We start from the raw sequence: 72,089 nt of genomic DNA on the forward strand, positions 1-72,089 counted from the left end.
ATTTTTCTAAGTACGAAAATTTGTTTGGAATACTCTTCTTGTCACCATCTAAATTTGATTGGGGACTTGTTTTTTAATTCTCCAGGAGATGAAATCCTTCAAGAATTTGCCTTGATTGCTTCAATAGGTCTAGGATTGTAGGTGAAATCCCCCAAGAAGTCCGAAATTCTTCCTTATATTTTCTCCAAGTCCGAGGACTTTTCTTTCTTGATACGCTAAAATTCTTTCAAGTGCCTTGAATTTGGAGAAAAATTACTTTGTGCTTTTGCCACGATGGAGGAAATTGGAATTTTCTTTGTGAAGTATTTCTCATACTTAGCCAAGTTTTGGCTATTCAATTTTATTTTGTAACACCTTCATGCAGAGTTTTCAACTTTAGCCAAGATTCTGGCCATCTTTATGCTCAGACGAACTTTGCCTATGGATTTTCCTTCAATTGTGAATTTGGCTTGTGTTAAGTAGGACAGACTCCATCCTTGGACAAGGATTTTATTTATTTCCTCTTTACTTTTTCTCTTTATTCTTCTTGTTTCCTGTCCAACACTTAGTCAAAATTTGAGTCTTTTGTTGTGGAAAACTCCACACTTAGCCATGTTTAATTATTTATTTATTTGGGAAATTCCAACACTTGGGTTGGAATTTGGAAATTCCTTTCCTTTCTTGGGTAGGACTTTGAAAAGTTTTAATTAATTTCTCTAAGTGTTGGATAAATTTGTGAAAAATATTCTAAGTGTTAGGAAAATTTCTTGACTTTTCAAACTTGGTCAACTGTATTCATGGTGGAGTTTAAGTGTTTCCATGCCATTTGTAACCCTTTGGCGAACTTCATGTTCCTTCATGCAGGGCAAACTTTCCCTGGCTTAAGCCATTTTATCCTTGGGTGGACTTGGAGTGTCATGTGCCATTTGTTTTCATCCTGGGCAGACTTCACCTTTGGTTGGAAATTTTACCAAATGTCAAGGCAGACTTCATTGTGTCTTGGAAATTGCTAGGGTGGACTTGGATAACTTCATGCCATCTTATATTTGCTTCCCTCCTTGGCGGACTTGCTGATGTATTGAACGTTGGTGAAGTGCCAAGGCGGACTTGATCATCTTCAGGCCATCTTCCTTGGATAGAGCAGAGTTCGTGTGTTGCCAAGCCATGTTGAGTTTAACCTTGGCGGAATTTGACAATGTGTTGGCCATCTTTCCTTATAGTTGGGTGTGTTGGAACACAATGTACCACTGAGAGGGGGGTGAATCAGTGGTAATCAATAAAAAAATTTACTTTCTAAAGGATATAAGCATTAATAACAATAACCATGAAGCAATGAGTAGAGGTATCAAACATATAAGCACACACACATAATAGGCACATCACATAGCACCGGATGTACGAGGAAAACCTAATCTGGGAAAAACCTTGGTGAGAATAGCTGTTAGAGTCTACTGCTCCAATCAAGCCTCACAAGTAAAAACTTGTTACAAGATTTAGGGTACCAACCCAAGGAGCACCAACCCCTATAGTTTTATGGGCTACAACCCAAAGGAGCACCAACCTCTAACTCTGAGCACCCATTCAGAGATTACAATGAGTATATAATGAATGTAGTTTAAACACCTTGTTGATAATGAGGTTTTGCAACTCACAAGTATTATTTCTTAAGATTGAACTCACTCATTTATGCTCATTGTCCCTAGGCTTCAATCTCATCTTTTTGCTCTCTATCCATTTATATTCTTGCTCTTTGTCAGTTCTACTCTCATCTCTATGTTCTGCAACTCTCTGATCTCTGCTTTCTACGTGTGTCTGCAAACAACTCACTTTTCTATCTTGCTGCCACACTCTTCTCTTTTTTTTGCTTTTCTCTATCTCTACTCTTTGTTTTCTTTACCCTACCTCTCCGTGTTTTCATCTTGCAACCACAACGACTCCACACTCTACTCTCTCCTGCTACTACTCTCTTTGTCTCTAGTTCTACAACTACTCACAATAGACTCTACACTCTCTTCACAACAACTCCTCGCAGTCACTCAACTACCTCTCTCCAATCACATTCACTCACCAACTCTGATCTTCACCGATTGTATTCAACAACCTATGAACAAGGTCGGTTAGATCATAACTCACCACATATCAGACAAACTTGTTTGCCTCATTATCATGTCACAAGATGTGCACGAGTTTCTATACAACATGCAGATCATTCATACAGTCGGTTTGCATTTTGCCAGTTAGCAATTCAAGTTCCTAGATGGGCTAAAATGAGTTCTTCATTAGCTTTGAATCTGAGTTGTCGATCTACTGGTTTCAACCAGAAAGCTTTGATCTCGACCATCATTATGGCAGTTCCATGTGCCACATCATCGTACATCTCGACAAGAATGTTAGAACACTCTCTGTCGATTCTGTCACTTATCCTCATAGCTCTGCCAACTCATCTGCCTCATAGCTATCCTTTCTCTGCACAATCATTTGTGTATCTACAAGATTTCATTCTCTGTCTTGAGTATGATATCAGACAAGCTGCTCACATTAAATGTGTTTCTATCCGACTACAAGTTGTTCTGTACATATATTATTAAACTTCGTAATCTCAATCTACTCAACCAATCTGATTCAATCTTTGTTGATCACCTCAATCCCATCAACCAACTGATACTGATCCAGAATTAATATCTTAAGCATCATTTGTTGACCTACCTGGAGAGAATCGTCAACAATCTCCATCGTTACCAACTTCTGCATTGATTAGATCGACCAACACCGTCTTCAGTACTTCATCTCTCTTGTTTGACCACATGAATCACACATGTCATCATATTCAACATCCAGATCACATGGTCAAGGTTAGTCATTTGCCACATAGGACTTTGTATTTGTTAGCATGTAATGTATCCTCAAAGTATTCTTAATCTCCTCAATCTGCATCTAGGTCAATATCCACGTGGACAATTGGGCAGCTCTGATTAGCTAATCTCCATGCTATGACTAACCTTCGTGTTATGCAGACATATTGTAATTTATTGGGTTTACAATTGAACACTTATGTCGATCAATTATGTCTTTTGGATTTCTCTTTGCTCATGTTCATCGCCATAGTTATCCCGATTTTGGATTCTCAAAGCTTCATCGGTATAGCATTAACTATTGATCCCTTTCATTGACAAAGTTATTTTGATAAAAAAAATCACCTCTGATTTCACTTGTCACCATAGGCTAGATCCTGAAGCTCAATCTCTAAGTAGACAGACCATATCGACATAGGTTACTTCGAACTGAAAAAAAATCACGCCAAACAACCACTTATCAGGATGATGATACTATCAGCATAGGAAAAACATGTTGAATCGACAGTGTAAGCTATTTTGAAACATACTGTCAACCTCTCTTTGTCGGCATAGGTTACTTCGATGAGAACCTCCCCTTTGATTTTCCTTATCGCCATAAGCTATACCGAACTACATTCTCCATGTTGACATACCTTATTGCCATAAGCTATCCCGAACTGAATACTTCAAGCCAATCAATCATTTATCGGAATAGGCATAACTATCGGCATACAAAAAACATGCTAGATCGATCAAATAAGTTATTTCGATGCTACACTGTCTTCCTCCTTTTATTGGCATAGGTGTCCCAAAATACATGCTCTGCAGTGATAAACTACATCGACATTGGTTATCCCGAAATACATACCCATCGAAACAGTTAACACTATCAGATTAACATTTGAACTCTAACCTGTCAATACAACCTTATTCCGATGACTCAATCCTGAGCAATCATCGACATAGCTATTCTGAAATCAAACTCCAAATATCTTCTTCATATTGGCATACATTATTTCAATGATCTTATTCTCCTTTGTCGAGATAGCTGTCCTGATCTTGTATTTGATCCTGATGGTGACTTTATCGGTGTAAGGTATTTTGATAAGAAATAAGTCAGAATAGTTTGGTCTATCGACATAGTGAGAATTAGTCATTTTGCCTTCAATAGCTATTCCAAAACATATCCTCGATCTCTTGGTCGGAATAGCTATTCCATTATACTAATATCAAAATGGTTTACTCTATCGGTATTACTCAAAAATGTTACTCCGCCTTTGTCATGCAATTCTGATAAGTGTCTATGCCTTGGCATTCGACATTGCTATCCCAATCCGACAAAACATGACAGACACTCCAAAAGACCCGACATCAACCTAACTTACGTCGATAGCACTTTCCTCCACTCGACTCAGTATCAATATAGTTATCCTGATAAGATCACCTCACCTGCACAACACTTGATCGGTCTAGTTATCTCGATATTGCCTGTGATGCTTATTTATTAGATCATAATGTGATCGGTATAACATAGTGGGATCTTGCCGATATACATGTTTTCACAATCCCAGCTTCAGGACATCTAACAAGAACTCCATAGACATGTCATATGGCATTGTGACATTGTGGGAGTCTACAACATCAACCTAATTTGTGTGATCTCTTCTACTTCATCTGTAGCCTACCCGATCTTCCTTTGAAACCTCATCATCTTGCAACACTGTCATCTTCATCAATCAGATCTCTGTGATCTCTTCTGCAACTTCATCAAATCTTCACACACACTTGTTGACATCAATGACAACTTCAATGCCAATAGGGTGGACTTTGCTTTTAGTTTGCCATCTTGACCTTGCTAGCTGCATAGACACCATGCATGGAAGACTTGAGGATAACTTAGACATTTCTTTCTCCAACCTTGATTTTCCTTGGTGGACTTGAAGATACCTTTGACTTGCATCTAACCTTGGTGGACTTTGCATGTTTCATGTCGAATGGAGGGCAGACTTCACCTTTCCCATTCCATTTTCCATTTAAGTGTTGGGTGGACTTTGACCTTGGCTTGCCATTTTCCAAGTGCTTAGGCGAACTTCAAGGTTGAATGGCCATCTATTCCATATGTTGGGCAGACTTTGCACTCGTCAAGCCATGCAAGTAGGCGTACTTTACATATCCCTTGCCATCATTATGTTGGGTGGACTTGGAGCTTGACAAGCCATGGTGGACTTTAGGCTCTTTGTGCCATTCCAAACCTTGGTCGAAATTGATAGCTACTTTGCTAGGGTGGACTTCAACATGGTCTTGCCAAAGGTTCATGTGCCATGCCATTCTTGAGGGCGTAGTTCATGTTTTGCTTGCCACTTAACCTTGACGGACCTCATGGTTGGGCGGATCTTGAGGTTGGCTTGACACCATGCAAGGCAGATTTTACCTTTGTTTAGCCATCTCTATCTTTCTTCAATTGCTATCGTCCTTAGTACAAACACTTGATAGACTTCCTTGTTCAACCATGCATGCTTATCTAGAATATCTGGAACAAAACCCTTGCCTAGAGATTTTACACTTGGAGACATAAATTTTTGATTTCGAAGATGGGAACGTTGATGCCATGACTTGAGGGACCCAATCCTAGGTCTACTTTCAAAAAGTAGAAAAAGATAAAAGCAAAAAACAAAAAAAGAAAGCCAAAGCTGCTTCTCGGATTAGTCCCAAAGTGCCAAAAAGCAAAAAAAGCAAAAAAGCAGAATCCCACAAAGATAGGAAGGCATTAGAATTGACCCTAAGCAATTGTGTTTTTTGTTCTTCGAGCCTTTTGAGCACTTTGATGGTGTCTAGACACTATTTGAAGAATGATATCCCTATTGGCTCGGATGACTCTCTAAAAACTCTAACTCCTCATTGCAAAAAGATTTGTGATTAGCAGTTGCGACGCCAAGGAAAAACCCTAAAAATAAAAATAGGGGGTCTCCATTTACAATGGAGTGATGTGTGAAAAGGTCACAACACGACAATGAATAGGTTTAAATTTTGACGAAGCAAAAATTGAAGGACCAAGTTGAATCTCTGCTACCTGGTCCTAGAAAATAAGCTCAAACTTTTAGGAATAGGTTTTAATCTTTCATATTTTGTGTTTTGCCTGTTTTTAGGTTCTTCCTTAGTGTATAGTTGATTTATTATAGAATGAGGGTTTTATGTGGTTGGATCCTATTTAGTTTTACAATATTTTGAATTCCAAATTTCACTGTATATAGTATACATATTTGGAATTTGGTCACTTATTCTGAAATAATGACTTTGAAGACAAAGACAGTCTATGCTTAATGAATTTGGTCTTTGTAATTTGAAAACTATCAAAATTCACCTTGGCTTGTACCCAAACTTTCTTGATTAGGCTCAATCACCATCTTCCCATCTGCATCAATATGTTTGAAAAGTTTCTTGTGGTGACTTAGCAATTATTTGTTTGCAAAAGCAGCTCATTTTGACCCATTAATTTTTCCTTCCTTTTATTTAATTATTGTTTCCTTTTTTTTTTTTAGTTCATTTTACTATAATTGGTTGTATACAAATTTATTGCTGGATGGATTGTAAGATTGAAGTGTCTTTCTATCACTTATCGTAAAGATCGAATTGAATTCTCCTTGTTTAGCATAACATTCAATAAACTAAATGTTAAGATTGAATTGAATTCTCCTTATTTAGCATAACTGATATTTTAAGATTGAATGCTTCCAAAACATGCATGCAAGATAGTTTCTTGACACATAACCAATCTCATCGACAATTTTGATGGATGAGAATAAAATAAAATATCAATTACCACTTGCAAAGAAAGTCCCGAAAACGTGTTACTAAGAAACAAATAAACATACTACAATTTTGATGAATGAGAATTAAATGAAAGTACCATATTTCTATTAATATAATTAAATTGTAGAATACCCAACTATATATATCTTCAAAATTTCAAAATTTGGCTTTCTTTACATTCTATAGCCAGGATTGAGAAACTTTTGTTATGGCACAAGATACCTGAAACTATTATTATAATATTCATAATATGAACTACACATAAATTTATAGTTTAAGAGATTTTCAAATTTTTATAGAAAGCCTATGATCCAAACAACTAATTCCATACCATTAGGGGAATGAGAGGGTTCAACATGAGTTAAAAATACAAATTTACTTTTAGTCTCATAGAGGAAAAGGATTATTGTTGATTGACTTGTATTAGGGTCTATCAAATATCCTTTAGCATTTAGATTTTTTTTTGGTCAATTCCCTCAAAATGCCACACAATTGATTGTTTTCACTTTTTGTTTTCTCTAAAATGCGCAAGTCAACCTTTTTCAACTTCCTTCTATTGGCTGTGAAATTCGATCCTAGTGCCTGGTGGCCAAAACCTTGCATCAATAAACAAAAAAGTAAATAAAATTGGTTTGGTTTCCTCAAGCATTTTATGTTTCGAGACTTGGTATGCTATTTTCATTTGATTTGTTTTCAATACTACTACACTATTTCAAATGATTTATTTTCTTCATTGTTTTGTTTACATGCTATTATAGTATGATGTATCTTAAGAATATTTTATGTTTTCGGCCAAGTAGATTTGGCCATGTAAAATAAAACTAAAACCCAACAACCATGACTGTTGATATCAAACCATAGACAAAAATTGATCCCCAAAATGGTATTGGGAAATTAGTCATCCATAGTCAACATTAGCAATTTGTAGAGCCACAACAAACAACACCAGTTGTAAGCTAAACATGCATCACCTTGAGCTCCTTAAACTCCCACTCATCAACCAACACTAATTATTATCATTACACTATTGACAAGAATTTGACGCATTGTGTCTCTTGTTGCATTAGGGTTCAAATTTAAGGTTAGGGTTTAATAAAGGTTACAAATACAATTTTATGATAAAGATTATGATTAGGGTTAGAGTTAAAAAAGGTTACGTTTAGTACTACAAATAAGAACCAATTAGGGTTAGATTAAAAAAGAGTTCAACTAGGGTTATGATTAAATAAGGCTTAATTATGGTTAGAAATAGGGTTACTTTTGAATATAGGTAAGGATTACTGTTATTATTATAATATACTTTATTCAAAATCCTAATGCTTAATTCTAAATCAAATTAGACACAAACCCTACACCAAACTGTACCCTAACCCTAAACCAAATCGAACCCTAATCGTAACCCTTAACCAAATTGAACTGTAACCCTAAACATTAAACCAAATGTAATCCTACCCCTAAATCAAATTGCATCATAACACAAAAAATAAATTAAATTAAACCCTAACCCTAAACCTAATTGAATACTAAACCAAATACAACTCAAAACCTAAGTCTAATAAAAAACTAAACCAAATTAAACTCTAACCCTATTAATTTATGGTTAATATTTTAATCCCAACCCCTTGAGTCTAATTATAAATCTAATACTCCTAATACATAACATCACGTGTAAACTCAAATCAAAACACTTTAATTGTTTTAATAATGTTTAAAAAAAATTATCAAATAATTATTTTTAATAATATTTTTAAAAAATATCAAATTATTATTATTATTATTTTTTGATCGGTAACTGCTTTTGATTGGAGCTTGAACCAGTGGGGTCACAGAGGGGGACCCCATCCTCGAATACATTATACTGAGGTATCAACACCTCCTAACATTTTTTTCCTTATCACTTCGTTCTCTCATTATCTCTCCTTGCTTCACTCCTTATCACTCCATACTCATTATCATCTCCCCTTATCTCTCCATTCTTCTCCCTTTATCACTTCGTACTCATTATCATCTCCCCTTATCTCTCCATTTTTCTCTCCTTATCACTCCGCTCTCTGCGCACCTGCTGTAACTCCTCTTTCCGCGCACCTGCTACTGCCAGTCTGCATGCATGGACCAACCAGTACCTGCGTCCCTATTTGGAGGAGTATTAACACTCCCCAGTCAACACTGCCAACTCAACCACTAGGGATGTCACGACATCCACTGTAACAGCAAGGTGCAGGGATTCAAACTTGGAACCTCCGTATTAACACGGAGTTGCAACATCCGTTGCATTGTGGGGTCATCCCCAAATTAAATTATTTTTAAATCAATACATGAATTATAACAAATATTATTTAAAAAGTATTCATATTTATCGAGACACAAGATTTCTTAATAAAAATCATATTAACAAAAAAAAAAAACTATCTACAATTTTGACAAGCAACACAAAAATCATATTAATCAAAAAAATAAAGTTGTCTACAATTTGACAAGCAACACTACTCTATTATGCCGAGAGGCATGCACAATGACATCAAAATGTCCATAAACAAAAATCCATTTTTGAAACAATTCGACATGCAAATGACAAGTAAATGCATGAAATATGCCATGTTTCAGCTTTTGTGGAGGTGTTATTTTATTACTCGAAATAAAATAGAACCCTCACCACTTGTCTTCGACTAGATTCAGGCTTTTGCATTCAGGACTTTAATAGATTTGTATTCTTGGTGTTTAGTATTTTAGAAGAACATTTATTTTACAGATGATTCTCTTGTATTACTATTATAAGATATCTCTTGGCATATTTTACATATATTTTTCAAATATAGTTATACTAGTTATTATAGTAATCTCTTGACAACTAACTCTTAATATAATTTATTTCGAAAGAATTTTGTTGAAAAGTTGGGATCACTAATCATCACCTTACATAAGAAATGTACACAATTACAAAAATGAGTTTGATCAATGAATTGTCCCATAAACTATACATAAAACTAGTTTATATATATTTATTTTAATAATATATATAAAATTCACCGAAAGATATCCTTTTATAAGTACCTATTCAACTTTAATGTGAAGTTTGTTAAAATTGTCCATCTCCTAATAGAATGAAAGTCTATTGACATTCAAAATTTAACTTATTTGAATTTTTCATAAATACAATTCAACTTATCTCATATTATGATATTTGATCCAATGAACAATATGCCTTCAAATTTAAATTATAGGATTTTTGAATTTGATATCATAGATCAACCCTTTTTAATGGTTGACTTTACAATCTCGGCAAATATTAGCATACAATAGGAAATCATTAAAATGTCTTAAGACATATAGATATAGTCTTTCTATTGATTCAATTACAATGTTCCTAAAATGAGTGCTCCTAGGAAATTGAGTTTTTAACAGACTATTCTAGGATTTGAATTAATGTCTAAATGAATATATTTAAATACCACTTAGTAGAAATAATCATGCACAATGGTACCAAGTCAACTCATGGTGGGAATGAAATGAGAACAATTGACAAATTTTCAATTAATTTTTTTGAATGGACATGGCATCCCATAATTAAACTAAAGCAAAGAATATAATAAAGATGACATATTAGAAAATTTATGTAGATATAAATAATAAGACACAACTAACTATATAAAATAAGTGTGAAAAAATATGAATATTACTTTTATGGTTAGAGATTAGGTATAGAATTCAAAACTTAAGTTTTTATCTTATTATATTTTCTCTCTAAAAAAGACTTTTTTAATTGTGAAGATATATTTCTATTATCAATTTAGAAAAAAATCAACTTCAAAACTAAATATTATTTCTTGTTGATTTATTTACTTACATCCAATATTTCATCTTAAATTAGTTTATAAAAACCACACTTTCTAATTTTAAACAAAAGTTTTTATTATAAACTCTTAAAAAACTAATGTCTCTCTTTTTTTTTATTATTATTATTATATTTTGTCTTTAAAAAGTATTTTTTATTGTGAAGATATGTTTCTATTATTAATTAAAAAATCAATTTCAAAATTTAGTATTATTTATTGATTTATTTACTTTCTTTATGTGTTTCATTTAAGTTTTTAAAATCACACTTTCCAATTTTAAAAACAAAATTCCATTAATAATTATTATTATTTTAATTTTAATTTTTAAATTTAATTAAAAATTTGTTTTAAAATAAAACTTAATTTATATATAACAAAATTGATAAAAAGTAGATGCATAAGAATATGGGGAATGAATCAAGACCTTACAAGGGCCAGTAGCTTCTTCAGTGAATATACAAACGAAAGGCTTTTTATTCAATTCTTCTCCATACAATAACACATAAAACATTATGAGATTGATGTTGATTGCAGAAGCAAATCAATGGCTAATTTCACAACAAGGTAGGCCAATCTAAAGTGAAACCTCAATAAGTTTTATCATTACACAAACAATGATTTAACATAAAAATAATAAATAAAAAATTGAACCTTAACAATACAAATAAAAAAAACCTAATATGTTATTTTCAAACAAAAGAGTTTAACATAATCCTCATAATTTTATAAGAGATGGTTACTACAACATCCAAGGATAACTATGAAAACTTAAAGCCCCTAGGAAACCATGCTTTACTCCATCTTAAACCATCTTATCTAATCTCATTGATATGCACAAATGAAAAAGCAAAAACATAGTACTGTATGTAAAGAAAAAGCTGGGACATGCAAATAAAATGGTCTTTGAAATAAAAAAAGCTTCAAAGAGGAACATTTTCAATGCATGAGCCATATCCTATTCCCCACACAAAAGAACGACCTACACAAAGGTGCTTGTTAGAATTCGTGAAATTTGAATCCCACAAGCACAATTATCTTCTGCAAGAATACCTGTCACACATAAAGAGAAAATTGAGCAACAAAGAGAATTGAAGACAATTAACAATAATTGAATGTATTGCTTTGAAATTGCTTATTGCTTATTGCTTATTGGTTGAGTTACAATGAAGGATATGACATCCTTATAAACAAATCTAACTCCAAATATAGAACCCCAAATGGTGGAGTCTACAAGATAGACTGAGAGTTTGAAACACAATGCATGAATCAGTCATGTATGCACAAATAATATAATAGACTAATTAACGCATGAAACTCTTGAAAATCTAAACATAGTTTGCTTTTTCCTAGTTTGCATTATGCATGGAGAAAAATATTAATTAATTATTCGTAATTAATTAATTAACTAAATAATAAATTATTTAGTGAATTAATGCAATTATGTGAGTAATTAATAAATAAATTATTTACTCCAACACCCCCCTTGAATGCACAACTGGGAGAGAGGCAAAGATGTAGGAAAAATCATGCAAAGATGAATGCAGGATAGGTCCCGACCTAAAGCCCGATGAGGTACCCATGAACAGACATGCAAGTTTCTTAGAAACGAAGCAAAGGAGAAAATCCAGTGGGAACAAAACTCCTCTCCAAAAGAGAAACAAAAAACAAGCATGAAGAAATATTGAAGCATGAAGAAGCTGCAAACACTGTCATAGAATGACTGCTATGATGTTGAAAATCTAACCTCCATAAATAGGAATGCAAGAGTGTTGATATGGTAAGTATTCCATCTCACTAACAATGCATGGGTAAATGGTCGTTGCATCTCATAGTACATAGGAACAAGTACGTAAGTGCTCTATCTCATAGACAATGCATGGGTAAATGGCCCTGCATCTCCTAGTACATAAGAACAAGTACTTAATACATAAAACACTCCAACGTGAAACTAAGGAAGCATTAACAACAACAGTAGAAACCCCCTCATAATGTTGACAAAGGAGAGGTATGATAGGTATGTTGAATCTGAATGCTATTCTCCATGATGCTAAAAACAATAGAGATCTAAGACAAAAAGATGGAGCTCAGATCACAAGAGGGCAGAATAGGGCCAGGAAGTCACTGATTACTTTGGAAGGAAGAGATAGTGGGTTGTAAATATATCTTCAAAAATGGACCTGATATTTGGATAGAGCTCTAAATCACCTTTTCGATGATATATCGTTTGCGAAAAATGGAGTCCAAATGCACAAGATATGCCCTCGGGAGTGCAAACTGCAACTTTTAACTTCAACTAGAAAAAAAACTTGAAAAATGAAAAAAATAGAAAAATATACTTCCATATTTGGATTGGGCTCATAAAGAGCTTTCCAATGGTATATGATTTGCCAAAAAACACCTCTGTATGCTCAAGATATGAGCAAAAAACTAACCCCCTCTTAAAAAAGGCTTAGGAAACAAAATCACCACCCCCCTTGGTGGCGGAGTGCAAGTTGGGTGGTGGTGGTGGACGAGCGGAGCAGCTATGTGGGCAGAGCGCAAAGGTGGACAACTAGCTGTCTGCGCTGATTGGCGACCGACGGTGAACATACTGTGCTAGCGACAAGCGCAACGACAACTGTCGGTCTTTGAAGACTGCAGTGGTGATTGTTGTCACTTGTGGGACCGCAAATGGTTTGTGAGAGATTTAAAAATCGTGTCGGCCTTGGCAAGCCGTAAAACTGCCAAAAAAACATTTTTAATTTTTTTTTTTGACGAAATTAATTAATTATGTACCTGTACAACCATACGACCTGCTAGTAAAAACAAATTGCCCCAGAAGCTGCTATAGCCCAAATATGCTGAATTATATATCAAAATTCATGGAATCTACCTTCTGAAACCAATGGTGAAGTCCGTATGGGCCCAAAACACTCAGAATTTTCAGGTACCCTCTTGAACAGAGAAAAACCCACGAACTTCGAACCCTTGCAAAATGGACGCCGTGTATCCGATTTCAGCGAAACAAAAAGCAATCTTGACTTTCTCGAGCCTTCTAGAATTGATGGTGAGCTCCAAAATAACCCAAGATAAACAATTTGCTATGCAAATGCAAATAATCTCCAAAAAAGCAAACAAGAATCTTCAAATCTAGAGCTTTGATACCGAGTTAGAATTCGTGAAATGCAAATCCCACAAGCCCAGTTATCTTGTGCAAGAATACCTGTCACACATAAAGAGAAAATTGAACAACAAAGATAATTGAAGACAATTAACAATAATTGAATGTATTGCTCTGAAATTGCTTATTGCTTGAGTTACAATGAAGGATATGACATCCTTATAAAGAAATCTAACTCTAAAGATAGAAACCCTAAATGGTGGAGTCTACAAGATAGACTAAGAGTTTGAAACACAAAGCATGGATCAATCATGTATGCATAAATAGCATAATAGACCAATTGATGCATGAAACTCTCGAAAATCTAATCATAGTTTGCTTTTTCCTAGTTTTCATTATGCATGGAGATAAATATTAATTAGTTATTCATAATTAATTAATTAGCACTAAATAGTAAATTATTTAGTGAATTAATGCAATTAAGTGAATAATTAATATATAAATTATTTACTCCAACAGTGCTGGTAGCTCCCATTCAGATCAAAGAAATTATTGTGGGTCGAAGTCACACCTCCACGTCCTTAAGTTGCACAAATTACACTATTAAAAAGGAAATTTATCTAAAAAACTATTCCTTTCACACTTCTATACAAGAAAATTACACTGCTAACAAAAGGAACTCGTGGCATGCAAGACATAGCACTCACTTTAATAGAATGTCCATAATCAATGCAATAAAAATTACAACCAAACTGCTTGGTATTTTCTAAATGTTGAAATAAGAATTTCTAATGCTAAACAAAGATATTTGTTGATCTTAACACCATGAGAATAAGTAAATCCCTGGCTTTGGAAGATTCCACAACCTGTACAAGAAAAACAATCACATTGACTTTATAGTGAAAATGCCTCTACATTGGCTCCATAGAACATTATCGGATAAGCATGCAATGATAAGATTAATTGTTTTAGGTTAGATGCCTTTGTAGCATACAACAAAATGAAATAACAGACCAAAAAAATAAATTTAATGCAGATTTTGGAGCTAGGCGACGTTTGCAATGCTTCTCTTTCATTTGTTTTCATACATCATGTTTTGCATACGCTCACCTATACAAAAAATGAAAATAAATGAACCAAGGCTGTGTCCAACAAAAGATTCAAAACTTACATAAAAAAAATCAATGATGAAACAACCATCACAAACTCTTCCAATAGAACCAACAAAGCTGAATTTAAAGTTGCCAATGGAACCACCATTTTGTAGAAAGATAAAATGTGCCCAAATCCCTTTCTTTCTAGGTAGCACCAGGGTTGCACACCAATTTTTGGTGGCCATTTAAGGTGGGAGGGACATTTTATATTTTAAATTAACCTTAGGTAAGCTAATGCATTACCATTTACTCCACTATTTACCTTGCGTATGTTTTATATGGAGATAAAAAAAAATTATATTGTTTCAAAGATTGGAACGACTGATCAAAATGAAAGGCAAGAAAAACTAAGGATAGAACAAATCTAGACCATCATTGGATAGAACAAATCTAGACCATCATTGTGTGGACATTTTAATTTACTATTTATAATTTGTTGTCATAGAATTTGGTTGCCACTATTCTTGTAATGCTACTACCTTGCAGTTTTAGAATATATGACATGCAAATGAACGTCAAATTCATCTTAAAATGATTTTTTATTTACGACCAACATTGATCCCATTATAGATCTCTATGGGCGAAATTATTTATTTCTCTCTTTTATATATATAAACTAAAAGTTCTATTAATTTTCAGTGATCAAGAACATGTACATCGTCACCATTAAATAGCTTGTGCGTTTAAGTTTAAACATTTAAAAACTATGAAATACCTGCCTAACCCTCTCGGCGTAAACAAAAATATCTGTGAACCTTATCTCAGGTAATTTCAGCAGTTGCTTCTCCAGAAAGAATACGCCTTGATGCCTTCTTACTGAGCTTCTTATCTCAAATCCTGAGTAAAACTCATTTGAATCTGGTGAAGAGAGCAGAAACAGGATGCAGACAAGCAGCTTAGTGCAAGCACTCTTCGACCTCTGTAAGAAGGCATTTTTACCGTCTGGGCCTGCGCCTTCACCTGCAGCCATTAACAAATTATGCTCTCTTTTAGGTTCATCCTTTTGCTCTCGTCCGTAGGAAATTTACTGATTCGTAATAAAGGAGAAACCAAACTGATAATGTCAAATGATTTTATTTATTTATTTTTACGTGTACGGGAACTACCCATCAGCAATTAGCTCTAGAAAACTCTGGTAATATAATTTGCTTGCATACAGGAAAATAACCTAGTAAAACATTCAAGAATGAACTGTTATAATTTTCGTAAATATTTGTTTTATAATAGGTGTAACTGTGACATTTGCATACCCAAGCCAATTCCTATTTAGTTTTGGCCCTTTTTTGAGGGAGTGTTCTATAAAAGGCGATTTTTAACATTACTGTGGTCAAAGATTACCTATAGGACTGCAACATTTTTGTGCTAAGTTTGGCTCTTTCAATTTCATGGTAACTCTCATACATTTCCATAGGTTCTATTTTATTCCTGCCCTATCTGCACAGATTCATGCTCATCTCCCTAGTTTTTTTGATGGGCAAATAGTAGGTTTGGGCCTGCATCCATTATATTGATATATGTAAAGATAATATATTTAGTTTTTTCTCTGTAATATGCCAAAAAGTTTTATACATACAATTCAGATATTCATTTTTCCTTTTCCACATAGCAAAAAATTACATTATAATTGGCTTGATAATCTGTGATATAAAAGCAAAATTTCCATCGCACTGGTTTTTCTTTCTGCTTCGTTTCTTGTCTATGGTGTCCCATTGTCGCTGGGTCAGAGGGCTCCGCAACCTCCTTCATATCAACCGCCTTCAGCTTCTGCAACATGTTCTTCATAAACTACCATCCAGCTAGCACTTGCTTTCTTCTCTGGTCTTAATTGAAATTTGTCTCCCACAGCATAAACGGTTGTAGAGGAGAATTGAAACCTGTAAAAAACTTGTGTCCAGCATCCTTCCCGGGCACAAAATCTTGCTCCCGACTCTGCCATTGCTATAAACATCTCCATTCCACCCAGCCACTTCTCCCAGATGCTCTCTGTCATCACCCATCTAGCCTTCTCCTTCGAGCCCAGCTCGAAGATCCAAGCAAAGAACATTGTCGCTATGTCAACGTTCGTTCTGTATTTATACTCCAGGTTTAAGTTTTCATCACCAAGCATCATTTTGATTGCTTGCAGCATCATGGGGTCGTGCCGTCTGAAAATATTTTGTAGCCTTTCATCCATTATTCTTCCTGTGAAAGAAAGCTGTCTATCTCTTTCAAGCTGGCTAAAATTTGCCTCCATTGTTTTTCTAGCTACTGCTGTGTCGTCCTTCGCAAGCATAGAAATTCTACCACCAACTTCCTTTTCAATGGTTTTAACGCTGCCATCGTCCTCTAATCCAGCTCAACTTGTCTCTTCCCGATTTCCTTGCTCGTCTTTTCATTGTAGCTTGCTATCATTCAGATTAAATGCATTTGATTCATCTGCGCCTAGTTCATCATTCGTTTTGCCAATCTGCGTGCCGCAAATTCTCTTAAATCACCCCCTCAAAATTGCCATCTCTCCTAACCGCCCATCTAGCCATCCTATCTGCTAGATCATTTTCTTCTTTAAAACCATGAAAAATTTGAAAAGACTCAAATTTCTCCTATAGTTCTCTAATATGCATTATAAATTTATTTAATTTCCAATATAGGTTTTTTTGTTCTTTCTTGTGTAGATAATGATTTGAGAATCTCCCTTCAAATGCGATCTCATCGCTCCTATTTTGCTTGACATTTTCAAGGTGAGCAATGCTGGCTTTGCTTATGCTTATTATTCCTGACTTCCATCAGCTTCTGGGAACCCAAATCGTTTAAATTACCCGTCTAATCTCTTACCACACATCCAGCCCTCGATGTTCTGGGATTGCCATTAGAATCTCCCTATTTTGCTGCTCACCAATTTCAAGGCGATCAAAGCTGGCTTTGTCTATGCTTATTATACCTGACTTCCATCAGCTTCTGGGAACCCAAAGCCACGAAATTACCCATCCAATCTCTTACCACACATCCAGCCCACAATGTTCTGGGATTGGCACTAGATGCACCATCAAAATCAACCTTCATCCAATCTTATTTTGGGATCATCCACCTAACTTCCGTTGTAATTATTTTATCTGGATTAACCCAATGAGACCCATTAACGGGTGACATCTCCCTTGTTGATTAGTCCATACTTCCACATATCCATTCTTGATCGCAACATTTTACATTCTCCATATTGGGTCATTTCTGTGATGCAAGACTTTGATACTGCATGGTGAAGTGCTAAACTCAAATTCAAAATTTTAAAATGAAACAACTGCCCTTCCCTATAGCTGTTTGGGAGCCGACTTGATACATGTTTGTGTAATGATTTGTGATGTATTGGTATTTTAATACATTCATTTGAATGTTAATTTATGTCCGATTAATATTTGAAATCCTAGGACATCAAGGAGCATTCAATAGGAGCATTTAGGTGGTGCACTAAAAGAATAATTCTTGCATCATAATTCACATCATAGATTACTTGCACGCTTGCTTGCTGTTTGCCAACACTTGCCAAGGTTGTAAAACTGGCCATTCAAGGGAGTTGATTGAAGAGAATTCAAAGTCCTGCAATTTAGCAATCTCCCCAAGGTATTTGTAAATACTTCCAATCCTTAAGCACTAGTATACAGCAAAGATTGGAGGGAACTCAAGTGTAGGAGCATGTAAGATTCCAGACTGAAATCTTTTCCAATCTGCTGATTTGTTTTCAATTTTGTCTTTGGCCAGCGAAGGGGTTTTTGTTGATTTTTGTTTTGAATGATATTCTATGATTTTTTGTGCTTTTTGGCTTTGAATGAATAATGAATGCGAAATACAAGGAAATAAATTGACCGAAAAATAATTCCAGAATTCTGAAATTTACAACAGCAAACTATAATTTCAATAAATGTGCTTATTTCACCACAAAGAGACAAATTTCATACCAGGAATCCAATCGCTTAGCTTGGAAGTGCACTTTTTATTGATGAGTCTCACTAGGAATGACAATATGGAGCTATCAGGCTGTGACAATACCTCCAATGAGGTTTATTTGCATCCACTAGAATTATCAAAAATAATTATTGAAGAATCAAGTAAATCTGCTACCAATTCTATTAGACTCCCAAGCAAGATCTCTGAATTTGCCCTATAATCCTCAAAGAATTGATCACCCTGCTCAAATAAGCCTGAGAAAGTCTGATAAAACAATTTATTTGCTGATTGCTAACACTAACAATGAATGTCCTACAATGTTCAAACCATAGTAGCAAAAATCGTTTAGGGAAAAAATCAGCAAACCAAAAGTATAAGATTTTTTGAAAAAATCAGCAAAAAATCGGGAAAAATTAGGATTTAAAAAAACATTAAAAATTGTAGAAAAAGAGACAAAAACCATTTTTTAAAGTAATTTCAGGGCATTTCCATAGGGTAGAGATATAAAGCGCAAATAAAATAGAGTTTAACCTGTGAATTGTAGAAAATAATTTTTTGTTGTTTATATTCATATTACTGATTACATAGGCAAATAATCAGTTAACTTTTTAAGAGGGCAGTCACCAAATACACCAAATAGTTGTCTAAGTATTAACTAAGTCTATGAAGTAATTGAGATCAAAAGTTAACAGACAAATAGTAAAAGTAAAAGTCATTTTGAAGTGATCCAAGAATTCCATTGTGATCGAGGCAAGGAGTTTTTTAGGGTTAATTCAGTATTTTAGAAAGCTTATCAAATCATATTCCACAATTACAATGCTTTTTATCATAGTAACAAAAATCATTTGGGGAAAAAATCGGCAAACCAAAAGTATAAGATTTTCTGAAAAAATGGGTAAGAAATTGGATATTAAAAAATCGTAAAAATTTGTAGAAAAATAGACACAAACTACTTTTTTTTTTAAAACTTAGGGTATTTCCATAGCATAGAGATATTGATAGTAAATAAAATAGAGTTTAATCCATGAATTGTTGAAAATAGATTTTGTTGTTTATATTCATGTTGTTGATTACATAGGCAAATATTCATTTAACTTTTTAAAAGGGCAGTCACCAAATACACCAAATAGTTGTCTAAGTCCGAGATCAAAGATTAGCTAAGTCTATGAAGTAGCTAAGATCAAAATTTATCAGACTGAGATCCAACTATTGTTAGGAATTTAGTAAAAGTGGAAGCCATTTTGAAGTGATCCAAGACTTTCATTGTGATTGAGGCAAGGGGTTTTCTAGGGGTATTAGCGAAGTCTATGAAGTAGCTGAGATCAAAATCTATCACACAAAGATCCAACTATTGCTAGGAATTTAGTAAAAGTGGAAGCCATTTTGAAGTGATCCAAGACTTTCATTGTGATTGAGACAAGGAGTTTAACCCATGAATTGTAGAAAATAGATTTTTGTTGTTTATATTCATATTGCTGATTACATAGGCAAATATTCATGTAACTTTTTAAAAGGGCAGTCACCAAATACACCAAATAGTTGTCTAAGTGTGAAATCAAAGATTAGCCAAGTCTATGAAGTAGCTGAGATCAAAATTTATCAGACAGAGATCCAACAATCATTAGGAGTTTAGTAAAAGTGGAAGCCATTTTGAAGTGATCCAAGACTTTCATTGTGATTGAGGCAAGTAGTTTTCTAGGGGTAGTTCAATATTTGAGAAAGCCTATCAAATCATATTCCATAGTTGCAATGCTTTATATTCCTTGATGGCAATTGGTAAGTCTTTTATATGTGGTAGAATTCAACAAAAGGCATTTGTTTAGCTGAAGTAAAAGATTAGCAAGCCATTGGTTTTGGCAATACCTAGCTTGCAACTACTATTTTAGGTAGACAAATTTTAATGATTGTGTGTTGGAGGCTCTTTTATTACAACTATGTAAGCTTGTTTGTTGTCATTCAGATTTATTTCGTGGAGCACTTTAGATATATTGTTCACATGATGAATTGTATGTCTTTGTTTGAGCAAAAAATAACTCTTATCAATTATAAATTAAAAATCATATATCTATATCTACATATATGAAATATGTCTTTGATCGTTTAGTGTTGTGGTAGAAAACTCCATTGGTGAGGTAGCCACCAAGGTTCAAACCCCTACTGGGCCATTGAGCTCGTGGGCTTTCTACCTTTGTTGGGTTGTTGAGCTCGTGGGTTTGAACAAGTGTGGGGAATGATAACCCCCCGAAAATGGACAAAATAACAAGCCTTTTCAATGTTGATTCCACATTGACTCTGATTTTGAACGTGATTTAAATGCAAAAAATCTTTGAAAATTGGATCAACACTTGGTCAACGGTTTTTTCATGAATTGGGATTTTTTCAGGGAATAAATCGGCTAGCTCTAGGATTCAGGATTAATCAGGTATAATCGCGATTTTTTGCAGACTATTGCTTCATTCAACCTTTATTGCTGCTGATTTATTTATTCAACCCTACTGATGACATCATGATCACGTGGAGCTAGAAAATGATATTTGCTGCCCACAATTGCCACCAATAACTGATCTCCTTGTTTTTGCAGGTCTGTAAATGCTGATAATGACTGAATTTTGGAGCCCAAACAAGAATTCTGAGTGAATTCCTCTGAAAGATGGCCTGGGGTTTCATCCAAGCTTGCCTTGAATTGAAGAGTTTTTGTTCTCCAACACCTGTATGATGCTGATCTGATCTCAGAGCTGCAATTTCCCAAATGAGAGATAAAAAATGAACAAGAGAATGCCAAAATGGTTGCTGTACACATTCATTTATGCTCACCAAAGCCCAACCCCCAAATTAGGGCTCCAATATGCCACAATTCCCAAGGAATATTCCCTCAACTTGGGCGCCTAGCTTGAGTGTTACATTGCATCATTGATGGGGCCATTTTTTAATTTAAAGTTTAATTGCCTTTTTGCCTAGTTAGGCATGCATAAAGGGGTAACTTTTATATTTTATCATTGACAATAATATTAACCCTTCTTTATAAAGTTACTTTATAAAATATTTCTAATTTTAGAAAAAGTAACTTTATAATGAAATATTATAAAGTTTACATAACATAAGCTCGCCAAGGCCAAGAAAATGATTAAGTACAAATCCCCTAGGTTAGCCAATCATCTCCTAACCTGTAAATTTGCCTGTGGAGATGGCCAACGGGCAAATCCATGCTCCTGAGTGGTAACTAGCGAAGAGGGGACATTACGGAGTACACATTTCACCATATCACATATGTAGGTTACAAATCGAATTCCTGTCATGTGGGATTGATTCAGAGCTACATGATCAAACTTTAGGAAGTTTTTATTCTGCATAGAGTTTGAGGACAGTTTGCATTTCAAGGCCTTTAAGTTTTGCTATGTAGTGAATCAACTTTGCAAGTCATCAACAAATCTGATCCCTCTCTAATTTAAGAGCTAAGTGCACCATCCCATTGCATTCAATTTCCTAAAATAGCACTTAATTATATTGCTATTTACCTAGCTTTGCTATTTAGGTTAATTGTGTATTTATTGATAGTATTATTTGATCACATTATTTGATTAGGAAAAGTGTAATTTTCTTTTAGATTTTGGTGAACATGACCAATCTTACATCACTCGAGGGTTTTACTTTTGGGTTTATATCTTCATTGTTTTTTAGGTTTTCATATTTGTAGTTTTTGATCGTATTATCTTTTTTTAGATCTTTTTAGGGTTTGTGATCTTATTTATTACTATTTCATTGTTCAATTATTTGTTCCTCACTTTGTGACTTTCATTTTTATTCATCCCCTCTGCGATTGGATATTTTATTAGGGGTTTGTTTTTCAGATTTTATATACCACTGACTCTTCTATTTTTTTAAATCTGAAAGTGAACTATCATGCTTTGTCTATCCATCTTTCTTAGCCATATTGTATTGTTTATGCCATAACTACTTGTGATCCCAATCTTCCTTTGCTGAGTGCTTGTCTAAATCCTAATATGACTGCTCGTTCCAATGAAACTGAAATTTTCTTTGATGCTTATGTTGAGAACAATGTGGATGATTATGATTATGGTGCCTTTGTTGAACAATAAGATTTTGCTAATGAACTTGCTAGTTTGTTTAATGTGGAGAATCCTATACAAGTAGTGGACTTGCTTTGTAAGATTTGGCTATGGAGATAGCCACTCAATATCAAGGAGCTTCAATGAAAGCACAAGAGACCCAAAATGAGAGAATGATTCATTCCATCATAGGGTGCAAATATACAATGATGATAGATTGCTCAAATGAGAGCTACAAGGGGGTATATGCAGGATACATCATCGAGAGATGTGAATGTACAACCAGTGTGAGATAAAGGAGATGTCAAATGCATGCTCAACATCTCCACCAAACTAGGAAAATACAAATCATGACGCATATATATTGTGACGTATTCACACATCGCCCCATTGCAAATGGGGACCCCTGCTTTTTGCTTTCTAGGGTTTGTTTTCTAGGTCTTTTAGGGTTTTGTCTGTAAGCCTTTGCAGGATAAGTGCTGTTGAGGGGATCGTTGGATCGCAAGCTTTGCTTGAGCCAGGGTGAGTCCATAGGGCCCCAGAATTAGGGTTTCTTTGAGAGTCTTCCTTAGGCTTGGTTTTGCTCTTATTACTAATTGTGTCTTGCTTGGTGAGTGAGTATCATTCTTGAAGGTCCGAGCTAGGTCAAGTTGGTGAGTGATGAAGTCTGAAATGTCATCCTGATCTTCAGATGCCCTGAAATTTGGCTAAGTCTGGAATGTCCTGATCCTGAAATTTGGCTAAGTCTGGAATGCCCTGATCCTAAAATTTGGCTAAGTTTGGAAAACTGAAGAATCCTCCAAAAACTAGATTTTGCAATATAACTCCTGGAGTTTCGAAACCACTCTCAAACATCCGGAAAGTATATATGCAATTTACCTTAAAGTATAAGTGACATTTCCTTTCTTATATTTAAATGTTATATTCCATAAAATGATCTTGACACAGAGTTCAAAATGTCAAATTTCGCTCCTGACCCTTCCAAAGGGTCCAAAGCGAATTTCGCTCCTGACCCTTCCAAAGGGTCCAGAGCGAAAATCCCAATTCCACCTATTTTCTTTGCAAGGCAAGGTAAAATTTTGATTTTTATGGCCTAGAGAGGAGGGAGGCAAGGTGTTCTAAGTCTTGGAGGTGATTTGAAGTTGAAAGGATGAGGAAATAACCCTAAAATGAGAATTTTGCTCCTGACCCTTCCAAAGGGTCTAGAGAGAAAATCCTAAAATCTACCTATTCCTTTCAAATTTATGCTAAGCTATGCCTAGACCAAGGTAAAAGATGCCCTTGAGATTGCCCTTGAGTTGATGGTTGTCTCCAAAAATGATGATTTTAGGTCAGAGGAGGAAAATCGCTCTTGACCCTTCCAAAGGGTCCAGGGCAAAAATCCTTCAATCACCTATTTTGCCTTGCAAAATCAATTCAAACTTGGGTTGGATGTGAGAGAAGTGTTTTCTAGCCTTTTGAGGTGAATTCAACTTGAAATGATGAAGAATCAAGCCTAGAAATGGAAATTCGCTCCTGACCCTTCCAAAGGGTCCAGGGCGAAATTTCACTAGACCACCTTTTTTCCTCAATTTTATGCCAAGGCAATTGCAGACTAAGGTGAATTAAGATGGGAGAGGTCCTTAGGAGTAACTTCAAGTTGCTAGGAATCATTGAAATTGAAGGAATTGAGCCAAATCAAGAATTTCGCTCCTGACCCTTCCAAAGGGTCTAGAGCGAAATTCTAAAATCCACCTATTCCTTTCACATTTGTGCCAAGCCAGGCCTAGACAAAGATGATATAAGCCCTTGAGATTGCCCTTGAATGGATTTTTGTCTCCAAAAATGATGATTTTGGGCTAGAGGAAGAATTTCGCTCCTGACCCTTCCAGAGGGTCCAGGGCGAAATTCATTATAGGTCCTGTCCTTGGCCATGATTTCTAGCAAAATTCTCTTTTCTAGTCATTTTGAGGTCAAATAAAATGTTGCAAGCATGGGAGAGGGATCCAAGGATGAGAGTCCGAGTAAACAAAGTGAAAAGAATGGAATTGAGTGAGGATAAACAAGCAAAAGGTGAAATTCGCTCCTGACCCTTCCAAAGGGTCCAGAGCGAAAATCTTAAAATCACCTATTTTCCTTGCAAGTCTAGTCAAACGTTAGGTTTTCATGGCTTGGATGGGTGCGAGGAGACATTTTCTTGCCTTTTGAAGTTAATTGATGTTGAAAAATGATGGAAATTAGCCCAAACCAAGGATTTCGCTCCTGACCCTTCCAAAGGGTCTAGAGCAAAAATCCTAAGATCACCTACTTTCTTTGCAAGACAAGTCAAGTTTTTGGTTTTTATGGCCTAGATAGGAGTGAGGCGAAGTTTCCTTGACCTTGGAGGTGAGTTGAATGGTAGAATTTGTCCTAAAAAGTGATTTTCGCTCCTGACCCTTCCAAAGGGTCCAGAGCGAAAAACACTAAAACCATCCTTTTCTCCAAATTTTGTGCTAAGTCAGGCCTGGACTAGGGTGAGAAAAGCTATTTGGAATGCCTTGGAAAGATGTTTGACCTTCAAAAATGTGAATTTTGAGCTAAAGTTGGAATTTCGCTCCTGACCCTTCCAGAGGGTCTAGGGCGAAATTCTTATAGGGTCTGTTCTTGGAGAAAATCTTGGGCAAGTTTCATGTTAATATCTTTTTGTTGATGATTTAAGTTGAAAATGCTATGTTGAAATGAATTTATCATGTGTTCTTAATCATCTTTTGGTTTGTTTTGGCAGATGAAAGAAGACCAGGCCAGGACAAGGACGACTTTCTCTAGCCCAGCATCAATAAGGACGACCTTCTCCAGCCTAGCCTCATCAAGGATGACCTCTTCCAGTCCAACATTTGAAGGAAAGACAAGGTGGCATCCTAGTCATCACTCCTCCAGTCGAGTTGGTCCACTTCAGCATGTCCAAATTCAATGTACCTGATTCATCAAAGATGGCACTAACTTCGATGTACCTACCTCAGCTATCCATTGGTCGAATATTCCAGAGAAGACATGTGTCCAAATAATGCAATTATTTCATTGGTCAGAATTAAGTTTGTTGTAACAAACCCTAATTAGGGTTTCATTGTAAAATCTTGGCCATTGATCTCAAATTGATCTACGCCATTGAATTGTATTGTGGGCACTATATAAGCCCTGGCTCCTCATTTGTAAAGGATAATAGTTAGTCAATGGTTAGCTAATGGAGAATAGTTAGTCAATAGTTGATAGTAGGTGAATAGTTAGCTAATAGTGAATAGTCAGTTGATAGAATAGCAATTAGAGTAGAATAGCAAGAGAAAGCAAAGATTGTTGCCAAGATGTTGTTGTAAAAGACTTGTAAAACTTCATTGAAGAAATGGTGAAATCTATGGGTCGATTCAACAATTTGCATGGTCTTTATACTTCTCAGATTTGATTTCATGTTATTAGATGAGTGGAAGAAATGTGTTTGATTGATGGTGAAATTTGTATATCCATACTACTAGCAGTTTGTTGATTGCAGACTTGCCTTGCGTAGTCAATTGGAATCATTCAGCTTAAGCTTAACTTCAATTGTCGCTTCTTCACTGATATGCATCAACCTGATGGTGTCTATGCTTATAGTGATGATCTGAACATCATAAAGCTTTCCTCCGAAGATCGCACTAACCTTGTGGAGATGGTCCTGGGATGTCAAAACAAGACTTAGTTAGAATTTCACCAAAGGTTATTCATTGCTCCTACATTCTTAGTGTCAGAATTAGATCCTTTCCTCGCCCTCATCCTTTTTCTTTTTTTTCAAAATCTAGGCCAGTGAAATCTTGTGATTCCAGCAAATCCGACGTTTAGGTCATCGAGTGTAAGTCCCCTTGTGATTCCAGGAAAATCACATCATACCACAAAGAGCTTATCCACGAGTAGAGATCCTACATAATAGGAACCTTGAAGCTTCTCCGATTGATCCTTCTGCGATATCTTCAGCATTCGGGAGCTTTATTCAAGAGAGGATAAGGTACCTTTAGGTGTTTTATTCTGTGTTTGGTCATGTACAAAATACATATCAACAATATACAATCTAATTAAGTAGATGCTTACCTAAGCAAGTTTATCCTATCTTAGGTGCAGAATATGCAATAAAATAACTAACTAAATGCAAAAATAAAATAATGCACCAACTGTTAAATTTAAGCAATCAGATGTTAATCTAACTAATTAAATTATAATCAGACTGAGAATAAGCAGTAATAACAATAAAGCACAAGACACAAGACACAATTACCCTGGGAAAACCTCCCTCTTGGAGGAAAAACCTAGCATCAAAGATTCAGATCAGATTCTTTATTTATAAGCAGATTACATGAACAGTATATATCAGATTACTTATCTGATTGTAGTGCCAATCTAGGGCAGATTCAAACCAAGCATATGCAGCTGTAGTATATCTTTAGGGGGGGCAGAATATCGACATCACTTGGAGAAGAAGATCGCTGAAGTATAAGGACACCAATTTGCCCAGCAAGCTGCCCAATGGATTCGCTCAATGATCAGATAGATTCGCAGCTGTATGAAGACTTAGATTGCTTTCTATCCTTCCAAGTTCGCTGATTAAATTCGCATAAGGCTAAGGCTTATGGTATATTTGCTTGATGAAGATAAATTGTATTTGAAGTGTGAAATGAAATCTTGTTTATATACAAGATTCATGTTCATGGTTTTCCCCCAAGTCGTCTTTAACAAGATTGCTGCCATTTTACATATTTTAAGTTTGCCCTTTTTGGCGCCCAATTTGGGGCCTACATAAATTACAAGCTATACCACGTTTCATTTTGGGTCCAGCCCTATTAGACATGTAATCGCATAAACTTATTACAATATGATTAATATTTTAATTGCCACTAGGCATCATTAAAATATAATCTGAACTTAGCTATCCATTTCAACACCAACACCCGCCTTAAGTGTATCTTAGGTGGGTAGGAAAAATTGGATAAATTGGTCTAGGAAAATGTGTTGACATGTTAGATATCCATGTGCAAAATGATCCTGTCAAAAAGAAGAGAAGGAGAAAACTCGCAAGATGATACATCCCTAAGAGAAGATGAAGAGAGAATATCGAGGTGACCCTGCCTGCCCCCCCATCCCCCCCAAAAAAGGATTGAGTAGGATTGAATCCCATGTGAGGATAAATTCCCCCTACAATAGAGAGAAGAGAGACCATGCAACCCCCCCAAAAAGTAGTCTCTTGCATTGATGATAGATGTTTGACTATGAATGTTGAAGATGATCCATGAATGCTAAACAACTTTCTACCCCTTAGGAAGAAACAAGGCCAAAATGTATGTAGATCTTCCCATTCCTTAAAGGAATATGAGAGAAAAAAAGGTTTGATATCTCTAAACCCTACTTAGGTGTCATCATGTTTGTGTTGAGCCGTGTAATAATCAAATCAGGAGTCCTATGCCTCACTAAAAAATGTGACAAGTCTAGAATGTTGTGGAAATGAATTTAAATTAAGATCCAAAGATGACGAGACAATAGTGATGGAACTGTCATCAAAGAGGATATGGATGTCCTTGATTGTGTCCTCCAAATCTATAAGAATGGACTCAAAAAACAAACTTGATATATTTGTCAAGTATTCATCTCAAGCAGATGTATCTGGTGTTTCTCTGGCTACAACTACTTCACTGTCATACACAAACAGCCACTAGATCCAGCATGCATCTGATGTTGGGATGAGTGATGTTGGCTCTTCTCAACGTTAGTTTGGTCTTTTAATCATGTTACTTGATTGATTCTGTTTCCATGGATTCCTAATTATTTTGTTTTGTGTACATGGAAACAATTTTATGAATATAAAACTCTTCTTACACATCAGTTTTGATGTTTCTAGTTCAACTTCCAATATGGCATTATATACATACTCTTGATGTATGCTTGTATATGGTAGATGTAAATGATTAGTTTTGAGTGTATTTGAATCTGATTTGACGCAGAATGCATATACATATATTATACTCCTAAAGTTTGCTATTTTTATATTTGCTGAGTTTTGTCCAGTTTTGGCCAAGTTTTTTCTCTGAATTCGGATCTGAGTTAAAATTGACTGGTCAAGTGGGATTCCAAGCACCATGATGTGAAAATGATGCTTGAATATCCTTACATGTGCAAGAGATGCAATTTTAATGAGGAGGAAGAATCAATATTTCTTGTTCAAAGATGTCTGCGAATCTCCTTATTAATGCTTGTTTCTTTTACACTGGAAATCAAGCAAAGAAGGCTATTATCTCAAATCAGATAGAAAAACTGTACCTTCTCGAGAATAGGAAAAAGTAAGTTTTTGAGGCAAAGCTTTTGTAGGACTAGTAGCCTTCCAAAATGGATCAATTTATTCTGACACAAAAGATCTAAGATAAGTTGAAGTAGGTGAGATAATGGGGCTACTATGAATTGAATGTGTCTGCTCCTATGGAAACACACCAGGATGGCTAGGAGAGGTTTAGGAAGGTCTGCTGAAAGTCAAACATGCCACTTCTGACCAAATAAACAATCAGCCATTTTTAGCATGAATATTGATGGGAATTAGTCATGAATGTTTTTTTTGGGTTGCTTGTCTCAATCAGAATGACCATTAGCTTCCAAAATCAGACCAACAGGGTGTATATGGTACAAATGTTCATTTGACATACTAAGATTGATGAAACAACTTGAAATTGATGCTTGTGTGGTACACATGAATTTGGAAGGCCAGTCAACCTCTAAAGTTCATTAACTCAACTTTAATACAATGCTGAGGTTAGGGAGAAGTTCCATTGTTCTCTGCTGCATATGTTACAGTCAGTTTTGAGAAGAGCATGGAGGTTTCAAGCTCATGGAGTGAGTATTTCTATTTGAAAATTAGATATTTCTGAGTGATATAGACATCTATCAATTGCTGGAGTTCTTTAGAATCAGGTTTATCCAGAGTAAAATTGGTGTCCGGTGGACATGCTTTGCAGTGGCTTTAATTTTTCTTTTGTATGCACTTCATTTCTCATGTCTTTATCTTGAATATTCAATTGTATGGAGCTGTTTTATTGGTCTAAGAAGCATAGTTAATTGCAGCACTAGTAAATTCTGCACAAATCTGTTAGGCACATTGTCTCGAGAATATCTTGAGAAATTACCAGTGTTACCCGGGGATGCGTTTCCGGCATAATTTGACCCATCCCGGAAATGGGGACGTCCCGGAAACTTGGAAACTTTCGGAAACCCGTACTCTGGCTGTCCCATAAAATTAATGATTGAATTTTGATTATTTGTTTGACTTCCACTCTCATGCAAACTCTCAATTTAAATTATTTAACACAAACATTATATGTTAAGGTTTTATAATGTATATAAGCATGCTTTATCCATGTTTTTATATGAATATTTAAAATTTTCCTATATATTTAAAATTTTCCCTATATATTTATATAGCTGTCCCCACTGCCATCCCCTACTTAGGGAAAAAAAAAATCCGTCCTGGAAACCCGTTTCCCCATCCCTCCATCCCCTTGTCCCGGAAACTCGGGGTAACATAGGAAATTACAAATCACTATTATAATTTTTTTAATGAAATTGTAAAATTTGTATCTTTTGTTTTAGTTTTGATCTGCCATAAATTTATTTCTTAATTCATATAACACATTTGTCCTACTTTAAATATTATGATTCTATATCGTGTTCCTATTCATTAAAAGGAGTTATCCTATATGATGGCATGGTTGACAGCACATTTTTGTTCTTATTTATTTTATGTTCAGAAATATTTAGCAGAACATTAGTATTTACCATCAACATAGTGCCTGTTACCACTAATGAACAGTGTTTGGTGATTGAGTTCTTGTAATATGCATTTCATCAATTTTGACCTTGTTGCTTGCCCTGCAGGTTAGAAAATAATTAATTAATATTTGACGGAATCGATATTATGGCTGAGCTTTCTGTGTAATTACAAAAGATGAATTCTGAAGCAATTTGTTTGTTCTCCAGGCAGTTAATAAAAGTGTGCCAATCTTTTGTAATTTCTCATAATAAGCTTTTGATAATTGTTTTTATTGCAGATACCTTCAAACCTATTGATGTTGGGCTTAATGAGGATGCACTAGAACAAGATCGTGGTTATGGATTTTTTGGACAAAATATTCAAAGAAATCGACATTCAGCTATGGTAGCTCGATGGTCGCAACCTGTTACATACTTGCACATTTATGAATGTGACAGCTTCACTGTGAGTGTGTGAACTTATATTTTCTACATTTAAATAGTTTAGTTATTCCTGAACTAAAAATCATTTATCATAACAAATAATAATCTGTTTTATTTCCAACCTTGCTAATGGGGTTACAGTATTCTTCAACTTGAAATATTAACATGCTTTGGAGACAAAGAAAATTAAGGATTTTCAGTGTGTGTTATGACTTAGAGTCGACCTTCATTCAATCAAGAAGTTTACTACGTGTTGAAGATGATGGAACACATTAACTCCCACTCCATTTTTCTCTCATTGTTTAAGGTGTCACTAGACCATTTTGGACAAAACTCATGAATTTTAGCATTTACTGCACACAAATTGAGGCAAAAGGAAGAAGAGACAGAATTAACAGGTGCTGAATATTATTGATCAATCATCAGAGATTGGACCAATTACATGTTTACCTTCATTAACCAGCTTTATTGACTTCAGCTAGCATTGGCTTTTGCCATGACTTTTGACTGCTGTAATGGGATAGAACTGCTGTCGTCAACTTTATAGAGTCTTTGTTGTCGGCATAAATTGCCTATTGTTATGTTTGATAATATTTGTTATCCGACAAGGTATTAATTAATTGTATTGAGTGGGTTGTTAGTCTCGGGTAGTTATGTGTCAGTCGGTTGACGGTTGTGTACCTCTCGGCAACCTTCGGGTTCTTTAAATATGTCGTGTACTATCAAGGAAGTGGGATGGTATTGTCGGATCTATTATAATCCTTGGCCGACCATCTTTGGTCTCTTCTCTGTAATAATTGAATATGCGAATAAAGATATATTTTACTGCCGTGTCTGGTATGCATTGTCATGTACATTATTATTTCCTGTATTTAATTTACCAGTTGTAGCGGTAAACATTTTGGCGCCGTTGCCTTAAAATAAATCGGGTCAGCCTTGAGTGATTCATGTCTGTAGATCCCATCAAAGGTGAGAAGAAGCCACGGGGTGGTCACGACCAAGCGATTAGGTGATCCGCCGACCCTCGGCTGGAGGAAGCATAGAGACGAGTCGAAGCCTAGAAGTAGTTGGAGTGTTGGGACGCTAGAGGTCGACGTGTAGAGGATGTGCGCGTGTCTGAGAGTGCAAGGAAAGCACTAGAACGTAGCGGTCAGAACAATTCACTCAGGTCCGACACACCTGGAAGTACTTGAAGTGTTGGGGACGCTGAAGGTGGACGTGTAGAGGACGCCTGTGTGGTCAAGAGTGCAGGGAAAGCACCAGAATGTAGCGGTCGAAACAGTCCACCTAGGTCCGGCACACAAGGCGAATACACACGTACCTTCTGAGAGCAAACAATGTTGAACACCCAAGAGAAGCAGAAACTGCCGAAGCTCACGGGAGACGAGTCGAAGGACCCGGTACGACATTGCAAAACATGCATAACCATTTGGGAGGCAAATGGCCAAGATGACAGGGCCTATTGGCTGAAAGCATTTCCCGCCACCCTTTGGGGGATCGCCATTGACTGGTACACAGACCTCAATGCCCAGCACAAGACGAGATGGAGTGATCTGAAGAGGGTGTTCCAGGAGGAATTCAAACTCTTGAGGGATGATAATGAGATCGTGGCTGAAATCTTTAATACTAAGCAAGGGAAAAATGAGAATGTACGTGCTTACAACCGTAGGCTCAAAGAGCTATTGAACAAGATGGAGAACCAGCCAGCCGATGGGTTGAAGAAGAGGTGGTTCATGGAGGGATTGATACCCTCATTATGCAAGAAGATGAAAGTAGTGCCTCTGTCCTCATACATCGATGCGTACAATCGAGCGATGGACATCAAGAGTGAAAATAAAATCTCCCTTTAAGAGAAGAGGAAGACCGATGATGATGAGAGCACCGAAGATAGCAGTGACGAAGAATCCAAAACCGTACGAGCCCTTCGACGGGATATGTTGAAAATGATGAAAGAATTGAAGGCTGAGAAAGGAACCAGCAAAGAAGGTAATGAACTATGGTGTATTGAGTGCAAAAGGGAGGGGCACACAAAAGGTAATTGTTCTAGAAATATGTTTTGTGAAATTTGCCAAGTGCTAGGGCATTCAATCAAGGAGTGCCCGTACAATTTGAAGATGAGAAGTACACAAGTACTCTTCACATAGGGAGAGTCCAGCCCATCGAAATCACAGAATGTATCGCCAAGTGGTTATGGAAATCAACAAGGGCGAAACCAAATACAGTACGACTCCAGAGGACGTCCTATCATATAATGCCGACAATGTAGTGAATGGGGACACTTTGCGAGAGACTACCATAACAAGAAAGACAACATACAATTATTGTGAAAATGGTGTGGACCAGGTGACCATGAGGACACCAACTGCTCGAATCAGAAGGGTATTAATATGTTGGACGTGGAGGAACAAGAGGCTGCAGTTTTAGCAATCACAAGAGCACAAACAAAGAAGGCGATGTAGTCAAACTTTGGTACAAAAAAGTAACAAGACGAAGTAGAACAAGTGTTGGCGAAGGAACGAGTAAACTTCCAATGGAACTGCAAGTATGTCATTGCGGGAGTCAGAGAAGAACATAGTCTGACAGGTGCTACAAACAACCGTACCCATCAAGGTGGCAGACCTTCTTCAAACTATGCCGCCACTGAGAATGACAATTGCCAATATAGTCAGTGATGACATAGTTACCCAGAAACAATGTAAGCCACACGAGGAGGAACTGACGAGAAAACCATCACCTGAAGGGAATGAGTCTAGTGATCCAATGTTGCTGACGGTGAGCGTCGGGAGGAAGCTGACGGTTGTCGAGATGGAAATAATGGGGAAGAAGTTGACAAACACCATTGTCGATGGAGGCTCGAGAGTAAACATACTCCTAAAAGACACGTGGAAATGTCTGGGGAAGCCGAATCTGTGGCCACCAAACTTCCACTTGGTAGGTGCTGACCAACATGACATCCAGCTGTTGGGAACATTGATGGCACAAAAAGTAAGGATTTGGACAGAAGAATTTTTGTTGGATTTTGTAGTTATCCGGTTACAGAAGAAGGCGTACGATGCACTCCTCGAGAGGGGATGGTTGGTTATTGCCAAGGCGAATCATAACTGGAAGCGAAACACACTCTTGATCGAGAGTGATTGGAGGAAGCATGTCATTGACTTGAGGAACCAGGTGGTGAGTGAAGAACTAGTACCCTCGGACTCTGAGTTTGAGGGTGGAGAGTTAGGTATGGACGGAGGAAGGAAAGGCATGAAACCCAACGATGAAGGGGTGCTCAAACTAGAAGATTGCTCTAAGGATGAGACGAGTTCTCTGAATGGATTATTTCACTGGCAGACGGAGGATTATAAAGTCTTCCACCCCGACTGTAACATGCTACAAATTGGCCAAATTAAGGAAGTGCAAAGTCTGCCGTACGATATTCATTTGTGCACATCCAACGTTGGTGTGTCTGGGCTATACGAACAGTTGCCAAGTGAGCTTGTACCGTATGAATAGAGGATGTCAAGTGGGAATGGGGAAATATCTAAGGTGTACGAAGAAGATTCACAGGGCGAGGATTGGAAATTGGATGCTGTAGAGCCTGGTGGAGATGTCCCGAAGAAGTTAATACTATACGCTAAATGGTTCACATCAGTCGAAAGTAATTCAGCCGTATGGTTCAAATCAGCCGAGAGTAAGTTGACCATACAACCCATAAGAGCCGAGTGTACATGGAGCGTACGGTCCACAAGAACCAAGAGTGAAGTTGCCGAAAGATTGTCACTGTACGCCAGGAGTAAAGTTTTTGAAGAATTGTCATCGTACGTGGAGAGTAAAGTTGCCGAACGATTGACTAAGTCCATATCGTACGCCGTACGATTCAGAGCAGGCAAGAGCAAGTTGGTTCCTGAGAGTCTAGGTTGCATCGACTTGATGAGGTTACCACACGAAGCTAAGAGCCCCAGCTACACTGTACAAACTAGAGAAGCGGAGTGTTGGAGATCCGTACGGTCAAGGGAGCCAAATTGCAGAGTATTGATACCGTACCCTTTATGGTTGGTACCCATAGGCCAATCCATACGAGTGAGTAAGTGCCACGCTCAAAAAGTTGTGTGGCTGTACGAGCAAGTATGGAGGCGGCCGTATAGAAAACCCATAAGTATACCGTACGTGAAGAAGAGAAGGTCTTACCTGAGTACATTGTACGGGCGAGTGTGGAGAAGGCCGTACAGAAAAACCATAAACATGCCGTACGTCGGGCGAGTGTGGAGAAGGTCGTACATAAAAACCATAAACATGTCATACGTCGGGTGAATGTGGAGAAGGCTGTACAGAAAAACCATAAACATGCCGTACGGAGGAAGAGTTGCACCGTGGGAGAGAAAAGTTGAACTATACACAAGGATTGCTAGGCCGTACGAAGGAGGAGTTGCACCGTACGAGATAATTCCCGAGCCGTACAATGGAAGTATCGTACCGTACGGTGGAAGTGTTGAGTTGGATGAAGGGAGTCTCAAGCCACGCACCTATGCATCGTACATCCAAGAGAGAAGCATAAGCCTATACAAAAGAACAAGTCTGTATGCAAGGAGTATAAGCCCATATGGAAGGAGAACAAGTCAGAAAACACAATACCTGTATGGGAGAATACGCTTTGATCAGAATTTTGACTTCATTAGCCTCGTTCCTGACATCTTAAAAAAGCAGAAAATCGATGCATGCCATGGAGTTTTGTGTGGGTTTGAAGGTTGTAATTTGGTGTTGGCATGGGACCTTGCGAGGGGAGTTGCCCCTCGACCCCGTTGGGGGCGCTGCCCTAGACCCCCGCAAGGGGTGCTGCCCCTTGACCCCGTTGGGGGCGTTGCCCCCAAACCCCCATTTGATTTGGCAGGTACACTACAAGTTGGGGGTGTCCAGTCGAAGTCACTGTCTGTCGTTAGTCTTTCCGAATATCACTTGATGTTTGCTTGTCGTTTGGAAGACTACTTTTTCTTTTGGGGGGATGATGTTGTCGGCATAAATTGCCTATTGTTATCTTTGATAATATTTGTTATCCGACAAGGTATTAAATAATTGTATTGAGTGGGTTGTTAGTTTCGGGTAGTTATGTGTCAGTTGGTTGACAGTTGTGTACCTCTCGACAACCGTTGGGTCCTTTAAATATGTCGTGTACTGTCAAGGAAGTGGGATGGTATTGTCGGATCTATTGTAATCCTTGGCCAACCATCTTTGGTCTCTTCTCTGTAATAATTGAATGTGCGAATAAAGATATATTTTACTGCCGTGTCTGGTATGCATTGTCATGTACATTATTATTTCCTGTATTTAATTTACCAGTTGTAGCAGTAAACAGTTTGTATGAGCTTTTATTTGCTATTTTGATTGAAAAGTCTATTATTGATGGAACATTGACTGCTGCATCTGTTTTTTATGGACTGAAGTCTACAGAGATAGAATGACTATGGTATTTAATTGAATTTTCGCTTGGAATGCAGAATAATTTGAATGTTGAACTTTTCTAAGTGTAAGTGCATACTCATGTAAAGCCATTTAGAATAACTCTTGTGTTAGCATTCATATTCCTGTGATAAGTACCTTGCCAATTTGCTTAAAAACGGAGAAAATCATCATTAACTACTAAAGTAGTTTACTTAGTAATCGCTTTAATACACTTTATAATAGGCCTATTAACTAACATGTGACTATTTTTCACAAAGGGGCTAACAATTGGCCTAATTAACAATGTATCTTGTCTGGAGACACACCAAAGCTCCAATTTTGCCTTAATTTTTAGATCCACAAGCTGAAATGCATCCACATGGGCTTCTATTGTAGCCATCCCATCCTGTTGGACTTGGTGTGCATGGATAACCAGTTGACACACCTGCTGAGTGTGTGCTTAAGTGACGTACAAGGTTCACACACCCTGTATTGCCACTACCTGTTCCCAGTTGTCACCTGCTTCTTCACTCGTTCCTTGTTTCTTTATCCATGGTTCAATTGGCAATTGCTTTTCCTTTGTTATATTGTCCGTGTCATGTACGATGAAATATTTCCAAATAGGCACAATGCATTTCTTCACAATCTCACAATAATTCTGTGCTATAGTTTGATGAAATATTATGGGATACAGAATGCCTCTCACAGCCTTTTAACGCTACTAAATAATTTCTTATTTTCACACTACAAGGCTATTCCCACCATATTGGATCCCTCCTCTTCTCATATTTTTTTGTCTTCTCTGCAATATTTCTTGGGAGTCTTTTTTCAAAGCATAATCTTAGTTCACTGATGTGGATGATGTAGAGGTAGCATTCTGAAGTCGGAACAAGTCTTAACGTCATCTGCATGCACCTTTGTTCCTATATGTTAAATGCATTGGGTGCTTTTGGGTCTCTCTGACAATATATTTTTGTGTTCAATTGAATTTAAACGGTTCTGAGATTCAGATTAAAATTTGCAGATTCCATGCTTTCCCCGTTTCACACTGATTGTTTGTCTCAGATGTAGGCATCCAAGATGCTGTTTGCTCTTTTCAGCCCCACGCCTTACCAAATTTCTCCATATTCTCATGAACATCGTTCTCAACCTTATGCTGAAGAAATATTCTTTGCCAGCAGGGAAGGAGTAGGCAATAACTTTACAATTAACTTCCCAAAAATATTTCTCAATGGTTATTTGCGGTCTCAGCAAGAACCCACTTCTGTACAGAGTTCTTCATATAGGTTTCATTGTGCTCATGCTTAGAAGTATTCCCCTCCCCTCCCCTCCCCCCCAACACTTTACTTCTCCCCATCACTGCGAAGTTGCTTTGCATTTGTTCAATAGCACAATTAACCTTCACCTCTGCTTATTATAAGTCCTTTTGTGAACTGCTGCAAATTAATTACTTGCAGCCTCTTCCGTATGTGTGCTCCTTTATTCTTAGATCTCTATCATACTCCAATGTTAAGCGATGTCTTATCCACATTGCCACATTTCTTGCTATCATTTATTTCTTACATCTGTTAAAAATTTCCATATTTTTGGATGACACTCTACCATTTGCAGTTCCTGTACAATCTTATGCTCACTTAGTATTCGCAATGGTGATAATTGGATACTTTGATGCTCATCACTCCTTTGCCTTAATGAAATCCTTCCTAACATGAACTATTTTGAAGTCTTTTATTACCGCAGAGTACAAAACATATTGGCCTTTATATATAATATTTGGAAGAATGGCTTTATTCATATGCCTTTTGTGAACATCATTCATAAATCAAACATAATTCAAATTTTGGTATTATATAATTTGACCTCTTTCTTTTGGTTCATACCATAGCTTATTCTTCTCTTCATGGGGCTGACACTATCTTCTTTTCACATCCTAAAGCAGCATGTCCTCAAGTATGCTGTTGCTCTAGCACATGAGCCTTCCATCGAACTCTGGAACAATAGTCCTTCATTAGATGTTTCTTTCATTCAAGAATAATCAATTCCAACCATGCGAATGCTATTGTTGAAAAACAAAATTTTAAAAGTTAATTTTTCCCCCTTGCACATTAGGGTGCACAAAAAATGTCACAGGAGGTGAAACATTGAACCACTAAACTCAAGCATTCCCAAGCAATTGACACCTTTCATGGGGCCCTTTTTCCATGGATGCCATGTTCCTGTACATTAATTCAAATGCTTCCTCTCTATGGTTGCTGCGACCTGTTTAGTGTCCAAGTATCCTGGGCCAAGTACAAAATTACAGTTCCTCTCTGATGGAAATCGCTGGCATTCACATTCAGGTGTGTAATATCTTGCCAATTTGTTAATTAGTGAGAATATCATCACTAACTCATACCAACACACAGATTTACAGGAAAACACAAGATCTCCAATTTATTAATCAGAAAACTGAATAATGGACACTGTTATTGTTAGGTCCCTAATAGTATAGCTAATTTATGACTCTAATATCATATATTCCTTAGTATAATATGCTGAGTACTTGTGGCATGCTTAAACTTAACATTAATTATAGTAAGTACCTTAAATACTTTTAATTAGGATAAGGGGGTATGGCCTTACATAGTTAAGCTTATAAATAAAGGTGGAGATGTTTCTCTCACAAAGCATCATATCATATTTTTCAATGGTTTGTTCCACTTATTTTGCTTCACGAAGTCTTTCTTTCTCGATACATGGGTTTGAATATGCTGCCTTTTTGGTTTGTGTGCATATTATTGTCAAAACTTCATTGTCTTGCTGCTCAATGTCAATTATATTTATTGTATCTTTTTGTTTTGGGTAGTCAATGTCCTCGTGGTCCCTTGGTTTGCACCATTTGCACAAGAGTGTTGCTTTGTTTTGATTGCTTTGACAATCTTTGGCAAAGTGCCTCCACTTATTGCATTGTCTGCGTTGTATGATAGGGCATCCTTATGAGTCATATTGTATCTGGCTTTTGCTTCCATTATTATTGTTGAATCTATTATTAGACCTTTTGTTTCAATGTCGGCTTGGTGAAGCATTGTCATTATTCTGTTGCTTTGGCAGTGTACGTGATGGAGTGGACTGCTTGACTTGTGTAAAGAGTACTTGTGTACTCCTAGTTTTCAAATCATATGGGCTTTCTTTGATTGAGTGGTTCGAAGATTAGACAGAATAATTTCATCAAAATTTTTGTTTTAATATGTCCTTCGCATTTGCATTTTGTACACTAGAGTTCTTTGTTTTCATTACTTTTTTTTTCTGCCTTTAGTTCCTTCATCATCATATCTTATTCATCATCATATCTTATCTTAAGGCTTGTTTGCTTCCAGATTCATTCTTGTTGCTATCATCTGAACTTTCATCATCTTCTATTTTTTTCTTGCCACAAGAGGACTTGTCTTCACTTTCTATGTCTATGGCCCAATTTTATGCTTCTGTACATGGAGAGGGTGGTGCTGCTTTCATCTTTTTTCTTTTGTATTGAGGGAATGAGGCCTCCAATGAATTCTCTCTTTTTGAGGCTATTGGCTGGTTCTTTTTCTAACTTTACTCGGAGTTCTTTGATCCTTCAATTATAGGTCTTGACGTTCTCTGTAATGTCCCCTACTAGGATAGAGCCTGTTTAACAATGGTTGTCTACACAATACCTGTAATTTAGAAACAACTTATTCAATTTAGGAGACAAGCTCTGATTAAGCTTATTGTTGTGAATTTCTGAACCAAAGATTACTATTTCATTCGATTGATCACTTAACATTCAATTCATAACATTTGGAAAAATCAAAGTAAGACTCAGAACTTACCTTATTCCGGAAGGGTAGGTTACTTGATTGGAGAAAACCTGCAACCACAAGGAAGCATACACACCTACAAACATATTTATTTCTGATCAGCACACTCTATTCTATTTAATATACAGTCAGAAAGAGAGTATAAGAGGCCTGGAGGGACAGCTTGGGTCCATTGTCTACCAAGACCAAGGGATGGTTGTTTCTAACCCCCTTGCTAGACTTGGTGGTCCTGTTTGCTATCCTTCCAGTCTGTATACTTCTAAACATTCACATTCTTTCCAACTTAGCAAGAATGGCAAGCTTGGGTCTGTTGTCTACCAAGACCAAGGGATGGTTGCTTCTAACCCCCTTGCTAGACTTGACCTCTATGTACTGGTCAATAGCTATGCCTCTTCGGGTTGTTAGGAAGGATTGAAGCAAGTATGATCCATCTTCGTGGCTGTTTGCTGCTCAGATTGTCTCACAGGTATGTCTTGTAGGGTCCTTCAACCCATTGCCTATGAATTTGGGCAGCAAAAGCCTTTCAATATTGGGACTTGATGGGGTAGTCACCATGTTTTTGTTTCGGTGCAACCTCAATGCTTGGGATTGGATTCTTATGGGGTTTTGATTTGGATGCTCTAGTGCTTCTCTTGCACTCTTGGTAATGTAAGAATTCTCAACTTTTACCTTTTCTCAGTGTTCGACACACTTGAGTTGCCTTCAAGTTCTTCCTTATTTACCTTTGGCCTAGGAGTTTAAGGCTCACATCCTTCAATTACTAATTCTTTCTCTTCAATCAACAATCTTTCAATACCTTGTATGTTACTTTCATAAGGTCTGATAATGGATCTCTAGATTCCATCTCCCACTCTTCTTTGTCTACTGGTTGTTTTACTAGTTTTTCTACTTGGTTGGAGAGATTGATCCACGTCTTTTCATGCAGTGGTAAGTGCCTTGCTATCTCTTTACACTCTACAGTTGTGTTGTTTCTTCTATTGGAAGTGTTTTTGTTTTCCTTATTGGGACTTCGACTTCGACTTATGCTTCAACTTCAACTTTGTTCTTGGGATGGGCTTCAACTTGGGATTTGTATGGTTATGCTTTCGTTGGCTACTTCTCTTATCTTTCTTCTTCATTTTCTTTGCCCTATGATCCGCAAGGATTGCCTCACCTTTTGTTCTGTTCTATGACTGCTTTTTGGTGTCTTCCGATTCTTGTTTGTGTACATGGGCATTAATTTTGGGAGATCTGACACTTATCTGTATTTCTTTCTTATTCCTCTTGTTTGCTTCTATCTTCGCAACCACTCTTTATTTGTTGTTTTTGTACTTCTTGTTCGACACACAGGTCTTGAAGTATTAAGAGATGTCTTGCAAGTACTCTTGGGCATATGATTAAGGAGTATGTCCACTTTCTTGCTTACTCTCAAGTTATCACAAATAACCTTTGGGGGATTTGCCTCCATTTTGCTTTGTTCAATATATGTTCTTTCACTGATATATTCCATAGGTTTACCAGGTTTTGTGTGAACTCGCCTTCTCTTTTTTTGATTAGATTCTATAGGTTATTCAACTAGCTGTCCCATTATATGGTTTTAATTCGACATCTTGAAAGCAATGACCTTGAATGCTTACTTTCTTTATGAATCTACAATTGCTAAAACACAATAAATTGAATTACACATACATGATTTATTCACATGAGAATAACATTGTAATTTATAAGATATAATAGTTTTTTCTTCATTCAATGCTTCGATGCTATTATACAAAAATGGGGAAGGGAATCATTTTCCAACAGCACACTCTCTTTTCCTATCTATAGAACAAATATATAAACTTGTGGATGGTTGGTAAGGAATTCCAGTTGTTGGCAACTACCCACAACTATTTCAATCAATCAGTGAGTCATAATTACACTCGTTGACTATTTAAATCTACAATATAACTAATGTAAACTATAACTACTATACGTTTTAGCTATTTACAAAAATAAATTAGAAAGAGTGAGGTCACAAGCAACTAGAATAGTAGCTGTTAATCTTGATTTGGCAGCAAAAACCAAGGTTGATATGACAGGTAATGTGGACTCCAATCACAGTCCACGTATATGTGGCACATCTAGTTCATGTAGCTTGAGCAAAGCCTAGATAGAGGGTTTTTTTTTGCCTAGAAATATACCTATAGCACAAAAAAACTCTCTATCTAGGCTTTGCTCAAGCTACATGAACTAGATGTGCCACATATACGTGGACTGTGATTGGAGTCCACATTACCTGTCATATCAACCTTGGTTTTTGCTAAGTTGGAAAGAATGTGAATGTTTAGAAGTATACAGACTGGAAGGATAGCAAACAGGACCACCAAGTCTAGCAAGGGGGTTAGAAACAACCATCCCTTGGTCTTGGTAGACAACGGACCCAAGCTGTCCCGCCAGGCCTCTTATACTCTCTTTCTGACTGTATATTAAATAGAATAGAGTGTGCTGATCAGAACTAAATATGTTTGTAGGTGTGTATGCTTCCTTGTGGTTGCAGGTTTTCTCCAATAAAGTAACCTACCCTTCAATACAGAAGGATTACATGAATATTCCTAATCTAAGTACAGAAGGATTACATCAAATAGGTCAACAATGACCAAGTACAAGGAGGTGTGGCACTTTATAATAGTGCGTTACAACATAGCTCATGCAAGAGAATACAACATGATGATGCAATGTCCATATTGCCAAGAAGGGGGGAATTTTTTCAACTCAGAGGGACGAAAGCTTATTTGAACGAATGAACATGCAATTTTGAAGTTTTTTGGGCGTTTTGAACACCCTGGTGATGTCGGATTTGATCCAAAGTGCTCCAAAATTGCAGATCGCTCCTGGGACAAGCCACTACCCTCCACCTTCAAACGGCTCTAGATTTGGCCTCGGATGTCGGATTTGGATGAAACAAAAGGCGATTCTGACTTTCTTGAACATCCTCAATACAATGGTGACCTTAGATTTGACCCAAAAAGCCCCAATAACAACCTGCAATAGAAAGCTCCAAAATGGAAAACCCTAAATTACATCAAATTTATCTCAATTGGCAAACCAATGGCACTTTAATGGCTCTGATACCATGTGAGAATTTGCCAAGATCTAGAGTCCAATTGATAGCACAAACAAGAGAGAACAAATTTGACAAGAATAAATTGTATTCCTATCAATGATGCACTGTGAAATTGAATTGTTTGTTGATTGTATTATTACATACAATGTAAATGAGCCTACTTATAAAGGCAAGGCCATATGGATATGTGAGCACACAATCATGACATGTGGCTCAATGAGATACAAGGGTAGGTAGGAGAAATAATAAAATATTCCACAAGAGGTGGATCACCCATCAAAGGTGGAATGTAACAACTGTTGACTTGGTGTTTAGCACCTCCTTCGGGGTTTGCGACATGGCTTAACCGTCTCTCGTGGATTTGGGTAAGTCTGGCGTTTGTTGCGGGCATTGATAGCTCGGGCTTTTGACACAATTGTAAACATACCAACAATTGGTATTAGAGGCTTGGGTCACGGGTTCGAATCTTGGGAGGTCCCCTTCATTCCGTTGGTGCTAAGGGGGAGATTGTTGACTTGGTGGTCAGCACCTCCTTCGGGGTTCGCGACATGGCTTAACCACCTCCCGTGGATCTGGGTAAGTCTGGCATTTGTAGCGGGCATTGATAGCTCGAGCTTTTGGCGCAACGACAAACATACCAACGACAACAAGATAAGACCACAAAAGGTGGGATTTCTCCTACATGCATCATCCCTATGTGCACACTTCCCTAAGTGTCTCATATCCAAACTACTATGAAATGCATTATCCTAAGTCAACTTAAGTGTAATTATGAGAAATAATTTACACCAACACAAGGTAACAGGTGGAGCAAGAAGGTGCACGAGGAAATAGATAAGACGTGCAAATTTCCATTATTACAATATCCTCTCCGTCAACATGGTAGAGAGCCTGTATGAAAGTGTTTGGTGACAACATTGATAGTTGAAGTGAATGGACACAATGCGGCCTCTCCAAAGGAGTTAAATTGGAGGTTCCTCCAAAATGTTATTGCAAATGCAAAGGCAATTGTGAAAGATCAAAAGAAGCAATGGTGAAAGTTAGATGCACAATTCTTTTAGATGGATGGATAGATGGAAGGAATTGCATCTTCATCAAGTTTTTGGTGTTCTCAAATGATGAGCTAGTTTTCTTGAATTTCAGTGGATGCTTCTAATAAAATAAAAAATGTAGAAACTTTGAGTTTGATGTTGGAGGAGATTGTCTTAGAGGTGGGTATATAGAATGCGGTGCAAGTTGTCACTAACAATGTAGTGACATGTGGTGGTTGGGAGAATATTTGAAGAGAGGCATCTATCACTCTTTTGGACTGCTTGTGCAACCCATTGTCTTGACTTTCTTTTGGAGGACATAAACGAAATATTGGGGGAGATTAGTTGTAGAAGATGCAAAGAGCATCGCAAAAATATATTTATAATCATCTTTAGTTTCTCAACTTGATGAGAAATCATGTTGAGGGGTAAAAGCTTGTGATATTAGGTGTCACAAGTTTTACAACGAAGTTTGTAATATTGCAAAACAATTGTAGATCATTGACATCCATGAAGATGTTTGTGAGTAAGGCTAGACTCCACATATTAAAAAAATATTAATGGAGAGAAGATCACAAAGACAACGTTTGATGATACCTTTGTGCAGAGAGCTGCAAGGATCGTCAAGGTTAACATTAAACTGTAATTTAAATTCTTTATTTTCAGTTTTTAAAAGAATTTACTTTAATTGTAACTTGTAAGTTTGTAAATTTAATTTGTTTGTACTTTGTAGGTGTGTAAGTCTTTGGTGAGGGTTTTACACTTGGTGGATGGGGAGCAAAACTTGATGGCATACATTTATGAAGCCATGGATAGGGCTAAATTGACCATCCAAAACTATTATATGGGGGATATAAATCGATTTGATTCCATTGGAGAGATCATTAATGTAAGGTGTTAACAATCAACTTCATCTACCAGTGCTACAAGAATTGGATTCAGCTCAGACTCAACAAGCTAATTTTTGACTCCAACTTGAATTCGACACATACACTTACCCAAGGCGATTTGAGTCTGTCCCTCCCCAACAAGCCCAAGAGCACCAAGGACCTTGTCTACTTGGCCTCTTGGCCCACACTCGGGGTTAGCGTACCTGCTGGATTCTAGTGCACTTGCTTCCTTTTATTCTCCCTACATAATGGGATGGTGAGATTGAAAGGCATTACAAACTTCATCATATAATTTACTTAATCGTCATATGAACCATTAGTAATAGAAAGGAATTATTACACTGCCATACATATTGCCGTCTATATTAATATTACTATTAAATTCTGCATAAGAACATTATCAGGTGTCATATATTAAGCATACATATTAAGCACATCCCCTTGCATACCACCAAGAACAAGGATGTTACTGCCTTTAACTCAATAACAGTTCTGATCTGATTGGATTGATGGCGACGTCACTGGATGCTTTTGATTCCTTTCCTTTATATCTCTCAATGTGAGGGAGAGGTCACACCCCTTCATCATGTATGCCCTTTGGCAAGAGACATGCCCTTTCTACCATTAGCACCCTTTGAAAGAATGCATCTCTTCATTATATCTGCCCTTCAAAAGGGACACAACCTTTCATAATCAGATCTGCACTTCTTATTTAAATCAGATCTGCACTTCTGATTCCAATTATCCCCTTCTCAAATGAGGTTCTCTTCTCCCTTTTATATCCCATGTTTGAGGGAGTCACAACTTTTCCTTCCATGTCTTTTGACCATTCATTAACTTAATTAAATTATAATTATATATAATTATATTTGATTATATTATTTTATATTTTAATATAAATTTTATTTTTATTCTTTAGTATTTTGATATTATTATTATTATTATTATTTATTATTACATTCTATTTCAAAGTGGGGACATTACACAGCCTTAAAAAAGAATTCAACATTTTTTGTGTTTCTTGAAGCATCAATTGAACTTCAAAAACATCATGCCATTTGAGGAAGAAAACTAAATCATTGACAATAAAGTAGAAATTAAAAATCTTGATCACTAAATCAATATATTTTAGGAAGTACAATCACTTTAGGAAGAAACAAGAGAATTCAACAATGTTTTTTTCTCCTATTTGTCCAACCATCAATCATGATGGTGCAACCCTTTTTTCTTTCTATATGTCATGGTCCTCATCAATTTTGGCTTTCACATTAACATCCTTTTGAGTCAAAATGGGGCCCTTATCTCCTCATCATCTTGCACCACAAATAGTAATGGCATCTATCATGTTTTGCCAATAAGGAGACCTAAAACAAATAAATAAGCAAAATAAGTATTCTTAAATTAAGAGTTTAACTTAAAATTTTATATACCTCTAAATGCAAAAATTCAAGAGACAAAAAAATCAAACTATATATTTTAAAATAAAAAAAGTAATAATTACCTGGTTGCATGAAATTGAATGGTGCAATAGAACTAGAAATCTCCAATTGCATTTCTTGTTGCATCATGCTTATCTCTCTTCCAACCCATGCTCTCAAGTGATGGATGAGCATCTAGAGTAGTGCATGGATTAATAAATGAATCTAAATTAGATGAAGATCCACAAATTATAGGCCCAATACTAACGCTACCATTATTACTACTCAAGGTTCAGGAAATGGATGAATGGAAGAAAAGTTTCTACCAATGGCTGCCATTTTCTCTCTTTGCTTCTTTTTTTTAATTTTTTTTTTTGCTCAAAGGTCTCAAAATGGCTTTTTACTCTATGTATAACTTAGTAAGACTATGTTGGGCATGTTTAACATTTCAGCATAGTATTTGTGCAAGGTAATACTTTAATTTGTTAATGCCTCTTGTAAGCATTTTTTTTGCAATGGACACAAATTATCTCTCCTTTCTTTGTCTCAAGGATGACGTGCTTCCAATAAAGATCCTTTCTTATTGGGGTTGACATTGTAATTAAAACAATTTATAAATTTAAGTATGCTGCAATAAGATTTGAATGGAAAATAAATTAGCATTTATGGTTTTGTAATGGGCACCCCCTGTTCGGCACTAAATTTATGGCCTTTTTACTTAGTGTAATTTTGTCAAACAGTTGGCTTGCAAGCTGACTATTGGATTTTTTGGGTTCTTGATTTGCAATAGGATAAATTGGATAAACTGATATATTATTGTAAAGCTTTCAAAGTTTATTCAATATAAAAACAACCAGACATATCAAATACCGAAAACAAGAAGATTAATGCTGATGGTATTTATTTAATTCCAACTTCAAGCATACAAATCAGATCTGAAGAACATTACAGACCATATGATAATAAACAAATTCAAACCTGAACTCTACAAGTATAGAACCTGCTGAAACACTGTTCACACACTGTAGCTGCACTATTCATGGCACTGTAGCATTTTTACTATTCATGCGGCACTGTAGCAAAACACTATTCATGCGGCACTGTAGCAAAAAACTATTCATGCGGCACTGTAGCAAAAAACTATTCACGCGGTACTGTAGCAAAAACACTATCTTCAAATCTGCACTTTCAAACCCCTGTAAAAACTTCATGCGAGAGCACCAGATGAAGCCCAATGTGTTTCTTGAATGAAAACACCATTAATCCTCCTGACTGTGTCTTTCAACAGCGAAGAGAATGCTAGCAAAGAGGGATTCCGTCCTCCAAGCCCAATAATCAGATCTCTACGAAATCCAACAGCATAACATTAATCTCATCCCAACATACCCCAAAAGAGAGCTTTCAACCTCCATTTATATCTTCTTCCCGGATGCAAAACACTTCATTTCCTCAATGTGGGATAATACATTTTAGAATAAAATATTATTTCCCACAATGTACACATTAAAGGGAACTTTTAATATTTTAAACATTACTTTATATTCCCAACCTTATAATATAACGATAAAGTTAAATATTTAATTTAACTTTACACTTTATCGTTAAATATTAAAACATTGTTGATAATCTCTTTAAATCATTGTCGCCTTCAAACATTTTTTACTGATAATTATGCCAACCAGGGAAACACTAAAAATTTCAAGTCACTGCTTGGGGACTAACTTACTATAAATAGTAAGTGTCTAGAAACCCTGTTAGAGCAGCACCGATTGGCCTGAAACTGAAAACACCTAGGCCAAAACACCTCAGGATCCCACCAATGTCCTTGTTAGCCTTCGGGACCATGTCAGAATAGGCTAACGACACCCCATATCATGTTGCGCTAAAAAGGGGACATTACAGTCTGCCCCCCTTGAAATTGCTTGTCCTCAAGCAAATTTGGTCCTGAATGTTGCAATACCTGCTCATTCTCCCATGTAACATCCTCATCTGGCAGGTCTCTCCATTTCACCAAGTATTCCTTAACGATTCTGTTCCTGAGTGTCCTTTCCCTGACATCCAGAATAGCTTCGGGTACTAACACAAGCTTCCCCTCCTCATCCAAAGGGGGTAAATCTACAGAAGGCACTACACTCTGACCAATGGCTTTCTTAAGCCTAGACACATGAAACACATTGTGCACCCGACTGCCCTCTGGAAGCTCAAGCTCATAGGCGACTTCACCCACTCTGCGAATCACCCTGTAGGGACCATAAAATCTAGGCTTCAACTTTTCAGCTCCGCTTTTCTTGAGTGATGACTGTTTATATGGTTGTAGTCTCAAATACACCATGTCACCAACCTCAAAACTACGCTCCACCCTATGTTGATCGGCATACAATTTTTGCTGATTCTGTGCCTGCTGTATATTCTCCTTGAGCGCCCTCAAGATGTCCTGACTATCTTGCAATGAGTCTCGGGCTTTGGGTACTCTGCTATCCCCCAAGACTATGTCAACAAAGCTCGACGCCTCATAGCCATAAAGTGCCATGAAGGGTGTCATCCTGATAGACATATGATATGTCGTGTTGTAACAATATTCCCCCATGTGTAACCATCTCACCCAGGCCCTCTATTGTGCAGTCACATAATTTCGCAGATAACCCTCAACCCACTTATTCACAATCTCTGTCTGACCATCCGTCTGTGGATGATAACTAGTGCTGGGTGTGAGCTCCGTACCGCACAACCGAAAGAGCTCCTGCCAAAAAGCACTCAAAAATCTGCTATCCCGATCACTCACTATAAACCTGGGCAACCCATGCAATCTGAATATCTCCTTGTAAAAGAGGTCTGTCACCTGCGCTGCTGTGTAAGTAGATGGTATAGCGAAGAAATGGTCCAACTTTGTCAAGCGGTCTACCACAACATATATACAATCTCGCCCTTGCACTTTAGGTAGTCCGGTGATGAAGTCCATGGATATGCTTTCCCACTTCCTATCTGGAATGGGCAAAGGCTGAAGCAACCCTGCAGGAAAAGTGTGCTCTCCCTTATTCTGCTGACATACTGCACACTCCTTCACATATCTCTGCACATCATCCTTAAGTCCCTCCAAGTAAACCTTTCACGGATCTGCCTGTAAGTTTTGAAGATCCCAGGATGTCCAGTTGTAGGCGCATCATGGAACGCCCTTAAAATTTCCCCCTTGAACAGTGATGTAGGAATCAAATAAATCCTATCCTGAAATCTGATCAACCCATCCAACACCATATACCTATCATCATGTATGGTACCTGCAACTATCCTAGAAGCCCAAGTATCCCCTGCATACTCTGCTATAATCCGATCTCTCCAATCCCCTGAAATCTCAACTAGAGCGCAAACATGTGGTCTCCTGGATAAAGCATCGGCCACCACATTCTTCTTCCCTTTGACAAACTCTATGTCAAAATCATAAGCCTGCAATTTAGTGATCCATTTTTGCTGCCTGTCATTAAGATCATGCTGGCTCATGAAATATTTTATGCTATTGTGATCAGTTTTGATCACAAACCGTCCACCTACTAAGTATGATCGGAATTTGGCCAATGCATGCATTATGGCCAACATCTCCCTGTCATAGATAGAATAGCTCCTCTCAACACCTCGGAGCTTCCTACTCTCGAATGCAATGGGATGTTTCTCCTGCATCAATACTGCCCCTATCCCATCACCTGAAGCATCACACTGAAGTTCAAATGGCTTCGTGAAATCTGGTAGAGCTAAAACCGGACAAGATGACATCACTTGTTTGAAGTGGTCAAAACATCGCTGCGCTGCTTCTGTCCATACGAAGGCTCCCATTTTAGTGAGGTCTGTCAAAGGTGCTGCAGTCTGTGAAAACCCCTTAACAAACCTCTTGTAAAACCCGCATAAACCAAAGAACCCCTTAAGTTGTGTGAGGTTCGTGGGAGTAGGCCAATCTACTATAGCTCTAATCTTTTCAGGGTCTACTCGAACTCCATTTGCACTAATAATATGCCCAAGGTATAGTAATTCTGTCATACCAAACTCACACTTAGACTCCTTGGCATATAAAGACTCTCTCTCTAGGATAGATAATACCTCCTCCAAATGCTGTGAATGTTCCTCCCAGGTCTTACTGAAGAACAAGATGTCATCAAAGAAGATCAAGACAAATCTCCTCAACTGCTCCCTGAATACCTGGTTCATACAACTCTGAAATGTAGCGGGTGCATTGGTTAGTCCAAATGGCATAACCATAAACTCAAAGTGGCCATAGTGACATCGGAAGGCTGTTTTCTCAATGTCCTCTGCTCTCATCCTGATCTGATGGTATCCGGATCGCAAATCAATTTTGGTGAAGAAGCATGCCCCATGCAACTCATCAATCAGCTCATCAATCCTAGGAATGGGATACCTATTTTTAATTGTTTTCTTATTCAGTGCCCTGTAATCAATGCACATGCGCATTGTCCCATCCTTCTTCTTTACCAAAACTACAGCTGAAGCAAAGGGGCTTTTGCTAGGCCTGATGTGCCCCATTTCCAACAACTCCTTAATTGCCTTCTCTATCTCATCTTTATGTTTCTTAGGATGACGATAGGGAGTGATCATCACTGGTTTGGCTCCCTCCTCGAGCTCAATAACATGCTCTGAACCCCTGTCAGGAGGAACCCCGTGAGGAATATCACTGAATACCTTGGCATGCCTGTCAAGAATCTCCTGTATATCTGGTGGATGACTCTTCACCCGAGGCTCCGGTGAAGTTGGCATAACTAAGCACTCTGTTGCCCACTCTATGTCATTATGTCGAAAAAGTCTCTCCATTCTCTTCAAAGAGACTACCCTGCAACTCCCATCTGAAAGTCCCCTGAGAACAACAGTCCTACCCTCATGCTGAAACCTCATTTCCAACTTCGCTAGGTTGAAAGTGAACTCAACCAGCGATGCCATCCATGTCATACCGAGGATGACGTCGTAATCTCCCATGTCCACAACGTAGAAATCATCCTCCAACTCATAGCCATCTCCAAATCTAATGTGAAGATTTGAAACCTTCTGAGTACATAATAGCTTTTGGCCATTAGCCACCATGACCCTAAAACCATCATGCTCCTCTGTCTGTAAACCTCTCCTGGCTACCAACTGTGTATCTATAAAGTTATGTGTAGCCCCAGTGTCAATGAGAGATATCACTTTCTGCCCCTGGATAGTACCCCTGACCTTAAATGTGATTGCCTTTTGGGCCCCTGTCAAGCGTGCCAACGATCTATCATCCTTAGGAATGCTGCTCTCCTCTATCGTGTTACCCTCATCTGAATCGGAGTGCTGATCCTCCCCCTCTGACTCTGACTCCTCTGCTGAAAAATACTCCATTTGATTTGCCTTAGCCTTGAGAGGGCATTTATGAGATAAGTCCCAAGGCTCTCTACACTGGAAGCACAGTTTCTTCTTTCGAAGTTCATTCAAGGTTTCACTGTCTAGTCCTTTTGATCCTTCTTTGGGTTTGTTATACTCTTTCTGAAATGGTTTTTTGTCTTTGTCCTTGCGGTAGGAAGAATCTGGTGAATGGTATTTTCCTTTGTATACCGAAGGGGCTAAATCTCGTGCCTTTTTAGTTGCTTCTGCTAAGGTGAGTGGATCATGTCCCTTCACCCAACCACATAATGGATCAGCAAGCCCATCACAAAATAACACCACCAATCTCCTAGGAGAGATATCAGTAACAAGTACAGACAAACGTTGAAACTCGGCGATGTAAGCATCCACTGAACCTGACTGTTTTAACTGTGCTAGCTCTTTGAAATGTAACTCGGGATCCCTAGTGTCAAATCTCTCAATCAATCTTTCTGTGAATTCCTCATAGGATGTAATCTGATTATGCCCCAGAGTCACCATGCCATGATGCCACCATTCATGCGCAACGCCGTCCAAATGCATAGCCGCATACTTGATAGCCTCCTCCTCAGGCATAGGATTAAGCTGCAAGTATGTATCTACCTTCTGCACCCAAGCTCGTGCGGTCATCTTCCCTGAAGCATCATAATAAGGCAAGGAAAGTTTTCCAACTTTCTTTCTCAGCTCAAAATTTTGATTCCTCCCTCCTGCTCTAGGCATATGTCTCATCCTCAAGTCTATATAATCTCTGAGGGAAATATCTGCTTGAAACTCGGGTCCACTGGCCTCCCAGTCCCTCCTGAACTGACCCTGTAACTCAGTAATCTGCGGTTCGTTCACTGGTTGAACCGGATCCCTAGGTGGGAAGGTGGGTAGAAGAGGTCTCAAGCTCGCTGTTCGAGCTGGGCGTGCAACGTGTCTAAAGTTATCCGCCTCATTCCCATTGTTGCCATGTCCATTATTACCATTAATGTTATTCTCAGGGCCATTGTTGTTGCCTCGGCCTCCATTATTATCATTGCCCCTATTGTTATCGTTTCCCCCATTGTTATTGTTTCCATTGTTGGCATCACCTGGATTAATATTGACGCCCATCTGTCTAGCCATAAGCTGCAACATCATGTCCATTCGCCTATTCTGCTCCTGCTGCATACGCTGCCCTTTCTCTAACGTACCCAGTAACTGTCTGAACATTACCTCCCCCTGAGCTGGAACGGTATTCCTATCATCTCGGTCACCCATACCGCTGTCCTGATCAAAGAATATTTTCTCTATGTCTGTATGACTGGATTCTATGTCCACCTGCACGAATGAACTAGACTACTCGCTCTGTGAGTTCAAATTTCTGTTTTGTCTTGCTTTGGTATGGCGGAAGTTATAAGGCCCCTGTTGCATGCTTAAACATACATGCTTAGCATGTTTTTTAATTCATTAATTTCTGATTTTAGTGTTTTGATATTTCGTCAAACACTTTTCCCTCTATCCGGCTGTTCCAAAGTCTCTGTAAGACCTCCACAGGATGGCAGGACTTATAGCTCTGATACCACTGTAATGGGCACCCCCTGTTCGGCACTAAATTTATGTCCTTTTTACTTAGTGTAATTTTGTCAAACAGTTGGCTTGCAAGCTGACTATTGGATTTTTTGGGTTCTTGATTTGCAATAGGATAAATTGGATAAACTGATATATTATTGTAAAGCTTTCAAAGTTTATTCAATATAAAAACAACCAGACATATCAAATACCGAAAACAAGAAGATTAATGCTGATGGTATTTATTTAATTCCAACTTCAAGCATGCAAATCAGATCTGAAGAACATTACAGACCATATGATAATAAACAAATTCAAACCTGAACTCCACAAGTATAGAACCTGCTGAAACACTGTTCACACACTGTAGCTGCACTATTCACGGCACTGTAGCATTTTTACTATTCACGCGGCACTGTAGCAAAACACTATTCACGCGGTACTGTAGCAAATCACTATTCACGTGGTACTGTAGCAAACACTATTCACGTGGCACTGTAGCAAAAACACTATTCACGCGGTACTGTAGCAAAAACACTATTCACGCGGTACTGTAGCAAAAACACTATCTTCAAATCTGCACTTTCAAACCCCTGAAAAAACTTCATGCGAGAGCACCAGATGAAGCCCAATGTGTTTCCTGAATGAAAACACCATTAATCCTCTTGACTGTCTTTCAACAGCGAAGAGAATGCTAGCAAAGAGGGATTCCGTCCTCCAAGCCCAATAATCAGATCTCTACGAAATCCAACAGCATAACATTAATCTCATCCCAGCATACCCCAAAAGAGAGCTCTCAACCTCCATTTATATCTTCTTCCCGGATGCAAAACACTTCATTTCCTCAATGTGGGATAATACATTTTAGAACAAAATATTATTTCCCACAATGTACACATTAAAGGGAACTTTTAATATTTTAAACATTACTTTATATTCCCAACCTTATAATATAACGATAAAGTTAAATATTTAATTTAACTTTACACTTTATCGTTAAATATTAAAACATTGTTGATAATCTCTTTAAATCATTGTCGCCTTCAAACATTTTTTACTGATAATTATGCCAACCAGGGAAACACTAAAAATTTCAAGTCACTGCTTGGGGACTAACTTACTATAAATAGTAAGTGTCTAGAAACCCTGTCAGAGCAGCACCGATTGGCCTGAAACTGAAAACTCCTAGGCCAAAACACCTTAGGATCCCACCAATGTCCTTGTTAGCCTTCGGGACCATGTCAGAATAGGCTAACGACACCCCATATCATGTTGCGCTAAAAAGGGGACATTACAGGTTTTCAATCAAATCAAAAGAAAAAGTAAAAAACTAAATATTAGTTCGAATTTGTAGTTATAAATTTTTTGAAAATTACAAAAAAAAGCTAGGGTTTTTTTCTTTATTCCATTAATCTAAAGTGAAAAAGAAATGTCAAACATAATGAAAATAAAAAAAAATTTAAATATAAAATTACCTCTTCAAACTTTCTCAAAAATTGATGGTAGGCTGCACCAAAACAATGATGGGTTCTTTCAAATCCTTCGTAGGCATCCTTTAGATGCACTGAGGGCTGCTATAAACTTGCACAAATGTTTTTCGATTATTGTTTCTTGCTGAATATATGTGCTGGTTTTTTCCTCAATGACATGTATTTTTTGCTCACAAACTATTTTTTTCTCCTCGTGCTTGAAAATGAAATGAATATGCTTTCAGGGTGTGAGAGCTCATTTTAAGTGTTTGTTTTTGATCTTTATTTGTTTTTTCTTTTTTTCATTTGTTTTTAATTTTGCTTGCCATAACTTGAGTCTTACGTTTGAGACTCATTGGGTATCCAGGTTTAGAAAATGAAATGAATGTGCTTTTAGGGTGTGAGCGGTCATTTTAAGTTTTTTGTTTTAAACCTTCAAGCTTTTTTTTCTTTGATTTTTTACAATTTTGTTTGGTGCAACTAGGTCTTACATTTGGGACTTGTTAGGTACTCAGGTCATGAGGTCTCGATTGGTGTCACTTGCCTTGGGACTTGCAAAGTCTAAGACATCAATCCATTCTTGCAAGAAGGTACTAGCTCAACCCTAAGCATTTCTTTTCCAATAGCTTCACAGATGTTAATGTGGAGGTTATGAAGGGCCTCTCAGCATGCATTGGGAGGGTGAAACCCAAGGTCAATGTGAGAGACCTCAATTTTTTAAAGTTGTAGAATCATAATCTTTCTATGGGAAGGCTTTTTCTTCACCACTACTATTTCAGGGAGATCCACCCAAATGGTAGGTACTGAAAAATAGTCTTGTATCTTAAAAGTTACAAATTACTGATTTGCAAGTTCTTGGTGGGAAGATTGAGGCCAAAATAATCCAAATATTCAAAAGTTATCCTTCTAATTTTTTTTTTGAACCTTGTAGTGCTTCTAGTGTGAGTGCAACTAGAGTTCAAAATCATTAAATTTCCATGGTCCATATTGATTTGGCTAATATTTTTTTCTGGATTTCACAGTGTAGATTTTTTTGTTATCAACGTTTCGTAGCAAACTCCATGATCCATTATCAAGGTATGAGAGCAAGAGCAAGAGAAATGAGAGGATGCTAGCAGACCAAGGAGTCTAAATAGATGGAAGGAATCAAGGCACAAGACAAATTGACAAAAGAACCTAGAAGATAGAAGATATGAGTGTGAAGGATAAGTTTAAGGTGAAAGGAGATATAGGAATGATGGGGCTAATGTCACAAATGTGAGAGGGGGAAGAAGCAGGTATAAACTCAAGAAAGCCAGTAAAAATATCATAGAAAAAAGGGAATCTATGCCAAATGAAATGAAAGATAAGAAAATAAATGGGTCAAAATATCTTGAAATAATTTCATGCCAACGAAAGAGAAAAATTATTAAAAAACAAGGAACAGTTAACAAGAAAGATAACAATAGTTGTAGCAAAAATAAATATAAGCTATCTATAGATAAATATTACCATAGAGATATTGAGAGGATATAACCGTAAAAATTAATGAAGTAAACAAGGAGGGAAACAACGCTTCAATGACCCAGTTTTTGTCCAATATAACCTTGGATTTTGATTTTACACAAGAAAATATGAGGACAAGTCACATGAACTTATTGATTTGGATGAGATTGATTCTTATAGTGATTGAACCACATAGGATGAGAAGCCCTCCTTGTTTACAAAGGACGAGATGTTGATTTTCAAAGGCAAGCTATGGAGGATGTAGATCTAGTAGGAGAGATCAGATTGGATGGCATCAATGTAGGTGATGTCCAACATGGTGCAAAGGAGTCATTGCTATATAGTAGCAAGCTAGAGCCAAATGGGCAGCCTTCTAGGCCGATTGAGGACTCACAACTAAGTGTGAGGATTAGACCCTCTCCTTAATTTTCACTACAAGGGGGAAGAAGAAATTATAAAATCTTGTAATATGTAGCGTGCATATATATGCAATTTATGATAAGTTTTAAAAACAATTATTATAAATTCATAATAGTTACTAGCTAGCTATTGTATTCACGTGATGGTGTGATTTTGTACTCTATTTGTATTCAAATCTAATAGAAAACACTTCCCCAACATTTTATCGACTCATTTAATGTAAGCAAGTTAAGTAGCGGAACAACTTCTTACACTAACCTTGAGAGGAGGGTAATGCAAAAACTTTTACAGACCGTTATAGCAGTTACAAAAACTTAACAAAAATAAACATAATATCATGCATACCACAACACAGTGATTTACATGGGGAAAACCTTTTCGGAAAAAAAATCCCCCACTCCAAAAGTCGCCCAATATATTATTCAACAATCAATTACAAATTACAATATACTTGCATAGCAAGCTCTTCGTAGGAGTACCACTAATCGGAGATTCAGAGGTAACTCAATAGCCATAAGAATCTTACACACAACCTCTATGACACACATCTCATATATAGGAGATACAATACAAGAAACCGTCAAACCGTATTACAAAATCATGGGCTAAAACCACCCAATAAAGTAGAGCAGACTTTATCTCCATTCTAGATGCACTATGACGTGTCTAAACACACATCAACACAGGTTCCTCCCTTTTACAACTCATTTATGTGTCTGATGCAATTTATATTTCCTATTTTAGGAGTCCAAACTTCCAGAGGCCATAACTTGTGAACAATATGTCCGATTGACGAACCGTTTGAAGCACCAGAAAGCTCATGAAGTGCTCTATCGTCTTGTAACCCACTACGCCGGTTATACCCACTTTTCAGGGTGTTTCAGAGTGTCTAAATTCCTCAAAATTAAATTTAAACCTTTCATCGCACCCTTCAAAAACGGAAACTTTAATATCTTCAAAACTAGCTATGATCTTGCGACCAAAAAATACCGGCATGCTTATCTAACCAATCCGAAGCTTTGGGGAGAATTTCACACCATTTCGTGCTTAAACAAAAACTTACTATAAATAGCGACCTCATTTAAAAGCAAGTTTGAGACACCATTTTCCCAACATTTGATACATTTTGTGTTGCACTCTTTAAAGAAATTTTAGAATTTTTTAAGTTGTCAAGTTCTGCTGAGTTAATCTTTTTCCACTTGCTAAGTCTAAGTATGCAAACCATAGTTCACAAACTTGGACTTGACTTGGAATTCAACAACTTAACGATACCAAAAAAATGGAAAAAAACTTAAATTCTTGGAAGACAATTTTTATGCAAAATTCAGCTACAAAATGTATCAAATGAGTTTGGTAGGGGATTGGTGGCAATGCTCCTTGTGGGGTTAAGGGGTAGCACCCTCATGGGGGTCTTCAGGCAACACCCTGAGTAGGGTGAAGGTGTGTGACATTTTCGTAATTTGTAAATAAGCAAAAAATCATGTTTTTTAATGCTCATGTTGTATTTTTTGTTTTGGTGTGTTTTTGTCACATATGGTATGTGGCATGAGTTAGTCTATCAAACTCATCAAGTACGCATCACAAAAATCACAAAAACCCAGGAAAACCTGCCAAGAAACTTGGCAAGTAAAGTTTGTGAGAACTTGGGGGCAGGTGTTATCGAACCCCATGAAATGCATGATCTGTGAGGTTGGACAAAAAGTTTCATGTCAGGGAGTAGCAAGCTATAATGACTGAGTGTTTTATGGCATATGCTATACAATTATTCTGCCTGCAACCAAATGGAACTAAACTACTCTGGTTTTTGGGAGACTAAGGTGGCATAAGATTTAAGGTTCAATATAGGAGTGGGAAAGGGAGAGATGAGGGATAGGCTTGGGAGGGTGAAGTTATGGAGAAAGGAGCAGGGGTCAAATTTAAAGGAATTAAATCAAAGGGCAGAGAAAAGGGTTCATTTGACAGGGACTCTTCATAATCTGCAGCATCCTTGGTGGATATTGACATACTTACAGTAGTATATGGATTTGCTTTTGTATCAAATGATCCTTGGTCTGGATGGCCAGCTTCACCCTCAGGCTTGACACTGGTTTTTCTAACTTTGTTGACGTAAGAGAAATGGCCAGTGTTTGTAACCAGAACACAACCATCATCAATCACTGAGTCTGGGTTGAATGGATATGGGAAGTATAGTAACATTAAAAATTGGCTAGCATGCTTTATTAAGATAGAAATAATATTAATTTGCTTTTTTGGGATCATGTTCATTAAAAATGGAAGTAGTTATCAATAAATTTATATATAAGCTGGCAGGTCACATGCTGAAGATACTATAGATAATTTTTACACTTGGGATGTCTTGCTTAGTTTTTATATTTATCATTGTATTCTTTTGATGTACTGGGTTAGAAGTTTGGAATAATTAATTAGCATGTTAATCTAAAAGTGCAGGCTTGTTTGGCATTGAAAATTGCCGACTTTTATTGTTTTTTGTAGATAGGTATATTTTGCTTGCCAACATCAGCTGTTATTCCGCTGCATGATCATCCTGGGATGATAGTCTTGAGCAAGCTTCTTTATGGGTCGATGCATGTGAAAGCCTATGATTGGGTTGACCCTGTGGATTTAGAGAGAAATTCTGACAGATCACAGTGTAAGCCATTCCAACTGATTGTTTGTAGTATTTCTCATCAATATTTTTCTTAGTTTTGTAATATGCTTTCTTTATGTTCTGGAAAGCTCTTGGGCTATGCAATATTATTAAGAGTTTCAGTCATAAGCAAATTTGTTTTTTCTCTTTGTTGCAGCAAGATTAGCAAAGTTGAAGGTTGACACAGTTATTACTGCTCCCCGTGGGCCATCTGTACTATATCCAACGACTGGAGGAAACATACATTCTTTTACAGCGGTGACATCTTGTGCAGTACTTGATGTCCTTGCACCACCTTATTCAGACACAGCTGGCAGGCATTGCACATATTATCGAGATTATCCTTATTCATGTTTTCCTGGTTAGTATGTCACTCATAAATTGCAACATTTTACTTTAAAAACTATATTTTTATGTAGCTAGGACCTTGTTGTACTGATAGACATCACTGTTTGTGTGTATGATCTGATTTAATGGGAATCCTATTTCTTGCTAGGTAAATTGACAGAAAACACTGTTGAGGATCAAGGTTATGCATGGTTGGAAGTAGATAGTATGAATGACTTTTTTGTTAGAGGTGGAAAGTACACTGGTCCTAGAGTTGAGACTTGATGAAATTATTAGATGCTGCCAAGATATACAATGTTCTTAAAGGAGGCCATGGAATTCTTCACTAAATCTTATTGACATATCTGCTAGGTGCTACTAGTAGAATAGATAAATTAGGTAATAAGGGACAATGCATTCCTTTAGACTGATAAATTTACTAGCATCTATACTGGCGGGCGTTCTATGTGCTTGAGATCTATAAATGTATTGATAATTATATCTCTCTTTATGGACATATCATGCTGCCTGTTGATAATAATGTGTTCCAATGGTTCTTGAGAAAACTTCTCTTTCTCCAGGTTTGGCAGCGTCTTAAAAGCAATGTTTAGTTGCATCATTGGTCTTATATTGTCATCAGCCTATTGTTAAAAGGGCTGAGTTTAGAATTATGTAAATTATTTTAATCCATAAAGGGTGTATCAGCAGTTAACAGGCTGCTTGACACTTACACAAGTTGCTTTATTGGTTAATAAAAGAACCCTTCTACAGACACTTCTAATGTTTATTTTGTTTTGATCTCAATGCTTGCAATTTGATGCAGGTATCTTCCAAAGTAAATTGAAGCATTGAGAAGTTACATTGTTTAATTTAATGACTACAAGGATTTAATGGCATGCCTTATTCAAAGTTGATTGTTCAAAGAGCACAGATTTGAACTTTTTAGTGGTTTTATGTATTGCATGTGTCCATTTAATATTTGTTGACCACTTCACTTTCTCGCTAAAATCTGAAGGTCTGTAATCATGTTAAAGGTATGAACATAGCGTCTTAGAGTTGCTGGGAATTCTGATAACATAGTGACTTCTACATGCGACCTGTGTCATTATTACAGATATGGATTTGATGCATTATATTTAGACATAGGCAGAGATAAAATAATAAATTCCTTAATTGATTCCATAAGAACCATAAATATATATTGAAATAGAACTAAAAATTCATATTTTTTGAATACAATTTACACTGTTCTTTCTCATATAAAAAAAAAATTATATTACAGTACCTTTGAGACCATAAGGTTGATTATAAATAAGAATATAGAAACTATATTGATATTGTAATGTCATGTCCCCCTAATAGACATTAATAGGGAAGTATAAAATGTATTAATTATTTTATATAAATTTTCCTCTCCATTTATATAAATAATTAAATACTTGCATTAATATCTCTGATTTTATTTATCACCGTAACTAGTTCTAACTAGTACGGGATTCCTAACTAAATTATGGCAATAAAAGGATGGTAACATCGGAGAGGAGGAGGCAATTTTATTAAATAAAATCTCGAGACGTGAAGGTCATCTCTTTGTTTGGCGGACTGCAAACAAATTTCAGGCTCCTTTCGTCAGTGAAGACTGACCTATTGGTGGCAATACGATCGGGGAATGGCAGTATGGTGGAAATCGTGCAGATATGACAACATAAAATAATCTTCATAGTTTTTACAGACAAATCGGCTGTGGATACCAGACGCGGAGACCAGAGCGCACTCTCTGAAGTCTTTTGAATGTATCGGGCGTGATCATCGTTGCGGAGATGATAATATTCATATTCTATATGTTCAATTAAGGAGTGCACGAAAACTAGTGGGTCTATCAATGTTTGTAACCGGGTGTACATCCTGGATGAGGAGACGAGGAATACGTTCATCACATATTAATAGACAGAAGGTTGATATCGGGGAAGTGAACCTGGGAGGAGTCAAGTCTCTCACATCGTGAATAGCAAGTCACAGTGGCTATCACGGGAGAACTATAATCATTTTACAAACCGTGGACCAACCTTGGCGAAACACGTAGAACTCAACGAATCTACTCCAGAAGAAAGCAGTGGTACGGGTTGGAACAGAGGGACCACACATGGACAGTCAAGGAGCGAACGCTGTCAATACCAGAGTATCACAACCGGCAAATTGGCACTAAGGACATCGCAATTAAGAAGGTGCACACTGAAAAGCTTAACTGTCTGATAGATGAAATTGTATAAAGACTGTCCATCTCTTTGTATTGAATAACAAGTTTAGGGAGTTGAATTGATACTATAAGAGAAAATTTAAGAATTTCATATGCGTGATAAAAATCAACTAACAAAACTACACAATATTCTACTATATAAACTGAACACACACACTGTCTGGGATCATTTCTGTAGAATCTGGAATATGCATTGTATGTTTAATAAGGAATTTTACAGTGGTATCAGAGCTGTAAATCCTGCCAGCCTGTAGGGTATTTTTCAGATAATTTACAGCTGAGTATGCACCAAGGAAATTATAATTTCCGAAGTACTAGGTCCCGTCAAAACAGATTTACAAACTCTCCTTTAGCACAGAGTAGTACGTCTATTCCATTTGAAATCGAGGATAGCCACACAGAAACTGACGAAGAAATTATCTTTGAAACCAAGATGGGAGACACAGATAACAATAGGGATCTGTTGGCTGCCTTAATCAGAAGTCAACAAGATATGCAAGATAATGTTAACAAAATGACCAATTTGATGACCCAGTTTATGGCCAATAATTTAAATCAGCACCAGAATAATGGAAGGCAGAATAACCAAAATCAAAATAATGGGGGAAATAATGGGGGTCGAGATGAACAATCAGTTAATAATCAACCAGAAAGAACAGGAACAACTAGACCATTTATGCCTACTTTTACTGCTAGAAACCAGCCACCAGAAAATGAACCAACAATAAGGGAAATACAGGTAGAAATACATCAAGATTGGTTAGACTCCGGTGAAGAATTCCATTCAACAATGACATTTAGAGAATATTTGGATGTTAGAATGAAACATAGGCTAAGAGGACAACGGGGAAATAACAGTGAATTACAAAGAAAAATTGGAAAAATGTCCATTCTTTATTTTGATGGTTCAGGTAAGACAACTGCTCGGGCTTGGGTGCAAAAATTAGATACATACTTCCAATTAAATCCCATGTTGGAAGAAGAGGCGATTAAATATGCTGTGTTACATCTTGACGGTGTAGCACATGAATGGTGGCATCATGGACAAATAACTTTGGGCCATAATTTGATAGGCACTTATGTTGAGTTTACTGAGAAACTTATTGATAGGTTTGATTTTAAAGACCCTGAATTACACCTTAAGGATCTAACTCAACTTAAGCAAACGTGAATGGTTGAACAATATATCTCTGAATTTGAAAAATTGGCCGTCTTAGTTACTGAAATTTTTGAAAGACACAAAATTGTGATACTTATAGATGGATTGTCTGATTCCCTTAAAGGGTGGGTTAAATCCTTAAACCCCCTTACTTTACAAACAACTGCCAAAAGAGCAAGAGAATTAGAACCAACTTCAAGAGGAAAGTTTTTTAAAGGACCACCTCCTAAACCAGAAAAAGGACAAACAACCTTTCACCAAAGATAACCTCCCTAAAAACAGGCTAGATAAAGAGGAAAGAGAAGAGCTCAGAAGGAAAAAACTATGTTTCAGTTGTAGGGAAGCATGGCAGCCTGGACACAGATGTTTAGGGAAGGGGAAAATTCATTATATTGAGGTTATGTCTGACAGTGAGGATGAAGAGAATGTTGATCCTAACACAGAACGAATACTACAAAATACTGAGTCAGAAACAGGTATTAAACAGGGAGAAGGAGTAATAGCATCCATGACAGGGACCCCACATAATATTTTCAGAGTTAGAGGAGTTTTGAATGGACAACGTGTAATTGTTATGCTTGATAGTGGTTCTACTCATAATTTTATAGATGCAACACTTGTGGAAAAACGTGGTTTGCTGACTGAAAAATATGAAGGTTTTGATGTTAGAGTAGTAGGTGGAACTAATTTGTCTAGCACTCATAAAGTTCCTAAATTGAATATTACTCTTGGCAATTACACTGTTACTGATGATTTCTATGTGATTGATTTGGCTGACACTAATGTTGTCTTGGGTATATAGTGGATGGAAACATTAGATGAATTAACACAAAGTTTTAAAAGAATGAAATTTTCTTTTAAAATTGATGATAAGAAGGTAGTCCTTCGTGGTATGTCTAACAGTGGTCCCAGGATCGTCAGTGCGAAAAGAATGGAAGCTATTTTCAGACATGGAGATGTGGCATGGTAATCTCCAACAAGGTTTTAGGTTTTGAATCTAAATCTTATCAAGCTGATTTGTTAACAGTATTAGATTCACATCATTTGGTTTTTAATGATATTCCCCCAAGAGTTCCACCTGATAGAGGTTTTGAACATACTATTGAGTTAGAAGAAGGTGCTAAACCAATAATTACTACTCCTTATAGACACCCTAAATCATTCAGGGATGAAATAGAAAAAACAATTAAGGAATTATTGGATATGGGGCACATTAGACCTAGTTCTAGTCCTTTTGCATCCTCTGTAGTGTTGGTCAAAAAGAAGGATGGAACTCTTCGAATGTGTATTGATTACAGAGCTCTTAACAAGAAAACAATCAAGAACAAGTATCCAATTCCTTGGATCGATGAATTGTTAGATGAATTGCATGGTGCTATTTATTTTTCTAAAATTGATTTGAGATCCGGATACCATCATATTAAATTAAGGGAACAAGACATTCATAAAACTGATTTCCGCTGTCATTATGGTCATTATGAATTCTTGGTTATGTCGTTTGGTCTAACAAATGCTCCAGCAACATTTCAGTCTTGTATGAACCATATTTTTAATAAATAGTTAAGGAAATTTTTACTGGTATTCTTCGATGATATATTGATTTATAGTAAAACTTGAGAAGAGCATTTGAGACATATTGACATAATTCTTGATATTATGGAATCACAATCACTGTATGCAAAGGCGTCTAAATGTGAATTCAGAATGACTGAAAATTTGTATTTAGGACATATGATCAGTGCAATAGGGGTACAGGTTCATCAAGAAAAGATAAGAGCCATTTTGGATTGGCCACCACCTTGGAACCTTACGGAGCTAAGGGGATTCTTTGGTTTATGCAGTTATTACAAGAGGTTTGTCAAAGGTTTTTCACAACTTGGGACACCCTTAATAGATCTTACCAAAAAAGGGGCATTCAGATGGACTGAGGAAGCTCAACAGGTATTTGAGAAGCTTAAAGAGGTAATGAGTTCTTGTCTAGTACTTGCTTTTCCAGATTTTAATCAGCCTTTTGTGTTGGAATGTGATGCTTTTGGTGATGGAATAGGGGCAATTTTAATGCAAAACAAACATCCTATAGTTTATGAAAGTAGGAAACTTAATAAACTTGAGAAATTATATTCCATCTATGATAAAGAAATGTTGGCAATCATGCATGCATTGACAAAATTTAGACAGTATTTGGTTGGGAGCCGATTTGTGGTAAAAATTGACCATAATAGTCTGAGATATTTCTTGGGTCAAAAAGATTTAAACGACAGGCAACAGAAGTGGATCAGTAAAATTCAAGCTTATGACTTTGAGATTGAATATGTAAAGGGTAAAAATAATGTGGTTGCCGATGCTTTATCTAGAAGGCCTGAAATCAACGCCTTATTTGTTGTAACAGCTGATTGGAAATCTTTATTGCTAGTTGAGTATTCAAAGGATTCTTTTGCTTGTGATTTGTTAGATGGAAATTTACAGGATGATAAATATAAAGTTATTGATGATGATTTAATTCATTACAAAGACAAGATTTATTTAACTTCAGGATCGAAGTTAAAAGAGAGAATTCTCCAATCTATGCATGATATTCCTCTAGCAGGGCATCCAGGATACTTCAAAACATATCGACAGGTAAGAGAAAGGTTCACTTGGAAAGGCTTAAAAAACGATGTTCTACGCTATGTCAAAGAATGCACCACCTGCCAGCAAAATAAAGCAGAACAAACATACCCTGCCGGTTTATTACAACCACTACCAATACCAGATCAGAAATGGGAAAGTATATCCATGGATTTCATCACAGGTTTACCGAAATCCCAAGGTAAAGATTATATATTTGTTGTGGTTGATAGATTATCTAAATTTGCACACTTCTTTGCTATCACTACAGAATTTACAGCAGTTCAGATTGCAGAAGTATTTTTCCAAGAGGTTTTCCATTTGCATGGCTTACCGAAAACTATAATCAGTGACAGAGATAGCAGATTTTTGAGCATATTTTGGGGGGAACTTTTCAGATTAATAGGTATAGAGTTGAATCATAGCACCAGCTATCATTCGCAAAACTGATGGACAGACGGAAATAGTGAATAAGTGGATAGAAGGGTATCTTCGTAACTATGTAGCCGGTCATCAGAAGGCTTGGGTTCGTTGGTTATATCTGGGTGAATATTGTTATAATACCACCTTTCATATGTCAATTGGCATGTCTCCTTTCAAAGCACTCTATGGCTACGATGTACCCTCTTTTCTTGACCTGGCTTTTGAACAGAGCAATGTACCTAAAACTCGCAATTGGCTCCAAGAAAACCAAGACATTCTGTCAGCCATTAAAGAGAATTTACAATGTGCTCAGAATCAACAGAAAATCTATGTAGACAAAAAGCGAGTTGAATGTCATTTTGAAGTGGGGGATTTGGTATTTCTCAGGTTGCAACCTTATAGGCAAACTTCTCTCAAACGGAGTGGTTCTGAAAAGTTAAAACCGTGATTTTATGGTCCCTATTAAGTGATCCAGAAGGTTGGAGCAGTTGCTTATGGACTTGATCTTCCATTGAATAGTAAAATACATAATGTATTCCATGTGTCTTGTCTCAAGAAAGCTTTGGGACAGCAAGTGTTAGTGTCAAAAGATTTACCTCCTTTGAATGATGAAGATAAGCTCGAGATGATACCAGAAGTGATTTTGGACACACGGGATAGGCAATTGCGGAACAGGACCATTAGAGAATACCTCATCAAATGGAAAAATCTGCCACAGGATGATGCTACTTGGGAAAATGAAATAGTTTTGGAGTTGCTTGAGGGCAAGCAACACGAGGCAGGGGAGACTATCATGTCCCCCTAATAGACATTAATAGGGAAGTATAAAATGTATTAATTATTTTATATAAATTTTCCTCTCCATTTATATAAATAATTAAATACTTGCATTAATATCTCTAATTTTATTTATCACCGTAACTAGTTCTAACTAGTACGGGATTCCTAACTAAATTATGGCAATAAAAGGATGGTAACATCTGAGAGGAGGAGGAGGCAATTTTATTAAATAAAATCTCAAGACGTGAAGGTCATCTCTTTGTTTGGCGGACTGCAAACAGATTTCAGGCTCCTTTCGTCAGTGAAGACTGACCTATTGGTGGCAATACGATCGGGGAATGGCAGTATGGTGGAAATCGTGCAGATATGACAACATAAAATAATCTTCATAATTTTTACAGACAAATCGGGTGCGGATACCAGATGCGGAGACCAGAGCGCACTCTCTGAAGTCTTTTGAATGTATTGGGCATGATCATCATTGCGGAGATGATAATATTCATATTCTATATATTCAATTAAGGAGTGCACGAAAACCAGTGGGTCTATCAATGTTTGTAACCGGGTGTACATCCTGGATGAGGAGACGGGGAACACATTCATCACGTATTAATAGACAAAAGGTTGATATCGGGGAAGTGAACCTGGGAGGAGTCAAGTCTCTCACATCGTGAATAGCAAGTCACAATGGCTATCGTGGGAGAACTATAATCATTCTACAAACCTGGACCAACCTTGGCGGAACACGTAGAACTCAACGAATCTACTCCAGAGGAAAGCAATGGTACGGGTTGGAACAGAGGGCCCACACATGGACAGTCAGGGAGTGAACGCTGTCAATACCAGAGGATCACAACCGACAAATTGGCACTAAGGACATCGCAATTAAGAAGGTGCACACTAAAAAGCTTAACTGTTTGATAGATGAAATTGTATAAAGACTGTCCATCTCTTTGTATTGAATAACAAGTTTAGGGAGTTGAATTGATACTATAAGAGTAAATTTAAGAATTTCATATGCGTGATAAGAATCAACTTGCAAAACTACACAATATTCTACTATATAAACTGAACACACACACTGTCTGGGATCATTTCTGTATAATCTGGAATATGCATTGTATGTTTAATAAGGAATTTTACATGTAATCATCGGCCACCACCTCCCTAGTACCACAAGACATGAACATGGTTGTGGTGCTTATGTTCCCAACCAAGGAGCATAAACTACCCCGGTGTTCTTTGATAGAAGAACTCTAGACCTTACACGAAGGGACCTAGCAATTTGGAGCTGGTGGGTGGGATGGAATTTGGCGAACTTGATATATCTAACATACATTTTACATAAAAAGAAAATATTATGTTCTATTTTTGTGATTGAATAAATTTTTACCCCTCGTTTAGTCATATGATAAAGAGTAAAAAATACAATCATATAGTAACCACTAACGATAAAAAGTTTTGGTCAAAGCAATTTTTTAGCTGTTTACTCATAGATAGATTTGGGATGAATTTTTTTTATTGCTTCTACTTATCTCAATAAAAGAATTAATGTAACTATAGTTACTTGACATATCTTGGTGTCTTATCTCTAAGTCTACATTACCTCATACAAGAACTTAATCCTAAGGTTTATTGAAAAGCTAGGGGAGCACGTTCCAATGGCTATGATAGTTGTTAAAAGCATCCAATCATGTGATGCCACATCATTTGCACATGTATGGGTCTCCCTTTTGTATGTCCTTTGATCTCAACTTTTTTTTTGGGTGGTTGGCAAAAAGCATGCTGATGTGGCACTGAAATCTTAGTTATAAATAGGGGACTTGCCAAGTAAGCTGCTGCAAAAAATTGGGAGTGATTTGAATTTAGGGTGCTCAACTACAAGGTCCTCTCTCCTAATAAATCTATTTAATCATTTATGTATGTAACCCAATATCAAACTAGAACCTATCTTGAGAGGAATATTGATAAAGCACGCTAAAAGATATCATATTTGTTCATTATTCCACTTGAAAAATTATTATAGTATCATATTATAAGTAATATTAAATTATTATTAAGATATTGATTATATTATTATGTTTTAATATATTCTTATTTTTATATTTTGATAAATCCATTAAGCTGTTTAGAAAAGGAAAGAAAAATAGCACCAAATTATTATTATTATTATATCATTATATTATTACTATATTCTTATATCATTACATTTTTATTTTTATTTTCATTTTATATTTGTTTATATTTTACTATCTCCATAATTAATAATTTTAGATGGAGATACTCAAAATTGATTGATTAGTTAAACTTAGAATGAGTGGTAATTAAAAAATATTTAATTGAGTGCATAAGATGAGAAAATAAATAAAAGAGTTTTTAAATTTTTTTTAAAAAGAGAGATGTTTAGAAAAATGAATAATATTAACTTATATAAAAATAATTTAAATTAAAAAAAATAAAATAAAAATATTATTTTTTTGTCACAAACATGTCAAATTAAATGCTTCTAATTTTTATTGGCGGATGTTTTTTACATCCATATGTGAGTTGACATAATTAACACGATTAATGCTTAGTAAAAATTATAAATTAATGAGCCTATATAACACTTCTCTAAAATAAATGCAATGATGCCAATAGCCAACGATTATCTTGCTCGCTCAATTTTGAACTTTGCTCCCACTTCTTAGGTTTCGTTTGTTGTTCCTCCTACATCCATGCCTTTTGTGCTGGGTGGATGTCCCCCTCCCTCTTGTGTTGGTGCCTCTGTGGCTGTCATTGGTGCTTCTGCATTGGGTGTGGGTGGTTCATGCCCTCCCCCCCTGTGGATGCTCTTCCTAGGGTTGTTGCTGCTATAGATGCTTGGGCTATGGGTGGTGCTCCTCTATTTGGTGATGCTGCTTTTGATGGTGACCTTGTTGTGGGTGCTATTGTTTAGCCTAGACTATCTTCTTTTGCTGGTAAGCGTAGCTTTGCTCTTGTGATCAGATTTGTTGCCTAGCCCCCCAAGGGGGTTTGTCCTCTTCCCTATGCCAAGACCTCCCCAAAGGTGGTTTGTGGATAGGATGTTGTGGACAACATTGGGTCCTATTAACGCTATGCATTGGTGTGCAGATTCTCTAGGCTTTGGCCTTCGTTATCGGACTTTCATCGTTGGATGAGTGATTCATGGAAGCCTCTGGTTGCTCATAGTATTGAGCTTTTCCTTGTGCTAAAGGCTTTTTCATTGCTTCATTTGCTTCTTCGTTTGATCATGACTTGATTTTGGGCAAGTTGTGGGCTTGGGGAGTTCACTCACTCTTTGCTAAGCCCTAAACAACTTCTTTTAACTCTCTTATCGAACCACTTAATATGTGTTTGGTTTGGGTTCACCTTCTGAACCTTGCTCTTCATTTATGGGAGCATTCTTACTGCAAGGCCATCGATAACTCTATTGGCCAATTCTTGAAGGTTGATGATGCCACGTCTTCCATGGGCCACTCCACCTTTTCTTGCATCCTAATCGATATTGATATCTCCTCACCTCTCCCTAGGGATGTGGTTCTTATGGTTGGGGATAGGCCTTGGACTCAACCATTGGATATTGAGGGTCTCCCCTTTTGTTGCCAGAAATGTTTCTCTATGGGTCATTTAGCTTTAGATTGCTCACTTCTGTGTCACAAAGGTGTTGCTACTTGGTGGAAGGATACTACAAATGATCACTTGACGATCTATGCTTATGACTTAGTTGACTCCTCTTAGGAGGATGTGACCTCCTCCCAGAAGGATGTTGTGCCTTTTACTGTTGCTGATGCCGTTGTTGCTATTCTTGAGGATTCAACTCCGGTTGCTCTTGTTTTGTAGCTCTGTTCTACTCTTATCGATTCTGCTCTTGATGTTGTTCCTATGCAGCAAGTTGTTGCTATTTTGCATCAACACTTTGCTGGTGCTTTTGATTGTGCTCTGGTGGGGTCCTCCCTGCTTTCTTTTGATGGTCCCAATGATAGTATCACTTTGATTGTGGTTTATGTGTTTTGATTATGCTCCGATGGGGTCATCCTTGCTTGATCTTTCTTTTGATGGTCCCAATGATAGAATTGCCTGGATTGTGGTTTGTCACATAAATTATTTGATGTATTGACTAATGAAAAGTAATTCTATGTTCCGTTGCAAACCAAACAATAATATCACCTTTTAAAATTTTAATACAACAAATTTTTTTTTTATATAAAAAACATCGAACCATATAGGCTGAAGGGGAAATCTTCTCCCCTCCCTTGAACCCCTCCTTGTCAAGGTCTGGGTGTCTTTCTCCTTCCTTGAGTGGGGTTCTGGGTTGTTGCTGGTTTGACAAGATTTTTTCTTATGGCCTATCTAATCGTGTTTTTTAGAGATTGCTCCCTTGTTTTGTTGTCTCTCTTACTACTTTTGGACTGTTATAAATTAAGGGTTAGCACCCTTGTTTTTGCTGCTTTCTTAATAAAAAACATTTCTCTAAAATCGAAATTTAAATTGTACCATTTCACTAATAATCTTGAATTAACATTTTAAAAAATATAGCTTTCATAAGAACATATAAGAAACATAAATAATTTGATTCAAATTACTCTTATATTACCCCTTCAAATTTATAGACATCTTATTATAGGGAAATCTTAATATCTTGAAATAAAATATAGTGAGTCGATTATTCCCACCACAACTCTATAATAGATGCGAAATCTCTTATATAGCTATTTCTCATTTAAAACATAAGCACATATTTCTTTCGATTCATTAACATTTTACTTCAATTCTATTTGTAATACTTGGATTAGAAGTTCTTTCTTATGGCATATCTATGCAAACTAATGTATCAGCCAAAATGCATCATTCAGGTATCTACAATTCATACAGAGATGAAAACTCAACATATACAGAGAAAAGATTCAACCAGGCAAGTAACTATGCATTTATACATATGTTCAAGCATGACATTCAACTGGAAACTGGTGTAGACCAGTAAGGTCTTTGGTTATCCACACTCTGAAGGACACCAAAGTCCAAACAATTAAT

At 36.9% G+C, this 72,089-nt stretch overlaps 1 protein-coding gene across 2 annotated transcripts; it reads left to right on the forward strand.

Annotated features, from left to right (window-relative positions):
* The first annotated feature begins 15,344 nt into the window (after positions 1-15,344).
* On the forward strand, positions 15,345-60,603 carry LOC131052729 (plant cysteine oxidase 3). 2 transcript variants are annotated; one of them, XM_057987319.2, is made up of 5 exons: positions 15,345-15,631; positions 30,762-30,928; positions 59,349-59,505; positions 59,660-59,863; positions 59,999-60,603. In XM_057987319.2, exons 1-5 carry the CDS (start codon positions 15,592-15,594, stop codon positions 60,112-60,114), a joined length of 684 nt encoding a protein of 227 aa, XP_057843302.1. In that variant the 5' UTR covers positions 15,345-15,591; the 3' UTR covers positions 60,115-60,603. The 2 variants fall into 2 exon arrangements, with proteins under 2 accessions (XP_057843302.1, XP_057843301.2); XM_057987318.2 differs by having other exon boundaries at positions 15,346-15,703.
* Positions 60,604-72,089: the final 11,486 nt, after the last annotated feature.

Source organism: Cryptomeria japonica, chromosome 3 (assembly GCF_030272615.1).
Source record: "Cryptomeria japonica chromosome 3, Sugi_1.0, whole genome shotgun sequence".
Classification (NCBI taxonomy): Eukaryota; Viridiplantae; Streptophyta; class Pinopsida; order Cupressales; family Cupressaceae; genus Cryptomeria; species Cryptomeria japonica.

What these genes read in the sequence shown, in the direction of transcription:
- LOC131052729 (XM_057987318.2), top strand. Translation starts at nt 15,592, where the DNA reads ATGCAGACAAGCAGCTTAGTGCAAGCACTCTTCGACCTCTGTAAGAAG. An exon ending in ATGAATGTGACAGCTTCACT is followed by an intron (nt 30,929 to 59,348) that starts GTGAGTGTGTGA and finishes TGTTTTTTGTAG; the next exon opens with ATAGGTATATTTTGCTTGCC. An exon ending in TCCTTATTCATGTTTTCCTG is followed by an intron (nt 59,864 to 59,998) that starts GTTAGTATGTCA and finishes ATTTCTTGCTAG; the next exon opens with GTAAATTGACAGAAAACACT.